The 72,089-nt window shown below is 42.6% G+C and overlaps 1 protein-coding gene and 1 pseudogene across 3 annotated transcripts; one reads left to right on the forward strand and one right to left on the reverse strand.

Annotated features, from left to right (window-relative positions):
- Positions 1-12,181: 12,181 nt before the first annotated feature.
- LOC121156612 (cytochrome P450 3A6) lies at positions 12,182-56,904 on the forward strand. Of its 3 annotated transcripts, none has more exons than XM_040980402.1 (13): positions 12,182-12,252; positions 15,367-15,466; positions 18,457-18,509; positions 28,539-28,638; positions 32,696-32,809; positions 33,524-33,612; positions 35,537-35,685; positions 38,084-38,211; positions 39,206-39,272; positions 42,336-42,496; positions 48,040-48,266; positions 52,241-52,403; positions 56,513-56,904. In XM_040980402.1, the coding sequence occupies exons 1-13, from the start codon at positions 12,182-12,184 to the stop codon at positions 56,606-56,608; spliced, it is 1,518 nt and encodes a 505-aa protein (XP_040836336.1). In that variant the 3' UTR covers positions 56,609-56,904. The 3 variants fall into 3 exon arrangements, with proteins under 3 accessions (XP_040836336.1, XP_040836335.1, XP_040836337.1); XM_040980401.1 differs by having other exon boundaries at positions 15,367-15,460; XM_040980403.1 differs by lacking the exon at positions 12,182-12,252 and having other exon boundaries at positions 15,299-15,460.
- On the reverse strand, positions 36,749-36,798 carry LOC121156625 (annotated as a pseudogene).
- Positions 56,905-72,089: the final 15,185 nt, after the last annotated feature.

Here is a 72,089-nt window from a genome sequence, read left to right on the forward strand (position 1 = left end):
CCCTCATCCACTCTGATTTATGCTTGCACCAGTAGGAAGTCAGCCCAGCCTTGCTTTTCCCTGATCTAGTTCACATGAGGCCCACAGTTGTAGCTCTGCCTGGTCTGGTCTGCCCTATTCCAACTCAGGCTCTCCAGTGGGAGTGGCTGTCCAACAGGAGAGCTCTCCACATTCCCCCTACCAGCTTTCCCCCCTTCGTTCCTGGTTCTCATGTGTGCTGGTTGGGTGTTGTGGCCCAGTCTGGCAAGGTCCATCTCATCAGCATTTGCCAGTGGGTGCTGTCTCAGTCCATACCAATTCTAGCTGACGTTGATGTGGGTTACAGACTAGCCCAGCAGGCACCCAGCCATACTGTGTTGCCATATGTGTTGTGACTGAACTTTGCCTGACCTATACTCTATTCTGTTATTTGGATTCGCCAGTGAGTGTTGTGAACTAGTTCAGTCTGATGTGCCCCTGACTTACGCCAAATGTATGCTGCTGGTTACCTTTCCATGGCTTGGTCTGGGTTGCTCCCTATCGTGGTTCTTGTGCTCAACTGCATGGACTGTGTTCTGACAGAGGAATTTCCCAAGATCCTCCATCAGAACCTGTCTCTCTGCCAGATCTTGCACATACTGGTGGGTCCATGGGCTATCCCTATTTTGTTCACCTCCTGTCCTAGCAGGCTTTCCTGCCTGACCTTCAACCCATTCTGGTTCTTACTGTTACATGTTTCAGCCCAGTCAAGGCTTGTCCTTACCCAGACACAGCTCACATATGATTCAGTAGAGGTAGAGACCTAGCCTAGTCCATTCCATACCTACCCAGGTCCTCTAGAGCACCAGATGGTGCTGGAGTCTAGCCCAGTTTGGTGTGCCCAGCCCTGTCCACACTTGTGCCAAGGGACACTGCAGTCATATCCATGGAAGAATAAAGCCCCCAACTCTGGCTCCTGCACTCACCAGTGGGAACCCCAATCCAACTAGTGTGTCCTCATTATTATTATTTTGTGATGCAATTTTCCTCCCAAATCCCCTCTTTCCACACACTGATTTTCTCTATATTATTACAATAGTATAGTTTTCATAAACAGTCATAAGTCCATCATTGCGGCTTGAACAATGATTTATTTATTGTTGTTAGAAAGTAAGAATTACAGGGAGTAGAAGAGACAGAGAGACAGATCTTCATTCTGCTGGTTCACTCCCCAGGTGGCTGCAATGTCGGGACTTTAACCAATCTGAAGCCAGGAGTCAGGAGCTTCTTCTGGGTCTCCCATGTGGTTTCAGATTCCCAAGGCTTTAGGCCATTTTCTATTGCTTTTCCCAGGTCATAGGCAGGTAGCTAGAAGAGAACTGGAGTAGCTGAGACATGAGCTGGTGTCCTTATAAATCCTGGCTCATGCCTGGTGAGAATTTAGTTACTAGGATATGATGCTGGGCCTAAAGTTTATTTTTGTATAAGGTGTTTGGAAGGGATTTTGTTTCTGGGTTTTGTATCCATATATACAAATTCCCCAATGTCCTGGGTTCGTTTCAGTTCACTTGTCAAATAAGTTGGTTATAGATGTGTGGGTTGTTTTCCTGGATCTCTATTGTTTCATTTATTTCAATTCTGTTTTTACTGGGTTGTGTATTTTTATTTTATTTTATTTTTTTTAAGATTTATTTTTATTATTTCTTTATTGGAAAGGCGGATATACAGAGAGGAGAGACAGAGAGGAAGATCTTCCGTCCGATGATTCACTCCCCAAGTGACTGCAACGGGCCGATACTATGCCGATCCGAAGCCAGGAGCCTCTTCCGGGTCTCCCACGCGGGTGCAGGTTCCCAAAGCTTTGGGCCGCCCTCGACTGCCTTCCCAGGCCACAGGCAGGGAGCTGGAAGGGAAGCGGGGCTGCCAGGATTAGAACCGGCGCCCATATGGGATCCCGGGCGTGCAAGGCGAGGACCTTTAACCACTTGCGCCACAGCGCCGGGCCCTGGGTTGCGTATTTTTAAAAATATGTCTTTTATTTTTATTGGAAAGTCAGATATGCAGAGAGGAGGTAGGATAGAGAGGAAAATCTTCTGTCTGATGACTCACTCCCCATATGGCTGTAACAGCCAGAGCTGTGCCAACTTGAAGCTTGGTGCCAGGAGCCTCCTCTGGTTCTCCCATGTGGGTTCAGGGTCCCAAGACTTTGGGCCATCCTTGACTGTCTTCACAGGCCACAAGCATGGAGCTGGATGGGAAGCAGGGTTGTAAGTCTGCCTTTGTAGTAAATATAAAAAATCTTAAAAGACAAAACAAACAAACAAACAAACCAACAACGTACTCACTGCAGACTGGAGAAGAACCTACATGCATATGAGGAAACTTGGATATATTGTCTATGAGGAGCTTGGAAGGAGGTAAAATGTACCGTTGGCATAAAACATTGTGTGCATATGGGGAAGTTGACAGACAACGTGTGGTCTTGCATGGCTGGAGGGAGAATGAATGCTGTGGGTGATGGGCGCTGTTGCAGCATATTTAGGCAAAGGAGGAATACTACATGATGCATGCCTTATGAGGCTGTGTCTGGTGAGCGAGTAGGGGATGACCTGTATCAGGCCAGATTGGGGTAAGATAAAGCAAGTTAGCAAACCACTATAGTAGTGGGTAGGAGAGATGTCACAGCTTTGTCCTGCTTTTCAACAGCCTTGTCATGCGTAGTTTTCTGTTATGTTATTTTCTTTCCACGCAGTCTTTGGAATTCTGTTCTACATTCTCTGACTTCTCTTTTACTCATTGGCTTTGCCACTTTTTAGTTTCCACCTTAGTGAAAGCCTAATAGTTCTGATGGCACAACATCAGAACTGTTTGCAACATTGAACTTTCTACTTATCCTAGAATTTCAGTGGATCTGTAATTTAGTAGTGAATTAAAGGTGTGTGAATCGTGTTTTGTGGTCACAGCCAGTTCTGGAGCATTTGTTTTTCATTTTATTCTTCATGATGTTTACATGATTGACTAGGGTGGGAAGGGTGGAGGGCTAGGGGAAAGTGGTTGAGATCATTGTTTACACATTTTCTTTTTCTTCTTCCCCTGTCTGGGGGAAGCGGAAAGATAATGAGAGAGGCCACACCCAGCCTCTCAACTGCCTCAGTGCCCGGGGATGGGGAATAGCTACCCAGTGTCATTCCAGGGTCCCCGACATGGAGCATGCTCTGAGTGTTCTGCTCAAGTGGTTTCGATAGTTCTGAAATGCTGTTGATCTCACCGACCCAAGGGTGAGGAAATCCTTCCAAGGTCCATTGTCTGATTTAAGCTACCTCAGAGTCTCCATTCACCCAGAAATTTGCTATCAAGCTTCACTGGGTGTTGGTTGATCAATTTGTTCTACCCCCCTACATCCTCTGCTATGGTACCAGGTGTCCTCTGCAGGCTCCAATGATACATCCATCTGCTTCATCTAAGTCACTGAGAAGGCCCAGTTCTGACACATGCATTCCACAGCGAGACCGCAAATCCTGCCACTCTTCCCATGGTTGGAGTTCTGAGTCCAATGGTTTATTTGGGGGGGGGGATCCTCAAAGAAAACTCATGTGAAGTGATTCCAGACCTGGTTCTGTGCTTGGTATTATGGGGTCCAGCACATTTTGTCATCCACATCAACTTACAAACTGGTAGTTTCAATTGCTATGTCAGATCTATTTCCAGCCCTGTCTCTTATGCAAACCAGTGGATGCTGAAGCCACCCCAACCCTGATACCACACACTTAGCCCTCATGTACATCAGTGGGAGATGCAGCCCAGTCAGAGTGACCCCTAAAAATCCCCACTGGCCCTGCCACCAGCCCTGGTTCCTTTGCCTGCCAGCATGTGCAGTGAACTGGTCTTGTCTGTCCCATATCCCAGTTCAGCTCCTGGAGCATTTTTATAATCACACTCAAAGTATTCAGGGAGGTGTGGGATAAACATTGTACTCTGAATACTGTTTTTCTTTTCTTCATTAATTTATTTTAATAATCTTAGTTGATTAGGGTACAAAGGGTCAAGGGCTACAGGGTGAAAGTGGGTAATATCATTGTTTCCACACTAATACAATCATTTTCCCCTGTATCTGGGGTTAGGGGCATAGCAAAGGGCAAAAGGGAAAAGCCCCACCCAACTTTCCACCCCCAACATGAGGCGCGCTCCAAGGGTCCTGCTCAGTTTTGATAGTTCATCAGTGCTGGATTGCTGCCATTCTCACCGTCCCAACCGCAATGAAACCTATTCAGAGTCCACTGGCTGACAGTCTCTTGATGGTTGGGGTTCCAAGATCAACAGTTCAGTTGGAGAGATATCCAAAGAAACTTTATCTGAGTTGATCCCAGATCTGATTCTTGTGTGAGTTTGCTAGTGCAGAGTCCAGCACTGTCCGTCACACCAGTCAGCTTATGCACATGCTAGTCATTGCTATTGCTGGGTCAGTTCTGTTTCCAACACTGTCTTCCTCATGAATCAATGGGTATTGTAGTTCAACTCGATCCTACCCACTTCATACTTGGTCCTCACGCAAACCAGTTGGAGCTGCAGCCTAGTTTGGGTGACTCCCCGTAACCCCTACCAGTTCTGCTCCCTACCCTGGTTCCCATGCTTGCCAGTATGTACTGCAGGCTTGTCCAGTCTGTCCCACATTCCATTTAGCTCTCGCACATGTCAATGGGCATTGAAGCCTAGTTCAATCCAACCAACCTTACTATCCAGCCCACACATACTGGCAGGTGCCTTTCTGTCTAGCCACCCCTGCCCCTGTCCTGATTTTCGTGCTTTCTAGTAGGAGTAGTAATCCAAGAGGGAGGTGCCTACTATTTCCCTTCTAGGCCACACCTACTCTCCAGGTGGTTCTGGCATTTAACTTGACAGATTAAGCTCCCAGTTCCAGCCTCTGCCAGCTAATGCTGTGGCTAAGCACAAACACCCCTTAAACCACTCTAATTTTACTTGCACAAGTCAGAACAGTCAGCTCATTGTGAGGCCCACAGGTGCTATAGCCTTGCCTAGTCTGAACTTCCCCCATCCCAATTCACGCTTTGCAATGGAAGTAGTTATCCAGCAGGGGTGCCCACATTCCCCTGTCGGCTTTGCCTCCTCCCTGATTGTCACATGTGCTGTTTGGGTGCTGCAACCACATCTGGTGTGGCTCATCTCACCTTGGCATTACTTGTTGTGTACTGGTATGTGTTGCAACCGAACCTGGCTCGACCCGCACTCTGTTCTGGTGCTCGGATTCACCAGAAGGTAATGTGAACAGGTTCAGCCTGGTCTGCCCCCAACCCATGCCATGTGTATGCCAGTGGGATAATTTCCATTTCCTGTTCTGGGTCATTCCCTATTGTGCTTCTTGCGCTTGCCTGCAAGCAGGGGACTGTTTCCTGCCAGAGAAGTTGCCCAGGCTCCTCCACCAGAACCTCTCCCACTGCCAGTTTTTGCGCATACCAGTGGGTCCATGAGCCAGCACTACTCAGTTCACCTCCTGTCCTAAGAGGAACAGTGGCTTTTCCTGACTGGCCTTTGACCCAAGCTGGTTCTTGTTGTTGGATATTTCAACCCAGCCATGGCTCTTCCATACCCCCACACAGCTCACACATGGTTCAGTAAGGGCTGAGACCTAGCCTAGTCTGTCACATATCTCTCCCCGGTCCTCCAGAACACCAGATGGTGTCGGAATCTGGCCTGGCTTGGTGCTTCCCATCCCAGTCCCCACTTGTGCCAAGTGAGATTACAATCGGATCCTGATCAGAATGCAGCCTCAGTTCCAGCCCATGAGCTCCTTGGTGGGAAACTCAACCCAGCTAGGGTGTCCCGCTATTTCCCCAACCAGGCCTCTTCCCTGCCTTAGATCAGGTGCAGGCCAGTGGTTGTTCTGTCTCCGCTTGGCAGAGCCCCTCACTTGTCCTGGCCCCTTGGATGCTGTGGCTTAGTGCCTCTGCCTCACGCAGATCAGTATGCGCAAGGACCTACTGGCATGAGCTGTGCTCCAACCTGATTTCTGTTGTTTCTTGTGAGTTAAGGTTTGTTCAGCCCTGCCCATTCTGCCCCCTTCCAGTGGCAGCCTGGCCCACCCCACATCCTGTTTAAAGATGCACATTTGGGTGCTGCTGCCTTGACCTACCCTGACTGTTGTGGGTTCCTTTACCCATTAGACCATTGCAACCCCAGCTTGGGAACTAACCCAGGGGACTTGTATTCCAAAGGGTTGGGCCCACATAACCCCACAGAGTCTACCCCCAGCCCAAGTTCTCTTGCATGCTGGATAGTGTCTTGATCCTACCAAATGTGACCACTCCACAACTCCAACACTCAGTTGGGTAATGGTACCCAACACTGCCAAAGAGGCCCCCATCCATAGCTTTGGTGTGGGCTAGTGTGTGGCGATCAGTGATGTTCTATACTAATATCCCATCTCTGTATTCATAATTGAGCTGTTGCATCTGTCTTTCTAATATTATCTTCTGGATACTGCACTCCAATCCACCAGGTCTTGGTCTCCTCGCATGCTTAAATCTTTCATGACCCTGTCACTGAGAATACCTGAAAATTCACTTCGCACCTACACTCAAACTAGTCGTAGTCATGAGTGACCACAGGCAGCAACTACATATCTTGAAAACCCCAGAGTTCGCCCTGCTGGGCGGCCAGCAAGCACAGTCTGGCACCACTTGGTGCACTGGCCGCCCTGGGGGAGGCCGAGGACTCGTTCACTGCCTTGTGGCATTGTCTTTGGCATGAGTCCCCAGCATTGAGTCCGACCAGGCAGGGGCACCCCCCACAGTCGCCACACTGCAGGGAGCGTCAGAGGCCCCCAAGCCCAAGGCCTGAACTCCTCCCAAACTCACCCAGCCGCCAGATCTTAGCGGCAGGGCGGAGCTAGGAATTTTAACCCAGTTCCCAAGTAGCCTCATGGTGGACTTACCCTGAGGGAAGAGCTCTCTTGGGTCCTGGGGGAGGCCGAGGACTCGTTCACTGCCTTGCGGCAGTGTCTTTGGTGTGAGTCCCCAGCACTGAGTCCGACCTGGCAGGGGCACCCCCCACAGTCACCACACTGCAGGGAGCGTCAGAGGCCCCCAAGCCCAAGGCCTGAACTCTGTTTTGTTTTGAGGTCACTGGATCTGACATCATGCTCTAGTTTCTTGTTTTAACTGCTTTGGCAAGTTTCTCTCTCTCTCTCTCTGTATGTGTGTATGTATACATTTAAGGTTTTATTTTTTATTGGAAAGTCATATATACAGAGAGGAGAGACAGGAAGATCTTCCATCCATCGATTCACTCCCCAAGTGGCCGCAACGGCTGGAGCTGAGCCTATCTGAAGCCATGAGCCTCTTCTGAGTCTCTCACACAGGTGCAGGTTACCAAGGCTTTGGACCGTCCTTGACTGCTTTTTCAGGCTTTAGGCAGGGAGCTGGATGGGAAACGGGGCCACTGGGATTAGAACTCATGCCCATATGGGATCTCAGAGCATGCAAGGCAAGGATTTTAGCTACTAGGCTACTGAACTGGGCCCTCTTCCATGCTTTTCTCTACATCTGTAGAGTGGAACCAGTGCAATCTGAGCATCACTTGTCTCCCAGGGTTTCCATGAGGATCAACTAAGAAAGACGTGGAAGAACTTGGTGAACTGTGAAGTGCTGTGGAGAGGTTTAGGAGTTAGTCAGGAGAGATACTGCAGGAGGCGATAGGACATGAGTCAGCACAATGAAGTCCTGTAGCAGGGCTCATGAGCAGTGCAAGGAGGGTAGGAAGGACTTCCCCTGCCATACCCTAGTCTTGAAGCCAGGCTGGCTAGAGAGGCTCACCTGGTCCTGTGAAAGGTCAGGAGCTCTGCTCACTGCCCACTAAAATGCTCAGCTGCAGTCCCACCCCTTCCTGTGCCTGTGCAGTGTGAACAAGGCTTATCCTGTAGACTGAGGCATTCCACAATGCCATGGAATAGTGTGAGTTCTACTTTGTGCTTCTTGGACTCTTTATGTGGCGGGCAGATTAAAACTGTGATTACAATTAGATTATACATTGTCACAAAAATTAGAGGGAAAAAAGAGGAAGGAGGAAGGAAGAAGAGAGCAAACTGTCATATTCTTGGAATCTTATCTATGAACTATATGAAATCTGTTCTTTAATTAGAAAGGCTAAGACATTAATTTTTAAAGGCATTAACCTGTAATGCTAGGCAATCTAAATTATGCTGGCTCTGCTAGTGATGAAAGTAAAACCATCTCTAGGCAAATTAGCTGTTAGGAGGCTGTTTTTGCTTTTGTAAAGTGCAGACTAGGAATTGGTCAAAGTAGGAAAAGATGGGGTTTTCAGGATGAACACGTTCCTTGCATTACTCTGTCCCTAGGTAACAAACTTCCTTTGAAATCAGAGCCTAGTGCTTTCCTGAATGTTATTTAACATTTAACTTTGACCCATTGCTGAGGACTCTGAGATAAAGCTGAGCCATTTACTGTTGATTATTTACTTGTCTGATTATTTGTCCTGAAGTTTATTTCTTGTTTATTTCACTGCTACCTGTGATAAGTATGTTTGGATATTGTTTATCATTCTATGTTATGGAGAACAGATAAGGGGTTAAACCGTGAGTGACTAAATGGAAGACCTGGTGGATTGGGTGTTTTCCCCACACAGTGTTTTCTCACATTTGGTATATTTCTCAGTTTGCAAATCTTCATGTTAGGAGGTGTTATTGTCTATGGAATTAAGTGGCACCAAGAATTTGTTCTCTACCATTTTCCTATGCTAAGAAGATCATTTGCTTTGTTTAGGTGTTAGATTCACTTTAGTTCCTGGTCTAGATTCCAGCTAGTCTGATCCTGAGGTTAAAGGGGGAAAGTGGATGACCATATAAGGCCTGGTTATGAAATCATCTTAGCCAGCTATTATTTTTTGGAGGAAAATAAAAGCATATCCATTTCACAGGGGCTTTTGCAACCAAATAGCTTAAACTGGCTTTGGATTATGTGAGATAATTCATAGCTATCAGATGCCGCTAGAATCCTTTCTTGTTAGAATATGTTCTTCTTTGGGAACAGAGGGAAAGGATACCCAACAGTACCTTACATTTTTTTTTAATTTCTAATATTGTTTACATAGTTGAGATTGGATGTATGTGCATGTGGACCTGCGATTAGGGCGGAGAGTGTCAGGTTCTGAGAAAGGTGGGTGAGAAAAATGCTTTTTTTTTTTTCCTCCTGTGTCTTCATCAAGGAGATGGGGCCACTCCTTGCTGTCAGCGTCTACATCAGTACCTGGGTGTGGGGATCAGTCATTTGACGATGCCTTAGAGACCCTGGGGTGGGAGTATCCTGAAGGTGTTGATTGAACAGTTTTGATAATTCTGAGAAGCTGTTGATTTTGCTGTTCCAGGGTTGAGAAAATCTTTCCAAAATCTGTTGGTTGGCAAAGCTTACCTTACTGCATCCACAGACTCAGGGACATGCTGCAAAGTTTGGTCAGAATTGTGCAACCTGTTCTGCTTTCCATCCTCTGATGGGGCAGTTGATGTCCCCTACTGGCCTAGATGAGATGGCCATCATGTCTGTCATGTGCCTCTAAGCCTGCTGTCTACCTCAAAGGCAGTAACTCAGGGGGCCCGGCCCCAGTGCATGCACTCCAAAGTCAGATCACATATCCTGTGATCTTCCCTGTAGACGGGGTCTGAGTCCTGCAGTTTAGGGGGAGACCCTCAAGAAACCTCAGTTAGGTTAACCTCAGATTTGACTCCTGTGTGTGCCAGCCAATGCAAAGTCAGGTGTGGTCTGTCACCTGCACCAGCCAATGCATATACCAATGGATGCAACTGCCTTGTCAGTTCCTCCCTAGTTCCATATCTCACTCCAAGAGATGGGTGTTGTCACCCAGCTAGGCCATCTTGCCACAGACCTATGGTGTATCAGTGGGTTCTATAGCTTAGTAGGAGTGATCTCCAATAACCTAAACTAGGCCAGCCTTGGTTTTTGTGCCTGCAAACCTCTACTGTGACCTAGCCCAGCCCAACCCACATCCCATCCGGCTCTTGTGCACACCCACGGGTGCTGTGCTTAGCTCAGTCTGACTTGCCACCAGACCTAACCTTGAAGTATACCAACAGGTGCCACTGCCTTGTATAGCCTGGCCCGCCCCAAGCCCCAGTTCTTTTGCCCGTCAGTGATAGGTACAGCTTACTAGGGAAATGCCCATAGTTTCCCTGCCAGGCATGTTCCCAGCCCCAAATCTTGCACCTACCAGGGGTACTGCAGCCAACCTGACATAACTCGCACCCAGTTCTGGAACATGCCAGCTGGGGCTGTGGCCAGCCTGGCTGGCCCACACTCATTTTGCCTCCCATGTGTTCCAGTGGGTACAGCAGCATAATCTAGCCAGGTCTGCTTCCCAGACCAGCCCACTCCCTGTCCCAGCTCTCCTGCTGAGAACACTCTTTAAAATGTTATGATTTGTATCTTTCTTTGTTTCCTGAGCTGAAGTGACTTTGTTTTCGAAGGCCTATGAGGGAGCTGCTTAAAAGAAATGAACTGTGGTTTCATCTGAGGGATGCTGAGTGGGTCAGACTCCAGTGGGACTTGAACTAAAGGTTCCAGAGCAAAAGCTCAGATGACAAGTTCGCACCCACTGACCTGGTGGTGTTCATCCTGGTGCATGCAAGATGAGGCCTTTAGTGGCTAGGCTATTGTGCTGGGCCCTCACCTGGCCTTTTGAGCTGCTCTGCTCTTGTGTTTTTTCCTTTTATTCTTGTGTTTTTCTATAATGTCCATCCATTCTTCTTTTTTTTATTTAAAGATTTATTTTTTATTATTTCTTTATTGGAAAGGCGGATATACAGAGAGGAGAGACAGAGAGGAAGAACTTCTGTCCGATGATTCACTCCCCAAGTGAGCGCAACGGGCCGATGCTATGCTGATCCGAAACCAGGAGCCTCTTCCGGGTCTCCCACGCGGGTGCAGGTTCCCAAAGCTTTGGGCCGTCCTCGACTGCTTTCCTGGGCCACAGGCAGGGAGCTGGAAGGGAAGCGGGGCTGCCGGGATAGAACTGGCGCCCATATGGGATCCTGGGCTTGCAAGGCGAGGACCTTAACCACTTGTGCCACCGCGCCGGGCCCCATCCATTATTCTTACACAAGTAATCTTTCTATAGAGCAGGGGTGATAGTGAGTGCAATCTGATTTGTCTACTGCAGGGCCATCTGTGTACACAGGATGCAGCTTGAATTGACATAGCTCAGGGCAGATCATCCACTCCTTAGGAGTTCTTACTGCAGCAGGACCAGCCTCAAGGTACAGTGATGGGAACTGAGACCCTGACAGCTCCTCTTGGCTGGTGCAATAATCCAGGAAGATGTAGTATTCCCTACTGGGTCACAGCTAAAGGGCATACAGGGCATACCTGACTCAATCAGCCTGTTGAGACTCACTGTGCTAGAAACTGGGAGCACAACAGAGACTAAGACCCAGCCATGCCCTTGAGATGCTTGGGATGTGGAAGCCAAATATGAAGCTGGAGAGCAGGGAGGACAGTGACCCAAGTGCGTGTGTGTGACTAACGATACACCTGGAGGAGAGAGTGCTTTTCTGTGTTAAAGGAATTTGGTGAAGAAAGACTCTACCAGGATGGTTCTATGTATTTTGGGATTTGAAGGAGTTGGAGCCTTCTAGAGTCACATGGGCATTCTAGTCAGACAAAACTTTCTGAGTAAGATTTCTAGGTGTAGGTTGTTTTGATTTCAAATCATTTGGGTGGAGGACAGCTGTGGAGAGAAAGGTCGACTAGGGGAGATTGGCTGTCAGAGTTTCACCTGTTTCTGATGTGACTAATAAATCAATAATGTTGAGGGTTATTTTTGAGTTTTTTTTTTTTTAGAATTGATTTACCACGGAACATGAACTTGACCAGGATCACTGAGGGATGTCTATGATTTTCATTCTGAAATTCACTCTATTTGTAATTTTTCATATATTTGTATATTTGCAAATTGTTCTTGGCCCACTGCCAAGTTGGAGAGAGCCCCAGACTGCAGGCGGGGCACAAGTAACCCTTCTATTGGCTGTAGGTCCAGTCACACCCCCTTCTCCATACATAAATATTCCAGTCACCTTGACTGGATAACAGCTTATAGGGCAGGGCAGCTCATAGCCCAGCAAAGAGCAGCACACACAGCTGCAGGGAACACTTAGAGGAGAGAGCTGCAGCAGAGAGTGACAATGGACCTGATGCCAGACTTTTCCTTAGAAACCTGGGTTCTTGTGGCTACCAGCCTGGTGCTCCTGTATCTGTGAGTAGCTGTCCATCTGATTTCTCCTGTAGTTTTGCGACTGGAATGGTAATGAGGCTTGTTTTTTTGTTCATCTGCTTCCCAGACCAGCCCACTCCCTGTCCCAGCTCTCCTGCTGAGAACACTCTTTAAAATGTTATGATTTGTATCTTTCTTTGTTTCCTGAGCTGAAGTGACTTTGTTTTCGAAGGCCTATGAGGGAGCTGCTTAAAAGAAATGAACTGTGGTTTCATCTGAGGGATGCTGAGTGGGTCAGACTCCAGTGGGACTTGAACTAAAGGTTCCAGAGCAAAAGCTCAGATGACAAGTTCGCACCCACTGACCTGGTGGTGTTCATCCTGGTGCATGCAAGATGAGGCCTTTAGTGGCTAGGCTATTGTGCTGTTCCTTCAGGGGACTATGTTGTGACACAGTAACTGCTCAGTTAATTTGAGAGGTCACATGACAGGCTGCAAGTTCAGAATGAGAAAAAACCCATTTTTATTTATATGAAGAATTACAAATAGAGTGAATTTCAGAATGAGAGATATTTCATATGCTAGTTGACTCCCCATATGGCCTGAACAGCTGTTTTGAACCCAGTGAGGAGTCAAGAGCTTTTCCAGGTGTGCAGGGGCCCAAGCACTTTGACCACTTTGCTCTTTCCCAAATTATCAGAGAGCTGGATTGAAAGAAGAAAAGTCGGAACTTGAACTAATGCCTTAATAGGATGTTGGCACGGCTATGCTGCAGTGCCATACCTACAGGGAAAAATTTAATTCCCTGGCTATGGTGGTAGTAGCAAAGGAAGGAACGGGGGTGGGGGGGTGGATAATGAAAGCCAGCCCCTCCCAAATTTGGCAGCTGTTGTCAGACTTTCCATGCCCTCATGTAATAGGCATGAAAAATCTGTAGTAGGTGCCTCTGGTGATCAAACACAAGTGACTTCATACAGTCTTTCAGTTTTATTTGATCAAATACATGATGACTACTGGATTGATAGATAGTATTGGTAACCTATCCTACCTTAGAGGCTAATATCTAAAGAGGATATTGGGCCATAGTACAATTCATATTGAACATGCTATGACTCTTTATTAGCTGTTGCATAATGTATGTACTGGTTACTGCAGCAAGTGTGGACTTTGGAAGGCTCTCTCTTGTTGCTGGCAGCAGTTGCAGAGCATACTGAACTATTTATAGAGAGCATCCTCATTAGCCATACTTGCTCAATTTCCCACCTTGGGACCATCCTGGTGAATTTTATACCTTCAACCCCCTATTTCTCTTTTTAAATAAATTTGTTTTATTTTTGATAATGGTTACACAGTAGGGATGGATGTAAGCCCGTGTGGATCACTAGTTAGGGTGGGAAGGGCCAAGAAATGGGGGATAATGAATGAGACAATTGCTTCCAATTTAAAAAAGACGTATTTTTTATTTATTTTCATTGGAAAGTTAGATATACAGAGAGGAAGAGAGACAGAGAGGAAGATCTTCTGTCTGATGATTCACTCCCTAAGTGACAGCAATGGCCGGAGCTGAGCTGATCTGAAGCCAGGAGCCAGGAGTTTCATCTGGATTTCCCATGTGGGTGCAGGGTCCCAAGGCTTTGGGCCATCTTCCACTGCTTTCCTAGGCCACAAGCAGGGAGCTGGATGGGAAGTGGGGCTCTTGGTACACGAACTGCAGACACCTATGTGGGATTTCGGTACATGCAAGGCAAGGACTTCAACTACTGGCTACCATGCCGGGCCCTCTCTGTTTTTTTCCCTGTATCTGGAGGAAGAGAGGAGAGATGGGGAAAGGGCTGTTTACAGCAGCCTAACTGCATGAGCACCCAGGGATGAGGAAAGGCAACTTGATGTCATCCTAGGTTCCCTGATGTGGAGCATGTTCCAAGGGTATTGCTTAAGTGGTTTTGATGGTTCTGAGATGCTCTTAATTTCATTGCTCCAATATTGAGATATTACTCAAGGTCCATTGACTGACATAGTCCACCCTAGAGGCTCCACTTGCTAAGATACTTGCTGTCAAAGTTTGGCTGGTAGAGTTGTCTAATTTATTCTGACCTTCATGTTCTGCCATAGTACCAGACATCCTCTACTGGCCTCAATGATCTGTCACGTCCCCCATGAGCATCAGGGCATGCTGTCCACTGAACAAGCTTCAAGGAGGCCCAGTTCTTTTTTCTTTTTATTACATGTTTTTAAAAAGCTTACTAATATAAAGAAAACATATTTTATGTATTTCCTAAATATAAATCAAAGAAGATAACTATGCTGATTTCATTCCCTTTGGGCAAATTCCCAGGAATGAGATGAAATGGTTCAATCATATGGTAGATCATCTTTCATATTTTTGAGGACTCTCCATACTGTTTTCTATAGATTGTACTGGTTTACATTTCTGCCATTAGCATATCAAAGCTCCCTTATCTCTACATCATTACCAGTATCATTTTTTTATTGATAGCCATTGTGACTGGGATGGGTAGAAACTTCATTGTAATTTTTATTTGCATTTTTCTGATGGCTAGTAACTCTTGGTATCTTTTCCTTTGTCCATTGGCCATTTCCATTCCATCATTTAAAAAAATGCCTGTTCATGCCCTTTGCCCCTTTATTAACTGTATTGTTTGTTTTGTTGTTGAGTTTCTTGAGCTCTTTATGAATCTTAGATTAAATCCTTTATCAGATATAGAATTTGCAAATATTTTCTCCCATGTTGTCAGTTGCTTCTTTATCTTGTCAAGTGTTTCCTTTGCTGTGAACATGATGCAATCCCATTTGTCTAGCTTTGGTTTTATTTTTTGTACTTTTGGAGTCTTATCCAAGAAGATAATACTTTTTACCTAGGCTAAAGTCTTGCAAAATTTCCCCAAATTTTCTGAGCCTCTCAGACCCACTGTCATTTGGGCGAGTTTTTCAGGGACTCAGTCTAGGGTTTGGACGTTGAAGGCCTTTATTGAGTCATTGTGACTTCTTGGTGTACTTGTGATGAGGAAGGAGATAATGAGTTCTGCTGTTAGTCACTGGCTACTTGTTACCTCCCTGATTTGTTCTGATTCCTGAGCAGGTGTCACCTCTATGTAAACTATCACCCCTGTGACCTGATTTCTCCTTGACTTTACAGTTATGGCACCTCTACACATGGACTTTTTAAGAAGCTGGGCATTCCTGGGCCAACACCTCTGCCTTTCCTGGGTAATATCATGAGCTACCGTAAGGTGAGTGTCATTTGAACTACTTCTGCTTCATGTGTTCGTACAGAGCCAGTCAATTCTATGAGATGAAGTTCTCTTCCGCAGGGGAGTTGTGAATTTTCCCACTTCTTGACTGATGTGTGGGTCCCAGGAGATGGAGAAGTTTGCTCTGGGGCTAGAAGTCTCATGTTTGCCTCAGGTGAAAAGAAACTTACTCTGTGGTTCATCAGCTGAGGTCTCACGGTTCAGCTGAGAGTTGATGTTCATGCTCTGTGAACATTATAGAGAGCTTTGAGTTTTCCCTGGCACATTCTCAAGAACGTGTATCACTGTTGGTTGTATTTGGAGCCACGTGGGAAGGGGACTCCTTGGCGATTCATGAAGCTGTGCGTTCTAGATTCTAACTCTCCTGCTTGTAGCAAGAGACCATGATTGCTTTTGGTCCTTTCCTCCTGCATAGTTTTGAAATTCGGTTTTTTAAGCACTTAGGTACTTACCACGAGAGAATTGGATGATTTTATTCACCCAAGAATTGCTGAATTCCCTCTTTTTGTGTTTCTACCAAAGTTTTGCTACCTGTGACATCTGTTGGGGATTTAAGAGCCAGAAAAAGAGGTTTCTGCCTTACTTATTTTCTTTCACAGGTGTACCCTCATGGGTGAGTCTGAGCCAGCGTGGATGTAATGGAGACAGAATTGTGTTTATCTGTGAACTTCAGATATCCAAACCCAAAACAGGTTTTTAAAAGCGTAATTGTAGAAGAGGGGATAGCTTGAGAAACATTAAAATTCTCATAAAGCTGAATGGAATATAAAATACATCACAGGGTTTGGGCATTTTGAAGACACCTTTGCAGTTAAACTTATAATTTTAAAATTATTTTTTCCCTTAATACCATTTTATAGTCACAGAGATTTTTCTCCACCTCCCCCTTCCACTATTTCCCTGATAGTATTTTTAAAATATTTATTCATTTTTATTGGAAAGCCAGATTTACAGAGAGAAGGAGAGACAGAAAGATCTGTCTGCTGACTCACTCCCTAAGTGGCTGCAATGGTTAGAGCTGATTAGATCCAAAGCCGGAAGCCAAGAGCTTCTTCTGCTTTTTCCCTGCAGGTGCAGGGTCCCAAGGCTTTGGTCAATCCTTTACTGCTTTCCCAGGCCATAAGCAAGGAGCTGAAAGGGAAATGGAGCGGCCTGAACATGAACTGGCACTCATATGGGATCCCACTGTATCAAGGCAAGGATTTAGCCACTAGGTTACTGTGGTGCCGGGCCCTCCCCTGATACCTTTATTGTACCACAGTCCTGCAGCAACAGTTGCCAAGTTCAACATTCTGTTACCCACATGTACCATGGCATTGTAGGTTTAGACAAAGGCAGAAAATCTGCCATCATATTATTACGGTGTATTTAACTGTTCCACCTGGGAGTGGAAATGCAGGCTGCAAGGTATCTTCACTTCCTGGTGTTTAGCCTCTATGATGCTTTGTAAGGACCTGGCTCTTGGGTTGAGAGTCACTAGGTCAGGTCTAGAATTCCAGCAGCAAAATCTGTGTGTGTGTGAGTGTGTGTGCGTGTGTGTATGAGTGAGTGTACGTGTGAGTGTGCATGTGTGTGGCACGTGTGAGTGAGTGTGCGTGTGTGTGGTACATGTGAGTGTACGTGTGTGGTGTGTGAGTGTGTGTGAGTGTGCATGTGTGTGTGGCACATGTGAGTGAGTGTGCGTGTGTGTGGTACGTGTGAGTGTACGTGTGTGTGGTGTGTGCGGGTGAGTGTGCGTGTGGTGTGTGTGTATACCTTTTTTGCTGCTGGAACAGCAGCAGAGACTGTGCATTCATGCACTGCTGTGTGGGTGCAGTTTCCTCTTCCACAGTCCCTAGCACTGTTTCTGACACTAATTCTCCTTAATGGAGCTTTCTTGTGTAATAGAAACCTGTGAAATAAGGTTTTTTTTTTTTTTTTTCTCCTGAGATGGCAATGATTTCTTCTTTATTTTTCCTAGATGAGTTTTATAGTAGCTATACCTCCAAGTTCCATCATCTAGGACCTTCTTTTCATATTAAAATTATCACAAGTGAAAGCAAAGGAAGATTTTTTGCTTTACGTTTCAGAAATGAGAGTTAATAGCAAGTGTTATTTATGTACCTGGTGGGGCATGAGAGAGTGAGACAGCAGGCATCCACATGCTTATTTACTTCCGCAAGGGACTTCAATATCTGAGACTACACTTGGCTGAAGCTGGGAACTTCGTCTCCGTCTCCCATATGGGTTAGGGGTACCCCGTAGTTGAACCATCACTGCTGCACCTGGGATGCGTTTTAGTGGGGATTTAAAGTGAACAGGCAGGCCCAGGTGTGGAACACAGACATTGAAACATGGGAGAGAAGTGTGTGAGCCACTCTGCTGGAATGCTTGTGTTGTAGTGTGCTGGGACCTGTGTGTAGAGCTGATATCTGTTCATCTTTCCCATATTGTGCTCCAAAACTGGAAGGTGAGTCCACATGTGTTCTCACTCATACAGTTTCTCATTCAACAACATGTGCAAAAGTGGCATAAATCTTCAAGAACAAAAGAGATTGACTGCTATCACTTCCTAAATATGCCAGAAGTCTCGAGAGAGTTCATGAGCAGATGCATGTCTGGGAACCTCACAGCTTTGCCTAAGCCTCAGTTTCCCCATGTGTCCATCAGGACTACCTCAGAGGGATTTATGGTATTTTGGAGACCACAGAGACCCAGAAAAGCACTTCACAGTTGACAAGGATTATGTATATCTGTATCAAGGGAAAGCCACTAGTTTTCCATGATACTCAAGGAAAACTCAAGAGTGCCTTTGAATTCTTCACTTCAAATGTCTTTTTTCCTTTAGACTCAGATGAATATGAGTTTCCACATAAATACTGGAGAAAACATTAAATTTGTTGTAATTATTTGGAACACTTTTTTTTGGTCTGAATTGGGATAGAGTTTACTATAGGTAGAATAATCAAAATTTCATTTTTTGTTTCTGTCCCCAGAGTATGTGGGATTTTGACATAAAATGCCATAAGAAGTATGGAAATATGTGGGGGTGAGTATTCTACAAGCTTCCGTGCATACGCAGTGCATACGCAGCAACCTCAACTCAGAGCCTTTTAACATGAAGTATACGGAGTAAAGGTGTGGAGGCTTCTCCTGACAAGGATCATACACATCCCAGGCACTGATGTCCAAGTTGGTCGTTACTTTGTCCAGGCTTTGCTGACCAGGGATCCTAGTTTCACTTTCTGCCATGGTCTGGCTGTTCTCTATTTTAACCCCCTTTTTGTCTCTTTAATTGAGTGAAACTCGTTATTCTGGACCATTCTAATGTTTCCTCAAGTGCATGATAGATGAACTTCCTGTGTTGATTTCTCTTTGAGGGAAAAATCTTTACTCTGTTAGGTAACGTGTATATCTGATATATGTTTTTGAAAGCAGGATTTGGAGATACAGGCAGGTGGCTTGGGAAACTGCATATCGTCTCTACAAACGTATGATTTGTTTTTGTTTAAATTTTTAAGATTTTAAACCGACTTCTTTTGTAAAAGTGAACACAAGTTTTTTTCTTTTTAAAGGTTTTTTTTAAAAATTAAATTGTAATTATTATTTACCACAGTACAATTTTGTATGTTTGGGGATTATTTCCTCCCCTGCGACCCTTCCTATTCTTGTTCCCACCATTTCCCCTGTATTATTACAGTAGTACAGTTCTTTAGTAACAGTTACAGGTGTTAACATTCATTTTTTCTTTTTATTATTATCATTTTATGATACAATTCCATTGATTGTGGGATTTCCCTTATCCCCTACCCAAGTTGCTCCCACCTCACTGAGTTCCTCTATATTATTACTGTAGTATGGTTCTTCATATGCAATGTGTATGGATGTCCATCATTGTGGGCATGGATAATGGCAGAGAGTCCAGCATCCTATTGTCAAGATATAGTAAACAGTTTCACTGGGAGTCCATCTTTGTCTGGAAGTAGAGATGCATACTGCATTGTATCCTCACATCTGGTTATGACTGTCTCCATTACACAGTTACTATACATCCCCTTAAATGAAAAGCCACAATACTAAATCAACAACAGGAAGAAAAATAGAAATTGGCAATGCCATGAAGTAACATACTGCTAGATAGTCTCCATTATACAGTTACTGTACATCCCCTTAAATGAAAAGCCACAAAACATAATCAATAACAGGAAGGAAGGAAGAAATTAAAGATGTCATGAAGTTAAATAACATGCTACTGAATGACTAATGTGTCACTGAAGAAATGAAGAGAATCATGAACCTTCTTGAAGAAGATAACGCTACTGTATGATCTATGAGTTGTTGAAGAATTTAATCAGAAGAAAGTGTTTTAAAGAGATGAAACAAACAAACAAAAATCAAAATCTGTGAGATACAGTTTCTGCTGATCTTTGTTGGTGAGATATATCCTACCCGTGCCCCCGTAGGGAACAAATAGATCGGTTTTGTTATTTTAATCCAGTCTACTGATCTGTGATGTTTGATTGATGAGTTTAAGCCATTTACATTGAGGGTTAATGTGAATGGGTGGTAATTTGGTCCTGTTTTTTTTAGCAATGGGTTGTTCATTGATTTAGTCTTCTGTTGTTGTGTTACTGGGATGTTCTTCACATTTGCCTTTGGCTTAGGTGGGTGCTGTTCCTTTTCTCTGTCAAGAGAACATCTTTAAGTAAGTATCACTTGTAGGGCAGGTTTGGAAGAGGCATACATACTCTTTTAACTTTTCTTTACTGTGGAAGAATTTTATTTCATTTTCCAAGAGAAAGGAAAGCTTTGCTGGGTATGTTATCCTGGGCTGACAATTTTATTGCTTTGAGAATCTGGACTATGTCACTCTATTCTCTTCTGGCCTATAGCATTTCCTGTGAGCGGTCTCCTGTGATTTTTTTTTTTGTTATATTATTTTTATTGATTACATTGCATTATATGACACTGTCTCATAGGTTCTGGGATTCCCCCAATTCCTCCCCATACCCTCCCCTCATGGTGGATTCCTCCACCTTGTTACAGTATTACAGTTCAAATTCAGTCAAGATTCTTTCATTGTAAGCATCTGCCAAGCATAAAGTCCAGCATCTTATTGTCCAGATAAGTTCAACGATTTCTTGGGGAGACCATCTCTGGTCTGAAAGCAGAGCTGGCAGAATATCATCCCGATCAATTAAAAGCCACAACATAACATCAACATCAATTTACAACATTATGGAATTAATTGACATGGTATTGAGTAACAAATATGTTAGAAAATGCAAGTTCTTAACCACATCCTCTGATTACTTCATTGACATTTCAATTTTGGTTTATACACAGAACTGGCTGCTATACACCTTAAAATGGCTATAGGGTACTATTCAGCTGTATTGTGACTATTTTCATTTTAGCATTCAGCCGTTTATAGTGTTGAAGCTTAATTTTGCTGAACTTGGCAGATTTTAGGATAGTCTAAACTGGCTTATAACTCTAACAAGGCATATGTCAACAGTCGAAGTGCAGAACAGTTTTAGGAGGGTGTGCAGAGACATCTTCAATACCTTAGTGAGGAGTAAGTAATCTTTGTGTCCTACCTAATAAGGCATGTGTGAGTCCATTCTGACAGTTTCCCGTCTGGTTCCAAGCTTTCCTTGTTGTTCTCTGTCTATCTATTCCAATGTGTGTGTGTGTGTGTTTGTGCATGTGTGTGTGTATGTGTGTTTTGGGGTACGGGGCTCTGGAGTGACCCTAATGGTCATTGCAAGATAGGGTGGGGTTCCAAAGTTGGAACCAAGTGAGAACCAGAGAAAGCTCCTCTTCCTAGTCCTGAAGGAAGCTTACTGTTCCGATGACCTTGAATCCTGCAAGAAAGGGTTTGGGCTTCTTTCACCCCATGTGGTGGATCCAAACGGGGGTGTATGACCTCAGAGTTCTTGGCCACTGAAGGCATTCCAGTTTCCCATGGTCTGCTTGGCCGTTGGGATGTAGTCCTTGTTGCTCGTATTGATAGTCCTTTGTGAGGATCCGGGAGTCACCAGGGTTGGGATACAAGTCCCCTCCTGCCCACCTGCTCCACCCTGGGGTCCCCCACTGCTCTGTGCATATGACCTCCTGTTAACAGGTTGTCAGAATCGCTCATGATTCCGCTTATATATCTTTGTAGTACCACAGTTTCTTTAACCATTGTTCCTTGGACGCACATCTGGATTGTTTCCATGTCGTTGCTATTGTAGGTTGTGCTGCTACAAATGTCGGATTACAGATCCTCTTCTATACAGTTTTCATTTCCATTGGGTATTTTCCTAGAAAAGGAATAGCTTGGTCATATGGCAGGTTTATTTGCAATTCTCCCAGCACACTCCATACTGATTTCCACAGTGGTTGTGCTAGCCTACACTCCCACCAGCAGTAAAGAAGGAAAGTGCCTTTCTTCCCACATCCACACCAGCAGGTGTTGTTATTCGAGTTCTGAATATAGGGCAGTCTCATTGGAGTTAGGGGCTACCTCAAGGTGGTTTTTATTTGTATCTCTCTGATGGCTAGGGAGCCTCAGCATCTTTTCATATGTCATTTGAATCTGTTCTTTTGAGAAATGTCTGTTCATTTCTTTTGCCCATTTTGTTACAGGGTTGTTTTTTGTGCTGTCCCTGGGTTTCTGAAGCTCTTTGTAATCTTAGATATTAGTCCCCTATTGCTTGTGTAGTATGCAAAAATTTTCTCTCATTCTGTTGGTTGCTTCTTCACTTTGTTAATTGTTTCCTCTGCTGTGCAGAAGCTTTTTAGTTTGATGTAGTCCCATTTGTTCAGTTTGGATTTGATTGCCTTTGCTTTGGGCGTCTTTTCTAAGAAGTCTTTCCCTGTTCCAATATCTTGGAGTGTGTTTCCTATGTTTTCCTTTAATAGTTTGATGGTTTCTGGGTGTAGATTTAGGTCCTTGAGCCAGTTAGAGCTGATTTTGTGTAATGCGACAGGTGCAGGTCTTGCTTTTGAATTCTGCAAGCTGCTATCCAGTTGTCCCAACAGTGTTTATTGAATAGGCCAGATTTTTCCCCTGGATTGCTTTCTGTTTATTGTCAAAGCTTAGTTGACAAAACATATGTGGATTCCCTTCTGGTGTTTCTACTCTCTTCCACTGATATTCTGTGTTTCTGTACAAGCACCAGACTGTTTTGATAACCACTGCTCTGTAGTATGTCTTGAGGTCTGGAATTGTGATTCCTCCAGTTTGACTTCTATTTTTCAGGATAGCTTTAGCTATTCATGGTCATTTGTGATTCCAGATGAACTTTTGTATCATCTTTTCCATTTCTGAGAAGAATGTTGTTGGGATTTTTATTGGGATTGTGTTGAATCTGTATATTGCTTTTGGTAATATGATCATTTTGATAATGTTGATCCTGCTAATCCAAGAACATGGCAAGGTTCTCCATTTCTCAAGGTCTTCTTCTATTTCCTTTTAAAATGAATTTTAGGGCCTGGCGCGGTGGCACAAGTGGTTAAGGTCCTCGCCTTGCATGCCCGGGATCCCATATGGGCGCCAGTTCTATCCCGGCAGCCCCGCTTCCCTTCCAGCTCCCTGCCTGTGGCCCCAGGAAAGCAGTCGAGGACGGCCCAAAGCTTTGGGACCCTGCACCCTCGTGGGAGACCCGGAAGAGGCTCCTGGTTTCGGATCGGCATAGCATTGGCTGTTGCGCTCACTTGGGTAGTGAATCATTGGACGGAAGATCTTCCTCTCTGTCTCTCCTCTCTGTATATCCGCCTTTCCAATAAAAACATAATAAAAAAAATAAATTAAAATGATTTTTAGTTTTCCTCATAGAGGTCTTTCACCCATTTAGTTAGCATAATTCCTAGGTATTTAAGATTCCTCTCCTAAATTTTAAAGGAAACCGTACTTACAATTTCTTTCTCATCCATGGAATTATTTGCGTACACTAGCGCCATTGATTTGTGTTCATTAATTTTGTATTCTGCTACCCTGCCAAAGTCTCCTATGAGTTCCAATAGTCTCTTGACTGAGTCTTTTATGTTCTCCTATGTAGAGAATCATGTCATCTGTGAATAGTGATAATTTCAACTCATTTCCAGTTTGTCATTCTTTAACTCTTTTTTTTTGCCTAATACCTCTGGCAAGGACTTCCAATACTATATTGAAGAGTAGCAGTGACAGTGGACATCCCTGTCTAGTTCCAGATTTTAGTGGAAAGGCTTCCAGTCTTTCCTCATTTAGTATGATGCTGGCATTGGGTTTTTTGTAAATTGCTTTGTGTTGTAGAATGTTCCTTCTATGCCTATCTTGTTTAGGGATTTTAACATGAAGTGGTGTTGGATTTTATCAAATGCCTTCTCTGTGTCTATTGAGGGGATCATGTGGTTTTGATTTTCCAGTCAGTAGATGTGATGTATCACATTTATTGATTTACAAATGTTGAACCATTCCTGCCTGCCTGGGATGAATCCCACCTGGTCCGGGTGAATGATCTGCCTGTTCTGCTGTTGGATTCAGTTGGCTAGTATTTTACTGAGGATCTTTGCATCTGTGTTCATAAAGAATATTGGTCTGTAGTTCTCTTTTTCTGTTGTTTCTCTATCTGGCTTTGGTATTAGGGTGACATTAGCTGCATAGAAAGAGTTTTGAAGGATTGCCTCTCTTTCTATTGTTTGGAAAAGCTTGTGTAGGATTGGGGTCAGTTCCTCTTGAAATGCTTGATAGAATTCAGCAGTGAAGCCATCTGGCCCAGGACTTTTCTCGGTTGGGAGGGCTTTAATTGCTGATTCAATCTCAGTGCATGTTATTGGGTTGTTTAGATTGTTAATTGCTTCTTGATTCAATTTTGGTGGCTTGTATGTGTTAAAAATTCTATCCATCTCCTCTAGGTCTTCTCATTTGTTCGCATATAGTTGCTTGTAATAGTTCCTGATGATTCTTTGTATTTCTGAGGTATCTGTTGTTATATCTCCTTTTTTATCTCTGATACTATTGATGTGTATTTTCTCCCTCCTTTTTTTGATTAGTTGGGCTAGTAGGGAGTCTATTTTGTTGATTTTCTCAAAGAACCAGCTCTTTGATTGATTGATAGGTCTCTTGGTCTCTATTTGGTTTATTTCCTCCCTTATTTTGATTATTTATTTTTTTCTACTAATCTTGGGATTGCTTTTTTGTTGCCTTTCTAGTTCCTTCAGCTGTAAGGTTAGCTGATTCACTTGATGCTTTTCTAGTTTCTTGACATAAGCATTGATTGAAGTGAACTTTCCTCTTAACATTGCCTTGATTGTACCCCATAAGTTTGATATGTTGATGCCTTCATTTGTTTCAAGCAATTTAAAATTTCCCCTTTGATTTCCTCTCTAACCCATTGCTCATTTCATAACATATTATTCAGTCTCCACATGTTTGTAAGTGTTCCTTGGTGTTTTGGCATCTTGGTCTCAAGCTTTACTCCTTGGTGGTCTGAAAAGATGCATGATATGATTTCCACTTTTTTTTTTAAAGATTTATTTTTATTATTTTTTATTGGAAAGGCGGATATACAGAGAGGAGAGACAGAGAGGAAGATCTTCCATCCGATGATTCACTCCCCAAGTGAGCCGCAACGGGCCGATACTATGCCGATCCGAAGCCAGGAGCCTCTTCCGGGTCTCCCACGCGGGTGCAGGGTCCCAAAGCTTTGGGCCGTCCTCAACTGCTTTCCCAGGCCACAGGCAGGGAGCTGGAAGGGAAGCGGGGCTGCCGGGATTAGAACCGGCGCCCATATGGGATCCCGGGCGTGCAAGGCGAGGACTTAACCACTTGTGCCACCGCGCCGGGCCCTGATTTCCACTTTTTAAAATTTGCTGAAGCTTGTTTTATGGAGTATAACATGATGAATTCTGGAGAAGATTCCATGTACTGATGAAAAAAGTGTGTTCTCTGTGGTATGAAAGGTTCGATAGATGTCAACTAAATCCATTTGCTCTAGTGTTTGGGTGAGTTCTATTGTTTCTTTGCTGAGTTTCTGGCTTTTTGATCTGTCCATTTGTGTTAATGGGATATTAAGGTCTCCCAGTATGATCGAATTGGAGTGTATTTCTCCCTTTAAGCCCCTTAATATTTGTTTCAAAGCAGCTAGTTGCTTTGGCGTTTGGAGCATAAACATTTATTATGCTGATCTCTTCTTGTTGAAGACATCCTTTGATCATTATGTGGTATCCTTCTTCATCTCTTTTAATGCTCTTTACATCAAATTCTATGTCATCTGATATAAGAATGGCTACCCCTGCTCGTCTTTCCTTACCATTTGCGTGGAATATCTTTTTTCATCCTTTCACTTTCAATTTCCTCTGATGTTTGTTGGTGAGATGTGTCTCCTGTAAGCAGCAGATAGCTGGGTTTTGTTTTTTGATCCAGTCCTCCAATCTATGGCATTTGACTGATGAGTTTAAGCTGTTTACATTCAGCAGTCAAACGCCATAGATCTTGTACATGCCAGTGGTTGTTCTGACCCAGCTCAGAATAGCCCTTCCCCCATCTTGACCTTTGCATCCAATGCTGCAGCATGACCTGTCCCTGTCTCCCCCTAGTTCCAACTCTCACTGGTGGGTGCTGCAGTTTAGCCCTGCCTAGATGGTTCTCATCCCTTACTCATTAAAACTGATAGGTGTTTGCCTAGCCTGGCATGACCTGCATTCCCGCCTGGCTCTTGCACATGCCAATGTGCTAAGGTTTGGCCAAACCCTGTCTGGTCTGCCCTACTCTAGAACCAACCCACAACTGGCCACCACTGGAACCACCTTGCCCGACCTGACCAACACTGAGGTCTGCACCAAATGCTCATTAGCAGGCTGCTTCCCTGTCCCCTCTGGGGCTCAGGCTCCCAGTTTCCACTGTGCATGCAGGCCAAGCAACCCAGGCTGCAGAGCCCAGTCATTCTCCATCCACTCTGGGGCTCAGGAGTCCAGCTTCCGCTATGGCATGCAGGTCCCAGCCATTCCCTGTCCCCTTTGGGGCTCAAAGACCTGGCTTCCACTGCACACATGGGCCAAATGATCCAGGCTGTCAGACCCTGGTCTTTCCATGCCCCCTCAGATGTGGTGTCTTAACTGCCACTCTCACCATGAGGGAGTTAGTCACGCTCCCCCCCCCCTTTTTTGATAAGGAAATGCCAGGAGAGCTCAAAAAATATGTGGAAAATTCATATGATGAAAAACCTATATATGAATTTCCAACTTTGTTTAAAAAATAAGTGTATTTTAATTAATGAACTTAAAAAAGATTTATTTATTTATTTTTTAAATTGGGAAGTTAGATTTGCAGAGGGAAGGAGAGACAGAGGGAAAGATCTTCCATCTGCTGATTTACTTTGAAGTAGCCACAACAGCCAGAGCTGAGCTGATCAGAAGCTAGGAGCCAGGAACTTCTGGGTCTCTCACGAGGATGCAGGGTCCCAAGGCTTGTAGGCTGTTCTCTACTGCTTTCCCAGGCTACAAGCAGGGAGCTGGATGGGAAGTAGAGCAGCTAGGATATGAATAAGCACCCGTTTAGGATCCCAGCACATGCAAGGCCAGGACTTTAATTACTAGGGTACTGCATCAGGCACAATTGATGAACTTTCAAAAAAATTAAAAGTTTTTTGGACCTAGACTGAGCAAATGTTTTAGTGTTCTTTCTTGTTTTAGGGATCTTTCCAACTAACAGTGGATTAGTGGACCTTTTCTGTCACATCCTTACCAGCATTTGTTGTTGATTTCTGTATGTAGGTCATTCTCAATAGGGAAGGAGGAAGAAAGGAAGGGATGAAACTCTATGCTTAGGAAGTTCTATCATGGAAAATAATACAGCAGAAAATTAATAAGCAGGAGTTCTAAATTTTATTTTCAAAGTTAGAATTACAGAGGAGAGAAGATATATATAATACACATATTATATATCTGTTGTATATATAAATCATATATAATATATAACACACATATGTTATATATATTATATATTACATGCTATTTAGCATCATCATTTATCATTTATATATATATGAGAAAGAGGCAGAAAGAGAAAGATTTTCCATTTGGTGTTTCACTTCTGGAATGGTCACAGCTGTTGGGTGTGACCAGATAAAGTCAGGAGCTTCATTCATTCTCCCATGTGGTTGGCAAGGACCATAACACTTGGGCCTTCTTTTGCTGCTCTCCTAGGCCATTATTAGGGAGCTGATTTGAAAGCAGAGCAGCTGGGATGTGAGCCAATGCCCACAAGTGATACCAGCCTTGCAGGTGGTGGTTTTACTTGCTGTGTCACAGTACTAGACCCCTAGCATGATTTCTATATGTGATTTTAAAAAAAGATTTATTTGTTTTTATTACAAAGTCAGATATACAGAGAGGAGGAGAGACAGAGAGGAAGATCTTACATCTGATGAGAAGTGGAGCTGCCAGGGTTAGAACCTGCGCCCATATGGGATCCCAGCGCGTTCAAGGTGAGGACTTTAGCCGCTAGGCCACACCACTGGGCCCTATATGTGACTTTTTTTAAAAAAAATTTATTTGTTTTTTATTGGAAAGGTGGGTTTACAGAGAGTAGGAGATATATAGAGATAGATCTTCCATCTGCTGGTTCACTCCCCAACTGGCTGTGACAGCTGGAGCTGAGCTGATCCAAATCCAGGAGCTTCCTCTGGATCTCCCACATGGTGCAGCATCCCAAGGCTTTGGACCATCCTCTACTGCTTTTCCAGGCAGGGAGCTTGATGGGAAGTGAAGCAGCTAGGACATGAACCAGTGCCCGTATGGGATCCTGGTATATGCAAGGCAAGGATTTAGCCACTGAGCCATCATACTGGGCCTTATATATGGGATCTTTATGACAAGCTAGTCTGTAATGTGAGCTACTTTAGTTTATGAAGACCCGAGTGACTTTTGGCGTTGGCATCTTGCTGTATAATCTACTCAAACTTGAACCAGGAAGGGATGCTAAATGTGTGTTGTACAAAAAAGCAAAACGAGAAATGTAACCTCAGGATCAAAGTGTGGGTCCTGGGCTTGGCTTTGTCTATTGAAATCTGGCTTCTTGGACCTAATCAGTTCTGTTCTCCTACTACAGACTCTTTGAAGGTCGCAGGCATGTTTTGGCCATCACTGATCCAGAAATGATGAAAACAGTGCTGGTGAAAGAATGTTACTCTGTCTTCACAAACCGACGGGTAAGTATTGAATTTTTTAAAAAAACAAGTACTTAACCTTTCGCAAATTTGCTTATCACAGTGATAATATCTTGCATATCTATAAAAATGGGATATTCCTGTAATGACAGGAAAAGAACAAAAAGCTTATTCAGATTTCATAAAGTTTTATGTGCTTTATTTCTCTCCCTCTCCCTTTCTCTCTGTCTGTGTTTGCGTGTACGTATGTATGTAGCCAAGGACATGGATCACATGTGTAGATTTCAACTACCAGAACAAACAACCTATGGAAATCTTCTCTCACCAAAAGACTCCCTTTTATTACTCAGTTTGAATTGCAATGTACATCTTGTCTTACCTTATAGCAGATTTCTTATTAGAATTAGTACTTTTTATTTGAAGATGCCATTGTTGGTTTTATAATTTATAGATTGTGCTTTTGTTGCCAAGATTGAACTTTCTTTGTGTAACCCTCATTTGTTGTATGATTTTGTGATTACCTTAAACCTGTAATTTATTTTGATTTAATTCCTGTGTAATGTATGGCGGTTATGTCACTGTTCATATTTTGCCCTATGGACTGCTCATTTGTTTCAACATCTCCTTCCCTCTCTCTGTCCCTTTATTGTATTGCTTTTTCACCAATGTTAGAAATTCGTTGGAACTCATGGTGTGGGTCTAGGTTTCATTACCTGTTCTGTTCTATTGATCACTGTGCCTAACACCCAATAATACCACTCTATCTTGTTTATGGTAGGTTTACAATAAGCATAATATCATGTGAAGTGAATTTTCCCACTTCATTTTTCTTTTCATGACTGGAATAGCTGTTCTTCGTTTTAATTTCTCCACACAAATTTGGAATAATTCATTTATATTTACATATCAATCTTGCTTAGATTTGGATGGGAATTGAATTAAAGCTATAGAAGAACTTTGTCAGAATTTGTATCCTTGTTGTCTTGAGTCTTCCAGTTGATGAACACAGCATGGCTCTTCATTGTGTTTTCTTGGCAAATTTTTGTGATTTTCAGCATATACATTCTATCTGTATATTGTTTTAAAACATTATTATTATTATCATTATTATTGCCTTATGATACAGTTCCATACACCATGGGATTTTTTTTACCACCTCCACAAGTCCCTTCATCCATACTGAAGCTCCCTAATTTATTAATATAGTACAGTCCTTCATAAACAGTCATATGTCCATCATTGCAGGCATGGATAATGGCAGAGAGCCCAGCATTATATTGTCAAGTAAACAGTTTCATTGGGAGTCAACCCATGATCTAGAAGTAGAAATTCATACTGCATTGTAGCCTCACATCTGCATATGACTGTCTCCATTACACAGTTACTATACATCCCCTTAAATGAAAAGCCACAATACTAAATCAACAACAGGAAAAAAATAGAAATTAACAATGCCATGAAATTAAATAACATGCTGCTAGACATGATAATCTCCATTACACAGTTACTGTACATCCCTTTAAGTGAAAAGCCACAAAACATCAACAACAGGAAGGAAGGAAGAAATTAAAGATGCCATGAAGTTAAATAACTAATGTGTCACTGAAGAAATGAAGAGAATCATGAACCTTCTTGAAGAAGATAACGCTACTGTATGATCTATGAGTTGTTGAAGAATTTAATCAGAAGAAAGTGTTTTAAAGAGATGAAACAAACAAACAAAAATCAAAATCTGTGAGATACAGTTTCTGCTGATCTTTGTTGGTGAGATATATCCTACCCGTGCCCCCGTAGGGAACAAATAGATCGGTTTTGTTATTTTAATCCAGTCTACTGATCTGTGATGTTTGATTGATGAGTTTAAGCCATTTACATTGAGGGTTAATGTGAATGGGTGGTAATTCGGTCCTGTCATTTTAGCAATGGGTTGTTCATTGATTTAGTCTTCTGTTGTTGTGTTACTGGGATGTTCTTCACATTTGCCTTTGGCTTTTCTCTGTCAAGAGAACATCTTTAAGTAAGTATCACTTGTAGGGCAGGTTTGGAAGAGGCATACATACTCTTTTAACTTTTCTTTACTGTGGAAGAATTTTATTTCATTTTCCAAGAGAAAGGAAAGCTTTGCTGGGTATGTTATCCTGGGCTGACAATTTTATTGCTTTGAGAATCTGGACTATGTCACGCCATTGTCTTCTGGCCTGTAGCATTTCCTGTGAGAGATCTCCTGTGAATTTAATTGGCATTCCTTTATATGTCAATTGATTTTTCTTTTCAAGTGCACATCTAAGGATCTTTTTCTTACGTTCAATTGAAGAGTGCTTGATTGTCATGTGTCATGGAGAAGATCGCTTTTGATCAAGCCTGTTGGAAGTTTTGTGCCCCTCCTGGATGTTGTTTCCCAATTCTTTCTCTGCATTAGGGAAAATTTGCCTTATTAGTTGATCGAATACACTTTTAACCCCACCTTCTTTTTCTGTACCTTCTGGGAATCCAGAACTCTTTTTTGGGGCCTTTTAGTGTCTTTCATTTGTTGAATACTTTTTTTTAAAGCTTTATCCAGTTCTATTTCCAGCTTTTTGTTTGTTTCCCACTGGTGACAGAAATATCTTTCAGTTCTGAGATTCTTTCTTCTGCTTGTTCTTTGTATTTTGGAGATTCTCCACTGTACTTTTAATTTGCTTCATGGTATTCTTCGTTTGTGATATATCAGCTTTCATTTGATTCATTGGTATTTCCTGTGTGACATGATCCTTAAATTGCTTGAATTCCTGATCATGTGCTTCTCATTATTGATTAGAAGCTTTATAACGAGTGATTTGGATGCTGTATCTACCATTTTCTCGAAGTATTTCTCAGTTATCTCTGAGGTTGGGCAAGGCCTTTGCTTTTTTGCAGGGGAGTATTCAGTAATGTTCATTGTGCCTCTGTGTCTTCTTTTGCTCTTGGTCCTGTGTTGGTCAGTTTCCAGATGCCCCTCTGCTTTCGTTTTTTCCTCTCCCATTTCCTGGTGTCCTCGCTGCTTCACACTGGCTTAATGTTTCTCTGTCTGTTTAAATATGTCCTTGCTCTACTTCGCTGTCTGTTGTGTTAACATTTTCTAACAAGTGTGTTCTGTTTTTTTTTTCTTCATGTTTAGAACCTGAGTTCTTTTTCAGTTTTTCATACAACATAAAATACATTTTTAAACTACAGATATTCCACTCTGCTATGTAGCCCTGAATTAATTATTTCTCAGTGTTTTTGTGCCTGTCATCCAGCTTTCCTCTATATTTTTCTCCAGTCCTTCAGAGCCTGCAGTAATCCCTGCTTTATGTTCAGACTGACTTTCTAAAACTTGCACGCATGAGAGAGAATTTGTTGTTGCCTTAATATAATGGTGCTTAACATAATGACCTTCTGTACCATTAGTTTTGTTGCAAATAACCAGACTTGATTTTGATTTATGGCTGTATTCATTGTAACTTATGGCTGCATTCCATTGTGAGTATATAGCACATCGTTGTATGTGTTTGTGGGTGAGTGTATGTAAAGAGAGATTGAGTGTATATAAAGAGGATTAGCTAGACTAAAGAGACAGTTTTCCCAGGATTTCTGGCTATCTGTCACCAACCCTTTTCTGTTTTGTACTTTCCTGAGGATGTTCTATGTTTTTGTTTCTGTTCTTCTCCTGGAAGAATGATTTTCTTATGTGAACCATTGATTTTTAAAAAGTTATAATTTTATTTTCATAATCTTGGCATGGTTGATACGACACAAAGAGTCAAGGGCTACAGGAAAGTGGGTAAGACCATTGTTTCCACATTCTCTCTCTTTTTTTCTATATCTGTGTTAAGGAGGGAGATAAAAGAGAAACCCTACCCAACCTTCTGCCCACCCCAGGTCCCTGATGTGGGGCATGCTCTGAGGGCACTACTCAAATTTCATTCACTCAAGTGAGGCTAGGCATATGAGATATTTATTGAAAGCATAACATTGGGTGTGCCAGCTTGTATACCTCACTAACATTTCAAAAATGACTAATGCCTATTTAATAATTGTTTACAATGCTGATGATTTTCTAATCATATGTAGGACAAAATGTCTTATGTTTGGATTTTAGCCTTTTGGACCAGTGGGATTTATGAAAAAGGCCGTCTCCATATCTGAGGATGAAGAATGGAAGAGAATTCGAACATTGCTCTCTCCTACTTTCACTAGTGGAAAACTCAAGGAGGTAATGAAATAGTGGATATTTATTAGAAACTTGAATGAATCTGGGGACAGGTAGAAAGTTACACCCTAGTTCATTTTGAAAGAGAAAATTCATTGGGTTTTAGTGTCCTCCAAATTGTCTTTTGATTTTATGACCTAGAAGAGATATTACATTCATTAAAATGACTTCAGCGTTGGTAGTTATGTTCTGATTTTTTTTAAAAAAATTTACTTATTATTATTTTAAGAGAGAAGGTTAAGAAGAGAGAGAGAGAGAGAGAGAGAGAGAGAGAGAGAGAGAGAGAGAGAGACAAAGAGAAAAAGGAAGAGGAGAGAGAAAAGGAGAGGAGAGGAGAGAGACTGGGAAACATATCCAAAGCCAGGAGCCAGGTGCTTCTTCTGGGTCTCCCAGGGAAGGTGAAGGGTCCCAATAACTTGGGCCATCCTATGCTACTTTCCAAGGCTATAAGCGGGGAGCTCAATGGGAAATGGAGCATCCAGAACATGAACTGGTGCCCACATGTGATACCAGTGCCTGAAGTTAGAGGGCTAGGCTGTTGGGTCATTGCACGATCCCTAATCCGTGTTCTTCTTACTTGAGTCTCTAGCTTAAACTGTGCGGTAGTGGTCTGTATACAGAAACATTATGTCACTTCTCCATGAATTCAAAAGCATATTTTTATGTTACTTGAATCTCTGTATTTCTCTATGACTGGTATTATGTATTTGTGCTTAGATGATACCCATAATTGCCCAGTATGGAGATGTGTTGATGAAAAACCTGAGACAGGAAGCAGAGAAAGGCAAGCCTGTAGACTTGAAAAAGTAAGTATGAATGTAGTTGCAGAGGTTCTGAACTCTTTCAGTGTGTGCCATGGAGTTGAAATTTTTCTTCTGGAGTCACTAACAGCACACAAAAGCAGGTATGTGCTGTTAGATCTCCAGTAAGTCATCCAAAAAAGGAGACAGCTGAAACTTGAAGACATGGAAGTTGGGAACAGAAAGGACTTGATTTGAATAGAGCGCATAATAGTTACCTGCTTGATTTCACCTTAACTGTTTGGGATACAAAATCCATAGGTAGAAAGAAGAAACTTGATTGTACCAAAGTTTTGTTTGTAGATGGTATGGGTTGGGTCTGGGGAGGTAGGGGAAGCATTTTGTACGTATTGGGAGACAGGGTGTAGGGCAGAAGAGTCCAGTGTGTGTGTAGGAACAATTGAAATGGCTTCATGGTTTTGCTGAGGATAGTAGAAAAATGCTAGATGTTGAAATATATCTGTTGCTTCTGATTTCTTGAGTCTCCGAAGAAAAACAAAAGCCCTGTAAAGACCATGGGCAGGTCAACAAAATAATTTATCATCTAACTAGGCTATTTATTTCTTTATTCATACTAATTTGAAGGGAAGAGAGGAAGAGAGAAATATTCCATCTCCTGATCCTAAATGCCTGTAACAGTGTAGGCTGGGGTAAGCTGAAGCGAAGAGCTGGGACTCAATTCACATATCTTCTGTGAGTGGAAGGGCTTAAGTATTTGACCATTATTAGTAGGATGTGCATTCATAAGAAGCTGGAACTGTTAGTGAAGCTGATATTTGGCCTGAATACTCAGACATGGAATGGTGCTTCCGAAACAACATCCTAACTGCTGTGCTACTCTCTCTCCAGCCTCCCATCTGGGATAATTTTGAATTATTTGGGAACAATCTGTGTAAAGTGAGACTGTCCTGGGCAAGCAGGGGACACTTGTTCACATAGTTATGAATTATTCTAAATAAATATTGGAGGAGATGTGTACTATATTTAGCAAGTGTTATCCTTGGGCTTATATTTTACAGATATAAAGGGCAACCTTAAATCCTGGAGATGAGAAGGAAGGGATCTTTTAGGAGCTTTGACAATGGAGAGAAGGAGGAATGATGTTCCTGCCATTTAGAGCAGGGTGTTGCTATTCTGTAATGTACTGAAGATAACTCATCTCTGTACATAGTCCCTAGGATGTGGTAAGACCTAGGTGAATGGCACTCTCTTCAGTCCCCTGGAAGAGTGAATTTGCTACCTTGTCCTGTTGAAGCCCAGGGCTTCCACACCAGGAACATCCACATACGTCATACAGTTGTAATTTGTTCAGTTATGGGTGTGTGACTCTTCATGTCCTGATCTGCTTGAGCTGAGATGTGTATCTTAAGTTTCCCAGAGTCCTACCACGCCTAGAAGAAAGACAACTGCATTGTATACCCATAGTAAATGTGTGAATGTGAGTGATGGAAACATCGGCCACCCTGAAAAACGTGCTATCAGTTTATTTATTTGAAAGGCAGAGAGAAGTGAGAACCAAGAGGGAGAGGTATGGAGGAGAGAGAGTGGAGAGGAGCTATCTTCCATTTGCTGGTTCAGTAGAGTATGCCATGCTGAAGCCAAGGATCTAGAAGTCTAACTCCAGGTCCCACACGGGTGGCAGGGGCTAAGTTGTTAAACTGCCATCTTCTACGTCCCAGGATGCATTAGCAGGAAACTAGATGAGAAGTTGTGTAGGTTGGACTTGAACCAGCACTCCGAGTGGTGATGTGGGCTTACCAAACTTAACCCACTGAACCACACTGCCTGCTTCAGGAGGTGGTCCAGGCAGTGTGTGGCTGTCTACCTTTTGTGTGTGACATGTGCTTTCCCAGCACTTCCTCCTGCATGTGTAGCTGAATAATGGCAAGAAGGTGCTGGTTTAATTGTCCTGGTGTCTCTCTCTCCTCAGAATCTTTGGAGCCTACAGCATGGATGTGATCACTGGCACATCATTTGGAGTGAACATTGATTCTCTTAGAAACCCACAGGATCCCTTTGTGAAAAACGTCAGCAGGCTATTAAAATTTAATTTCTTTGATCCTTTTCTTCTCTTAATAAGTAAGTAGTGTACTATTTCATCTATTTTTAAAAAGTGCCTTTTAGATCTGATTCATAAAGCATGTACTGCACCCATTTAAATAGTACATTTATGCTATCATATTTGCCAGTTTTAGAACTTTTTTTGTCAATTTAATAATCCCATTATTTCTTTCACCATCCCTACTCCTCCCCCCTCCCCATTTTCACTAATCTTCCTTTCTGTCTCCATGGATTGACTATTATTTACACTTTATATAAATGGAATAATAGGTGTTCACTTGTGACTGGCATCTTTCACTTGTTAGACTGTCAATGTTGATTCATGTGTCATGATGTATTTTGTAATTATGGTAAAGAATCTTGTCATATAGCATTCAATGTTTATTAATCCTTTTGTAAGCTGTTGGACATTTGAATTGATTCCATGTTTTGTCTACTGAAAGCCATATTCATTCTATGAGTGGTCATGCACATGTGACCACTGTAAATATGCGTTTTAATCTTTTTAGGTGTATGCTTGATAGTAGAATGGTTGGTAGTAATTTTGTGTTTAATTCACTCATCAACTTTCAAATAGCTGATCACAATTACTATAATTTTATTTTCCAATCTGAAGTGTGTAAGGTTCCAACTTTTTCACTTCCTTGTCAGTGCTTGATTTTTCCATCTTTTTGATCACAGTTTCTCTAGTGAATAGAAGTAGTAACCCATGGCAGTTTTGATCATCCTCAACTTGATAATTAAATTGTATGCACCATTTACCATTTTCATGCCTCTGTATTTATACACTGCAGATAAAAATTCATTTAAAAGATACATGCTTTGTAAAAACTTTATCGTATTTTTGTATTTTAAAAAACTGTCCTGATAGTTTCCTTTTAGGTACAAATGTTTAATTTATGGGAAAATGTACAGTTTGTAATATTTTCTTTTTCTGTTTCTGATTTGGGTATTAAGTGTATGAATCCCTTGTTAAATCTGAGGTCTTGAAATTAACCCTCTTGACTTTCCTGTTTGAGTTGCATAGTTTTAGGTCTGCAGTGTAATACTTTGATAGTTTTTGAGATAGGTTTGTTTTTCCTCTCCACGAAAATCTTTAGTAAAAGGCGAAAGATTTATACGATCTAGAGATAGGTTTGTTTTTAAAGATTTATTTTTATTTATTTGAAAGACACAGAGAAAGAAAGAGAGAGAAAAAGATCTTCCATCTGCTAGTTCACTCTCCCTGCGGCCTCAGCAGTCAAGGGTGAGCCAGGCTGAAGCCAAGGAGCTTCTTCCAGGTCTCCCACATGGGTTATAGGATCCCAAACACTTGGATTGTATCTTTGTCATGATGTATTTGTCTAATGTTGTTTTTCGTGTAATATCTGTCCCATAGAATGAATTTAGAAGCATCTATTTTTTTGGTGTTTTGCCAATATTTGTGAAGAAGTAGTATCAGCTATCTTTCATACTAGATGGAAATCACCATTGAAATAATCTAGAATTGTGATTTTCATTGTAGACAGGTTTTAATAACTTTGTGTTCTATACATATTGTCTACTCCCTTCAGTTTCCATTCTGTAATTTGTCTATAGGATTTATTCATTTTATTTAATTTATGAAAATTTTCTAATAACTTTATTGTTAGTAGATTTCCTTTATAATTCTTTTTATTTCTGAAGTTGATGTAATTACCTGTAATTCATTTCTGATGATAGTCATTTGTCAGGTGTCTTTATTTATTCATCTGAGTAGCTAAAAGCTTGCCATTTTGTTGATATTTAGAAAAAAAAGCATTTTATTTTATCAATTTTTCTCTGTCATATATTGTATGTTTCATTAATTTCCACTTTGGTCTTTGCTCTTTTCTCATTTTAGTTTGCTCCTAATTATTTGTGTGTTAGCATGTAAAGTTGGATTATTGATTGGAAACTTTTAAAAAATTGAGAGATTTGTAACAATATATTTCCTTCTAAGCAATGCTTTCACTATGTCCTACAAAAATATGCTTTGAGGTTTGCCATAAGTGACTTCAGTTTTATTGATTGCGAAGTATTTGCAATTGTCCTTTTAATTTCTGCTTTGACCCATTGGTAATTCAGGAGAATTGACTGTATTCCACATATTTGTGATCTTGCTGTTTTCTTTCTGTTACTGATTATAGTTTCATTCTATGGCAGCTGATGAATGCATTTTGAAGTAGACAGTTATTAATACAGCAACAAAGTGTGGTTCCATCCCTATTGTCATTTCAAAGATAAAGAAAAGGGCATTGGTTGTTCTGTTCAAGCCATTGGCTTGGAAGTCTAAGGAAAAAGTGCTGAAGCAATCCGTCTTGGTTGAGAACCACTCTTCTGACTGAGAAATGATAATTGTGTCACACAATTTTGTTTTTTTAAAAATTGTGATTTCTTTATTTTCTTTCTCCTGTAGCTCTCTTTCCATTCCTTATCCCAGTTTTTGAGGCATTACATGTCAGTATGTTCCCAAAAGAGGTTACTGATTTTTTGAAAATGTCTGTAGAAAGGATGAAGGAAGATCGTCTGAAAGACAAGCAGAAGGTAAATGTGATGTTGCTTGCATTTCGATGTTTTGTTTTTGCTGGGATTTTGGGCTGTAAACAGGATTTTAATATTTCTCTGTGCATTTGTTGATGGCAGAGAGTTTAGGTTTATAAAGGAGAGTTTTTAACACTTGGGGATACGAATAAGGTGGGGTTTGGGGTAGGTAATATGAAAATAAGTCAGGACATTTACAGTGTAATAATAGGTAAACACTTAGTATTTTGAAGAATACTATTGAGGTAGGAACATTATCATTTCCATCCCACTGAACAAGTTGTCAAGGTTTAAAAACAAATGTTTAGAAACCGTTTACTGAAACTGGTCTCCCCAGATCTTAGATTTTTAAAGAATCATCTTCATCTCATGTGCCTTATTTTACATAAGCTACTGTGAAAGGTCCCATTAGTCTACCTGATGGGAGAGTGTCTATGTTGTATTTGCAAAGCTCCTGGCTTGGTTGGGTCAGTGGTCTTTTGTGGGCATTGAGGCTGTAAACTGGCTAACTGGACATTGCTTTTGTGTAGTCTGGAGTCCTGTACAGGGAGGTTTGCAGGTTGGCAAACAGGACCAGATACCTGAGTGTCACTGAATTTAGTATGTCTGTTTTTGGGATGTGAAATATTTGAAGATTTGCACCTGAACATTGGTAAGGATCTGTGGGAGTTTAATCTGTGCAGATATTGAGTAAGAGCCCAGGGAGAACAGAAAGGACTTGCTGAGCAAGCGTGACAGTAGAAGGAGCAGAAGCTTCTTTTGCTGGGAAGCTGTGTTCAAAAGCCAGAAAAACTCAGGATCAGAAGGCAAGTGACAGTGTGGCTGGATTTTTCTTGGGGAAATGAAATGCCCTCTTAGACTTCCAGACTACTGCTTTGTTCACTGTGCCTCAGGCAACTCCAGTGAGACTTGGACTTAAGAGGGGTCTTCTCAGAAGGCAGGCACAGTGGTGTACTGCTAACATAGGGTTACCTTGTCTTTGACATTTCTGTTTTAGCACCGAGTAGATTTTCTGCAACTGATGATTAACTCCCAGAATTCCGAAGAAATCAATTCCTACAAAGGTAATTATGAATGGATGGGAAGCTCTGAGGAAGGGTTTATTCTTAAATGTACATGACATTTTCGAGGAGATGAGCATTTCTGCCAGCCTGCAGAGATGCATGTTCAGATGTTATCAGTGGAGGTCAGAGTGAATTCTCCCAGCCTGTGGCATGAGGAGAACCATGCATTTCTTTTTTTATTTCTATTCTTTCTTTCTAGTTTTAAAGCAAGATTTATTAGACAAGTTGAGGAAGGGGACTCCTGTCCTAGTGACAGGAGAGAGTTCTGAGATAAAAAGGACCCTAGTCCTCTGCCATAGTGGCAGGAGGAAAAGAAAGAAGACCCCGAACCATGCATTTCATGCTGGGAAACCAGTGAATGGTTGGTGAATCACAGTTGTTGGTAGAACAGAGGTGGACCCCTGGTCACGTACAGATCCCTGAATCAGAGTGTCTGCCTGGAAATGTTCATCTAGGTGTGGAACTTGTCCGGAGCTCTGATATTAACTGGGACTGCTTGGTGGAAGTGTGCTCAGTGGCCTAATAGCCTGTAAAATTCAATTTTTTCTGTTTGTAATACACATGCACCCTGTGGGAGAAACCTTGCAGAGTTTTTTGCAGTTTCTCCTCAACCTCTACCTGGTAGTTTCATCATGCACTGATGGCTTTCAAGTGAAACCATGATCACTCACTGGATGTGAAATGACTTCCTACTCATCATTTTTGGGAGCTGAAAGTGATTATTGCTACTGAGGTGTCTGCTTTCTAGATTATTCAAAACAAGGAAAATTAAATTTATCTATACAGAACTAGAAATAAAATACTTCCAAATGTATGATACTCAATGGTGTCAACAGGTCTTTGTTTTCTCCATCTCCTCATGTTTCATTTTTCTCAAACACCTCCTCCCCAGTTCATATCCTTTTTCTTTGATGTAGATTTTTTGATGATGGTCATTTTCAGCCTACTAGTATTTTGCCAACCCTCTGGCAAAATTATGAAGCACTTAACAACTGGCTTAGATAGTAAGATGGACTGATTCCAGTACATCTGTGTAAATCTATCGATGTCTACATTCCTTCTCACTCATATTTTGTTAAGATGGCCTGTAATTTAAATTTTTCTTATTATATTTTGAGGGAGGGATGGAGAGAGAGAAAGAGAAGAGAGACAGAGTGAGTATGCACTTTTCAAATACCAATTCAGTCCCCAGATATTCACAATGTCCACAGATGAATCAGGATGCCAGGATCCAGGAATTGAATCCGTTTCTCCTACATGGTGGCAGAAACCCAATTATTTGATTCATGGCCACTGTAGTCCAGGGTCTGAATTAGCAGAGCACTTGAATTGAGGCTAGAAATGTGACTTGAAAACAAGCATTCTGCAATTGGATTTGAATCCCGTAGGCATCTTAACCAGTATGTTAACCAGTATATTCACTTCTTTGTCATTTACCTTATCAGCTTCCTTTGATAAGGAAAATTCTCTGTAGTTTCAGTGTTCAGTATAATAATCACCAGACATATGTAGCATGAATATTTGGCATACAGGTAGTGCAAGTAAACAAAGTTTTAGATTGCATTCTTTTTTTATTTATTAATTACATTGCATTATGTGACACAGTTTCATAGGTTCTGGGACCCCCTCACCCTCCTCCCACCCCTCTCCAACCCCTCCCCCCATGGTGGATTCCTTCACCTTGTTGCAGTATTATAGTTCAAATCCTAAATGAAAATTTGAAAGTGGACATGATAGTTAAAGGTGACTGTGACAAACTAGAGATGTGTGGTTTGAATTTCTAGTCCATTTTCATTACAGTATCAACAGGTTTATGTTAACATGGAGAAAGCATTTTGAAGTTGCTCACAATTATATCATAGAAATTGTCAGTGGTAAACCAGGACTCTGTAGACATTTTTCACGTTAATCTCATATGTTTTAGAATATAATTTGTTTAGTTAGGGTAGGTATATGTTAATTTCAGTGTTGTAGATACCTAAATGTCACAATCAGACTTGACCAAACAGATAACTCTTTCAGATTTTAGATTCTTTCAGAATTAAAATTTAGAGAGATGCCAGCTCATAACCGCAAGGGCTGGATTGGGAACTTGAGGAAAGGAAATATAGGGAGCATGCACTTGAGAAGAGGGCATTCAGGCCATGATTTTGCAGGCGTTGTTGTATCCCATCTTTCAGTATCTCATGCTGACCCATGTTTTTCTATTGATACATTCCATTACCAGCTATTTTACTGCTCCTCAACTGACTAGGATGAATCACAGCACTTCTAGATCCTTTTCTTTCTCTGAATCTCTTTACAGTCTGAGATTATGATGTTTCAGGTCTGCCTCAGATCTTGTCACGCTTGATGCCTTTCAAAAGTATAACCCATGTTTTTCAAGTCAGGTTGTGCATACTAGGTTCTCATGTTGCATGAAAAGTGAGAATTTGATTTTGTGCTTCTAGGGTATAGTTTGGACATGTGCAGTTCTTTGCTTAATGAAATACTTATTGATTGTTTGTTTATTTGTTTGAGAGCTACAGAAATATGTAAAGACAGATCTTCCTTTTTTCTGTCTGTATAGTTGACATTAGTGTGAATACCATACATTGTTTGGTTCTGAATTCTCAATTTTTTTCTTCTGGATATTTTGAAGGTTTATGTGAACTTTTTGTTTTTTTCTCTCACTTATTTATTGAAATACAGAGTTAGACAGTGAGAGAACAAGAGTGAAAGTGTGTGCTTTGTCATCTGCTGGTTCACAGACTAAATGACTGCAACAGCTGGGGCTGGTTTAGGCGGAAGCCAGGAGACTGGAGCTCTATCCAAGGCTTCCACTTGGGTGTATGGGCCTAAATCTTTGGGTCTCTTTTGTTGCTTTTCCAGGTGCTTTAGCTTAGCTTTGAATTGAAAGTGGAGCACCTGGACTTGAATCCATTGTTTGTATGGAATGCTGGTATCTTAGGTCATAGCTTAACCCATAAAGTATAAGCATTTATCTCTAGGTGGAATTTATTCATCTACTGGTTTGATTCATACTCATCAATTTTACTTAAAATGTGTTTCTTCTCTTTTTAGCTCTGAGTGATATAGAGCTTGTAGCCCAGTCAATTATCATTCTTTTTGCTGGCTATGAGACCACTAGCAGTACGCTCTCCTTTATTATGTATCTTTTGGCCACTCACCCTGAGATCCAGCAGAAGCTACAGGAGGAGATTGATGCAGCTTTGCCCAATAAGGTGAGTGAGTAATACAAAGGGCAGGGACACTGGCAGAGACAGTGTCTTGATAGAAAACCTCCACAGTACTGTTCATGGGAATGGTTGCCAATGTGTGGCTTGGATACTTTCACTGGCAAATTTAGGAAAAAAAAAACTGAAGAAGAAAACACATGAAGAAACAAAATGATGATCGCTACTCACTGAATTGTAAGATCTTTGTAAATTGGTGTTGGTCCTGGGTGTCTGTGCCAAGTCAAAAATATCTGCAGAACCATGGTGGCACCTACAGGGAGTCCCTGTTGCTCAGGTTTGTGGTCATTAGCTCTGCTTCAAGTGGCTGGACTTGGTTTGTTCTAGCTGTTGGCTGAGTGGGCCTGGCCTGGGGAGGCAGGCTGTGCTCTGCTTCCTGCATATCTCATCCTCCAGTCACACCACCCGTGGTAAAGGAGAAAAGAGACGACTCAGGGTCTCTGGCTCTTGAGTCAAACTCAGTCTCTCCAAGATAACACCAAGTGATAGGCTCATATTATGTAACCTCACGTCGGGGTGTGTGGCTGTTTGATGGCAAGGTAAATAGCAGTGTCTTCTTCCGAGTTTGCAGCTGACGCTGCAGCTATACCCGAGAGACATTCTATCAACAGTGAATGGGGCTGGAGTGGGTTCTTATCTTGTTCTCGAACTTGTTCTTTTCATCAAAACTGAAATTGTTGCCATGTTAACATCATTTTAAGCTCTTTCATGGTAAGTGTAGGATAGAAATAGTCCAAGTTCTCATTTGTGCAATTAAAAAAAAAGATTTACTTAGTTGCTTATTCACTCATTTGCTTAGTTGCTTATTCACTCATTTTGAGTGTAAGAGCTAGAGAGAATGAGGCAGACAGATCTGGTTTGCTTCCCGAGTGGTCATAATGGCTAGTGCAGCGCCAAGCCAAGCCAAAGCAAGCCAGATATCAGGAGCTGCTTCTGGACTCTCAGTAGCTTATAAGAACTAAAACTCTTGGAACATGTTCATTCTTTTTTTTTTTCATTTATGTTCTTTGTGATACAGTTCTTTAGTCTCAGGGATTTCCCTTTCCATCCTCCTGTGCCCCATTGTTTCTCCCGTAACAATGGTATAGTCCTCCAGCAACAGCCCATCATTTTTCAGTGTATCATAAAATTGTAGGTATAGACGATGGTACAAAGTCAAGCATCCTATTGTCAAGAAATATTTAACAGTTTCATTGGGAGTCCATTGTTTATTCAGAGGTACAGATGCATACTGCTATGTATCTTCATTTCACAGTGTACTTGCTTTCATTGTGCAGTTCCTTTAGATAAATATATGTATATACATATTTACCTATATATATATTGATCTTGTATTTTGCATGAAGGCTGCCTTATATTAGAGAGCAGGTGATATTTGTCTTTGTGGAATTGATTTATTTCACTGAGCACAATGGTCTCTAGTTTGGTTGCAACGGGTAGAATTTCATTCTTTTTAATGGCTGAATAATATTCTATGGAGCAGATGTACCAGTTTCTTTAACCACTTTTGTTTTGACGGGCATCTGGGTTATTTCCATGTCTTTGCTGTAAATATAGGATTACAGATCCCTTTCTCATATATGTATTTCATTTCCTTTGGATATTCTCCCAGAAGTGGGATAACTGGGTCATATGACAGATCCATTTTCTGCTCTCTTAGCACTCTTCATATTACCATAGTGGTTGTGCTAGTCTACATTCGTACCAGCAGTGAAGAGTGGCATATTTCTCCCTCACAATCACACCAGCAGGTGTTGTTAGTGGAGTTCTCACTCTACAGTCCTCCGCTCTACCAGCTGAGCTATCGAAGGGTGCACTGTTAGTGGAGTTCTGAATGTTGGCCAGTCTCACTGGAGTTAAGTGGAATTTCAATGTGTTTTTTTTATTAATTAATTACATTGCATTATGTGACACAGTCTTATAGGCACTTGAATTCTCCCCACCCCTCCCCAAACCCTCCCCCCATGGTGGATTCCTCCACCTTGTTGTGTGACCACAGTTCAAGTTCACTTGAGATTCTTTCATTGTAAGCATTTACCAAGCATTTAGTCCAGCATCTTATCGTCCAGACCAATTCAACGTCTTCTTGGGGAGACCAACTCTGGTCTGAAGATAGAGCTGGCAAAGTATCATCCTGATCAATTAAAAGCCCCAACATACCGTAAGCAGCAATTTATAATGTTATGAAATCAATTGACATAGTATTGAGTAACCAATATGTTAAAAAAAAAATGCAAGTTCTCAATCATACCCTGTGACTTCTTCATTGACATTTCATTTTAGTTTATATACAACTGGGTTCTATACACCTTGAAATGGCTCTGGATTACTATTCAGCTGTCTTGTGTCTATTTTCATCACAGTATTTAGCATTTTATAGTGTTGAAGCTTAATTTTGCTGGACTTGGCTGTTTTTCGGGTACTCTAAACTGGCTTATAACTCTAACAAGACACATGTCAACAGTTTAGGTGCAGAACAGTTTTAGGAGGGGTGTGCAGAGAAATTTTCAATAGCTTAGTGAGGAGTAACTAATCATCGTGTCCCACTTAGTGAGGTATAAGTGAATCCATGCTGACCGTTTCCTGTCTGAGTGTAAGCTTTCCTTGTTGTTCTCTATCTATTCTAGATTTTTTGTTTGTTTGTTGTTTGTTTGTTTATTTTAAGGGGTTTCCGGAGCGATCCTGATGGTCATTGCCAGAGAGGGTGGGGACTCAAAGTTGGAACCAAGCGAGGACCAGAGAGAGCTCCCATTCCTATTCCCAAAGGAAGTTAACTGCTCTGTTTCTGCAGACTGCTCAGGGCTCTTGGCTGTTGTTCTGATGCCCTTGGATCCTGCGAGGAAGGATTTAGACTTCTTCCATCCCATGTGTCAATGTGATTTTCATTTATATTTCCCTGACAGCTAGGGAGCTATTTGAACTTGTTCTTTTGAAAAATATCTATTTCCTTGGCCCATTTCTTCTCAGGTTTGTTTGTTTTTATGTTAACTGAGTTTCTGAAGCTCATCGTAAATCCTGGATATTAGTAGCCTCTCTGTTGTGTAATGTGCAAAGATTTTCTCCCGTTCTGCTTGCTGCTTCTTAATGTTGCTCATTTGTTTGTTGCTCGTTTCCTTTGTTGAATGGAAACTTCTTAGTTTGGTGTGATCCCAGTTATTTATTTTGGCTTTGACTGCCTGTACTTTTGGTGAATTTCCTTCTCACAATTTCTGTACCTTGCAGTATGCTTCCCATGTTTTCCTCTGGGTGAAGATATAGATCCTGGATCCATTTAGAGCTGATTTTTGTATAATGTGTCAGGTGGGGATCTTGCTTCTTATCTCTGCAGGCTGCTATCCAATAATTATTTGTAATATTCCCTGATCATTCTATGTATGCCTGAGGTATCCATTGTTATCTTTCCTCTGTTGTATCTGAATCTTTTTAAAAGATTTATTTATTTTTATTGGGAAAATAGATTTACAGACCGAATGACATACAGAGAAAGATCTTCTGTCTGTTGGTTCACTTCCCAAGTTGCTGCAATGGTCAGAGTGTAGCCAATATGTAGCCAGAAACTAGAAGTCCCCTCTGGTTTCCCTCATTGGTACAGGGTCCCAAAGAATTGGGCCATCCTCTACTGCTTTCCCAGGCCACAAACAGGGAGCTGGATGAGAAGTGGAGTAGTCAGTACATGAGCTGGCACCCCCATGGGATCTCGGTGCATAGAAGACAAGGAATTAGCCTTGTCTGTGATTTTACTGATTTGTATCTTCTACTTCCTTTTTATTTGTGGATAATTGGGTAATGGAGAATCTATTTTGTTAATTTTCTCAAAGAACCAACTCTTTGATTTATTGATCTTATGTATGTTATTTTGGTCTGTGTTTGGTTTATTTTCTCCCTTATTTTGGTTATTTCTTTTTACCTGCTAATCTTGGCATTGTTTTACTGTTATTTTTCCAGTTTTTTTCCATATGTATGGTTAGCCCATTTATTTGGTACTTTTCTATTTTCTTGACATAGTGTTGATCGAAATGAACTTTCCTCTTAACACTGCCTTGATTGTGTCCCTTTACTTTCGTATGTTGTTGATGCCTTCTTTAATTTCAAGCATTTAAAAAATTTCCCCTTTGGTTTCTTCCACAGCTTATTGTTTATTTAGCATTATATTTTTCAGTTTTCAAGTATTTGCATATTTTGTAGAGTCTTTTGACTTGTTGTTCGCCTGTCATTCCATGGTGGTCTGAGAAGATGCTTGGTATCATTTTGATTTTTAAATTTTTGAGACTATTTTTGGTGTATAACATGGTCATTCCTGGAGAAAGTTCCATGTATTGATGAAGAAAAAAAATGTATTCTGTGTGTATAGGATGAAAAGTTCTGTAGAGATCAATTACATCCGTTCGTTCTATTGTCTGAGTGAGCTGTTTTCTTTGCTGAGTTTTTGTGTCATCAGTCTGTCCATTGAGGTTAGTGGGGTTTTCAAGTCCCCACTGTTATCGTACTTCAGTCTGTTTCTTCCTTCAGATCCATTAATATTTGTTCCACATAGCTGGGTACCCTGGCATTTGATGCATATGCATTTATAATGGTGATTTTTTTTCTTGTTAAGTAGATCCTTTGCTCATTATCTGACTTAATGATCAAATAATGTTTTTTCACATTGATGTTTTTATTATCTGATATAAGAATGGCTACATCAGATTTTTTTCCTTTCTATTAGCCTAGAATTTCCTTTTTCCGTCCTTTGACTTTAAGTTTCCACATATCTCTGTTGCATAGATGTGTCTCCTGTAGGCAACAGACAGATTTTGGTTTTTGATCCATTCCACTAGTCTATCACATTTGCTTGATGAGTTTAAGCCATTTGTATTCAGAGTTTATCTGGACAGGTAGTGATTTGGAGGACCATGTTGTGCTGCTTTCCCCAGTCACTAGCTGTCAAATGGAATGAAGTGGAGCAGCCAGGACACCAGTCTTGTTGATGAAAGAGGCTGGCATTACAGCTTGTGGCTTTACCTGTTACATGGTAGTTACGGCCTTTTGTCTGTTCAGATTTTATATATGTGATCAAAGCAGTTTAAAATCAGGAGCTTTAAAATAAATGTCTTTCGCAGAGTATGGATTTTTTTTTTTCTGTCTTATTTCTCTGACAACACATGTGATCTCTCTGAATGGTGGCAAGGACGGACATTTTTTCTTTGGGAGCAGTGGTGTGCTCTATAATCTCACTCATATGCATGAGAGAGAGAAAGAGAGAGACACAGAGACATTGGTTGATTGGTTGGATGATTGGTGGATTGGTTGGTCAGTTTGAGGGTTTCTGGGCCTCTTTAGGGAATTGACTTCCAAGTCTCCTGAATTGGAATGTATCATTCATTGAGCAGGGCAAATGATGTAACTATCATTAAGTACTTCTTTTAAGCCAGTGTCTTTCATCACTGTGAGTTATCCTCTGAAGCTCATAATGCTTCAACAGCATTGCATAGACTGAGTTTAAGATCAATTCCAAATCTCAATTTATCAAAACCCGTTTCTTTATTTCCCAGGCACTTGTCACATATGATGTCATCATGCAGATGGAATATCTGGACATGGTGGTGAATGAGGCTCTCAGATTATACCCGATTGCAGGAAGAATTGAGAGAGTCTGTAAGAAAGATGTTGAAATCAATGGGGTATTCATTCCCAAAGGTACTGTTGTGATGATGCCGAGCTATGCCCTCCACCGAGATCCAAAGTATTGGACACAACCTGATGATTTCTGCCCTGAAAGGTACAGGATTTCTGGGAAGGGGAGACCACCGTGACCCAGGCTGGTTCAAAATATTCTGGTATCTGTTAGTACATTTAACAAACTTGTGATGGTGGAATCTTTTGCACGTATTTGCTTTTGTTTTTAGTAGTTTTTGTTTTGACGAAAGTGGTGTTTATTATCAAAACTGTAGAAACAAGAAACTGTCGTCATCCACAGTTCCAAACGTATTTATGTAGCATCTATTTTACATTGCTTAGACAGTGATTAAGTTATACAGGAGACTGTAAAAATGCTGTTGCATTTTATGTAAGAGATTTGAGCTTCTGGATATTTGTGTGAGGGGAATCCTGCATGTTGTCCTCCGCTGATACACATACAGTTCTATATACATGTGAAAACTCACATAATTGTGGTGATGTTTGCATTTAACTAATCTATTAACCGCTGCCTTATTTTAGGTGTACAGGCTTTTTTTTTTTGGTTCCAGTTTTCCACTTTGGTTGCTTTACAGTCATTGCACCTATAGGAAACATTTCCACCTTGTATCTGATGGCCTCTTCCTCTAGAGCAATTATAAAACCTCAGGCTGTGCTGAGAAGTCCTCATTGCTGATGGACAGAGGAGTTAGTGAGGACAGAAGAGAGGCCAGACACCCTGGTCCTGGTTCTGGGTGCCGTTCTCTGGCAGCCACATGCCCTCTTGGTAATGAAGTAACTGGCTGTTGAAGCTGTTTGCTCTTCTGGGAACTAGCAGTGTATGTCAGGTTTGGGGCACATTGTACATTCTGGAAATGGTTGACCTGCTGCCATTATTGCATTGGCAAATAAAAGTGACCAAAGTTTTGTAGGGCACTAGCTGGTAAGTCAGGAATCTTAAAATCCAGATGTTTTTGTCAAATGGACTTTCTGATGATAAAAACGTCTGTGGTCTATGTCACCTCTAGTGCTAGCACAGAGTCTCCATATGATATTTATGGAAAAGCAAATCAGTGTTGACCTATGCTATGTGTTAAGGGCCAGCAATTCTGTGTGTCCTATAGGTTCAGGATTTATACCTTGTATAGCTTCATTCATGTTCCATGGCAAATGTGTGTCATTATTTTGATTAAATGATATTTAACTTTAAGTGTCATGGAATGGTCCAGCACAGTCCATTGCCCCAATCAGTTTATGCATGTGCTGGTGATTACAATTGCTGGGTCAGTTCTGATTCCAGCCCTGTCTTCTACATGAATAAATGGGTGTTGGAGTCCAGCCTGATTCTCCCCACCATGCTCTTGGCCCTCACACAAACCAGTGGGAGCTGCAGCTTAGTTGGGATGACTCACAATAACCCCCACCAGGACCACCCCCTGCCCTGATTCCTGTGCTTTCCAGTATGTATGGCAGACTGGTCCAGTCTGTCCCATATCCCATTCAGCTCTCATACATGTCAGTGGTCATTAAAGCCTAGTTCAACCCAAGCAGCCCCACTATGCAGCCCATACACATGTTGATGGGTGCCGTTGTGTCCAGCCAGGTGTGCCCTAGTCCTGGTTTTAATGTTCTCCAGAGGGAGTGATAACCCAAGAGGGAGGTGCCCAGTATTTCCCTATTGGACCCATTCCCACTCCCAGATCATGTACTTTCCAGGTGGTTCTGTAGGTTCACTTGACAGAATTAACCCCCCAGTGCCAGCATGTGCCAGATGATGCTGCAGCAAAGCCCAACCAGCCCTCATCCACTCTGATTTATGCTTGTACCAGTAGGAAGTCAGCCCAGCCTTGCTTTTCCCTGATCTAGTTCACATGAGGCCCACAGTTGTAGCTCTGCCTGGTCTGGTCTGCCCTATTCCAACTCAGGCTCTCCAATGGGAGTGGCTGTCCAACAGGAGAGCTCTCCACATTCCCCCTACCAGCTTTCCCCCCTTCGTTCCTGGTTCTCATGTGTGCTGGTTGGGTGCTGTGACCCAGTCTGGCAAGGCCCACCTTGCCTCAGCATTTGCCAGTGGGTGCTGTAGCTTGGCCTGGTCTGTCCCAATTCCAGCTGACGTTGATGTGGGTTACAGACTAGCCCAGCCCAGCAGGCACCCAGTCTCAGTCACACTATATACTGGTATGTGTTGTGACCAGGCCTGGCCATACCCACACTCTATTCTGGTGATTGGATTTGTCAGTGGGTGATGTGAACTCGTTCAGTCTGATCTGCCCCCGACTGTGCCAAATATATGCTGCTGGTTACCTTTCCATGGCTTGGTCTGGGCTGCTTCCCATTGTGGTTCTGGTGCTCAACTGCACGGACTGTGTCCTGGCAGAGGAATTTCCCAAGCGTCTCCATCAGTACCTCTCCTAGTGCCAGATCTCATGCATATCAGTGTGTCCATAGGCCAGTCCTACTCACTTTACCTCCTGTTCTAGTAGGAACAGTGGTCTTTCCTGACTGTCCCTCAACCCATTCTGGTTCTAACTGTTATATGTTTCAGCCCAGCCAAGGATTGTCCACACCCAGACACAGCTCATGCATGGCACAATAGGGACAGAGACCTAAACTAGCCTGTGCTACACCTACCCAGGTCCTCCAGAGCACCAGATGGTGCTGAAGTCTAGTCCAGCTTTGTGCACCCAGCCCCAGTCCACACTTATTCCAAGGGGCACTGCAGCCATATCCAGTCCAGAATGCGGCTCTTACTCCAGCCCCTGCACTCACCAGTGGGAACCCCAACCCGGCCAGGGTGTCCCCTTAGTTCCCCACCTAGGCCTGTTTCCAGCATAGATCACGTGCATGCCAGTGGTCACTTTGATCCAGGTTGGCATAGCCCCTCACCTGTCTTGGCCTTTGCCTTAGATGCTGTAACCTGACATGATCTTCCCTGCCCCCCATTCTGATAATCACTAGTGGGTGATGGAACCTGGCCCTGCTCAGTCTACTCCCATCCCTGGCTCATGCAAACCAGTATGTGTAAAAGCCTAGCTTGGCGGGCCCGGCGCTGTGGCGCAAGTGGTTAAGGTTCTCACCTTGCACGCCTGGGATCCCATATGGGCGCCGGTTCTATCCTGGCAGCCCCGCTTCCCTTCCAGCTTCCTGCTTGTGGCCCAGGAAAGCAGTCGAGGACGGCCCAAAGCTTTGGGACCCTGCACCCGTGTGGGAGACCCGGAAGAGGCTCCTGGCTTCGGATCGGCATAGCATTGGCTGTTGCGCTCACTTGGGGAGTGAATCATTGGACGGAAGATCTTCCTCTCTATCTCTCCTCTCTGTATATCCGCCTTTCCAATAAAGAAATAATAAAAATAAATCTTTAAATAAAAAAAGCCTAGCTTGGCATAACCTGTGTTCCAGTCTGATTTATGTTCTTGCTGGTGAGCTAAGGTTTCACCACTATTTTAAAAGCAAATGTCTATATCCCATGAACCTTTCCTCAATATAAACATCGTTTCTTTAAAATCATCAACCATCCAGGAATTAATGTAGCTCAATTTTGACTTAATCTTCAAGATAACTATAGCCTAGTCTAAAAAATTACCAACGAAGTCACTGATGTTACTGGAGTCATCAGATGCCATGTCAATTATCTGACAAACTATTGTAGGCAAGAGAGATGGAGAGTGGTTGTATGGGGGACCGCAAAGAGTATTTGATGAATTGTTTAGAGAGGAAGGAGAAAGAAAGGGTGGTATAGGAGGAAGTGAAGGAAAGGCGAGAGAAGGAGGAAAACAGGTGCTAGGGGGACACCTTTCCTTCCTCAGTGACTGTATGATCAAAATAGTTGGCAGGTGAAGTGTTGATCCACTTTCCCTTCCATCATTCTTATTTCTCATATGCCTTTCTCTAGTGTGAGGGGAATCAGAAAGGCTTTATAGCTTACAACTCCTAAAGCTCAAAAGAAGCAAAATTTGGTCAACCCACAAGTCTGTTCTATATATAACTGATTGAGCTATGTAATTGACAACTCCAAATAGGTGGTTTCTGCATTTTTATGCATCACTAATTTGTTTTCATTTTCTGTTGTGGAACCAGGTTCAGTAAGAAAAACAAGGACAACATCAATCCTTACATATACCTTCCCTTTGGAGCTGGTCCCCGGAATTGCATTGGTATGAGGTTTGCTCTCATGAACATAAAACTTGCTATTATCAGATTAATGCAGAACTTCTCCTTCAAGCCTTGTAAGGAAACCCAGGTTAGTGTATTTAATGGCTCCTATGCCTTATTGGGAATATTCTTATTCTTATTTTTTTTTTTTTTTTACTGAGTGTGTTTTATATGACTAAAGGGTGTACCCATATCTCTTTTGAGTTCATTCTAGCAGCCAAGGAATGTATATGGATCTGTGAGCATTAAGTGTCTTGCAGTTCTTGAGTTCTAAATGGGTAATTTTCTAAAGACCCAAGTATAAGGATTATCTAGAGTCAGTGCATTCTAACATGATGTGATTATGTGATGAGGAAAGTTTTAATTGTAATTTCAAGCCAAAAGGTGATAGAGAAGAGCTGTATTCACACATGAAGTTGAGTGATTACTTTGTCATGGTTTTTGGGTGTTATTCTCTTCCATAGTTTAAGAGGCATCTTAAAAAGTTAATGGAAAAATGCATATTATTAGAAAAGGTTTATGGATCTAAAAAGTCTCCATCAAAAGCAAGGCATACTTTGATTCCCTTTTTCCTTTTCCTGACTGAAATCAACTTGCACAAATATTGTATCCTGGTAATACTGAACCACTGGGTGTACAAAGGGCTTTAAGGAGGGAGTCTTGACAAACTTATGATGCCTGGATCATCTCCAAATTATGAAATAATTCATACGGAGTGTGAATTTTGAAGTTCTCCCCATTCTTTGCTGTGGGCTCAAGGTTAGCAATTGCTGATTTGTGGAACTCTTAATAATTGAAAAATGTCCACCATCCATAGTGTCCTGGCTACATTACGCCATCTTCCATGAGCTGTGTCCCAGACAAACTTGACTCCCTTTGCATTCCAATGTTAGCTCTGTGAGTTCTCTTCATTCTCTCCTCCTCACACTGTTCTTGTCTTTCAAGTTCTGCTTCATTTTTGGCTTTTTCACCAAATTCACCCTCTGTGGGAATTTTCCTCTTTCTAGTCTGGGGAACATTCACTTCTCCGTTCATGATTTCAGAGCAGATTAATTGTCTCTTAATAGAACACTTTGTTGGTACATTATATATCTTGGTTCTCAGTGTGTTTTTCCTGCATCAATGAATATCTCCCCAAAATGTAACAGTGGAGGAGCACTTTAATCCTTGGGTAAACTCCCAATGAGATCTTTTAGTGGTCTCAGCCCACTAACAATATTCACAAAATGTTTTTTAAAAAATTATTTTTTAATAATCTTACTTAGTTGATTAGGGTACAAAGGGTCAGGGCTACAGGGTGAAAGTGGGTAATATCATTGTTTCCACACTAATATTATCATTTTCCTCTGTATCTGGGGTCAGGGGAGAAATAAAGGGAAAAGCCCCACCAACCTCTCACTCATCCCAGGTCCCCAATGAGAGGCACAATCTGAGGATCCTGCTCAGTTTTGCTAGTTCAACAGGTCTGAATTGCTGCCAGTCTCACCATTCCAATTGCAATGAAACCTATTCAGAGTCCACTGGCTGACATAGTGTCTTCGTGGTTGGGGTTCTAAGATCAGCAGTTCAGTTGGAGGGATATCCAAAGAAACTTCATCTGAGATGATCTCAGACCTGATTCTTGTGTGAGTTTGCTAGTACAGAGTCCAGCACCGTCCGTCACACCAATCAGCTTATGCACATGCTGGTCGTTGCTATTACTGGGTCAGTTCTGTTTCCAACATTGTCTTCCTCATGAACCAACGGGTGTTGTAGTCCAACTCGATCCTACCCACTTCATACTTGGTCCTCACGCAAACCAGTTGGAGCTGCAGCCTAGTTTGGGTGACTCCCCGTAACCCCTACCAGTTCTGCTCCCTACCCTGGTTCCCATGCTTGCCAGTATGTACCACAGATTTGTCCAGTCTGTCCCACATCCCATTTAGCTCTCGCACATGTCAATGGGCATTGAAGCCTAGTTCAATCCAACCAACCTTACTATCCAGCCCACATACATACTGGCAGGTGCCTTTCTGTCTAGCCACCCTTGCCCCTGTCCTGATTTTCGTGCTTTCTAGTAGGAGTAGTAACCCAAGAGGGAGGTGCCTACTATTTCCCTTCTAGGCCACACCTACTCTCCAGGTGGTTCTGGCATTTAACTTGACAGATTAAACTCCCAGTTCCAGCCTCTGCCAGCTAATGCTGTGGCTAAGCCCAACCAACCCTCATTATTGCTTGCACCAGTCGGAACAGTCAGCCCACCAAGGCCCTTCCCTTATCTAGCTCATATGAGGCCCACAGGTGTTGTAGCCCTGCCTGGTCTGGTCTGCCCCCATCCCAACTCACGCTTTGCAATGGAAGTAGTTGTCCAGGAGGGGAGCCCACATTCCCCTGCTGGCTTTGCTTCCTCCCCCTGTTTATCACATGTGCTGTTTGGGTGCTGCAACCACCTCTGGTGTGGCTCATCTCACTTTGGCATTCCTTAATGTGCACTGGTTTGTGTCGCAACCGAACTTGGTTCGACCCACACTCTGTTCTGGTGCTCGGATTCGCCAGCGGGTGATGTGAACAGGTTCAGCCTGGTCTGCCCCCAAATATTCACAAAATGTTTAAGCAATGCTTAGACATTGATTTGGAATTACTAAATGTTTATTTTAAGTTTACTAAATTAAGAATTTTATCAAAATGTATTTGTGTATATTTGTACACTTTTATGTACGTCTTCATGGAAAGTGTATTAATACCATTTCAAATTTGAATATGATTAAGTAATATGTTTACAGGAAAGTATTTTCTGCTGTTTTCATGTCCATTAAGGTGAGAATCTATAGAACCGAATCAGCGATAATCTATAGTTAATTATTTTTTATCATTATCGTCCCTGGTTGAATGGGGCCCATTTCAGAAGTCCAATTTGATTGTCAAAATTGATAATAACTAATCTACGTTGCCTTTTCCTGCATCTTAGAGAGCGACTTCATTGTTATATTTTGCCCATTTTGAAGTATGTATTATTATAACAATCAATTGCAGCACTTATAATTTTATGACTAGCATGTCGTGTTTTCATTTCTTCTCCCAGGATTTTTGTGGAAGGCAAGGAATGCATTTTCTTATACCCCTCTTGATCCCATCTTTGAATCATGATAATACCATCTTAATACAATGAAAAATGAGAATAAAATGGTTGGTCAGTTGTCAACTAACATTTGCCAGATTCAGTGGCTGTCAGAACCTGTCCAGTGTTTATCCTTTTCTACCCTTTTCTGGAATTTTTCTTGTGAGAATCTTACATTAATATTTTCATTGAGTCCTTTCAGGGAAGGCCCTATGAAGCTTATTTCTAGGGTTTAATATGCATTTAATATGCATCTCCTTCACCTCCGTATGGTTTCTGCAAAGGAGCATAGGAGGGTGGAGCTGATTACCACTATATTTGTGGAATTCAGGGATCTTTGTGGAAGTTTGTAAGTGTGTGAAGAAATGGAATCTTCCCTGGGAGGAAGCAGGTCTCTGCTGCACGTGGTGTGGGGCACCTCCTCCTTGGCAGTCAGTTCTCCAGTCATCTTTAAGTTGGCTCTTCCTCATGTCTTGAGGAGTTGCTGGAGCTTCTCTATTGAGATGAGAACCTTTGGATGCTTCCCCAACACTGAATGGTTCCCTTAGGTGATGTTGAAAGAATTAGTGACACTTCAGTATTTCCCTATTTGCATTACAGCTGGAATGCAGGAAGAGATGTTAGATACAAAAAGCATGATGTTTCCTTTCTCATCACTAAAAGTAGTTGAGAACTGCCCGTACAGTTCAAATGTGTTTCACCCATTCAAGAATAATCTCAAGTTTCTACATACAAAAGTCAACTTTATGTGACTTTTCTAAAAGCATTAGCTGTAAATCTAAACGTAATGTTTAAATTTTTTATGTTTACCATTTAAACTTCTAATTTAAATAAAAAAAGAATACAAGCTGATGTGATCTTCCTGTGGTCCAGCATAGAATATGTTCTCCATAAACATTTTGTTTAGTGGATAGACAGATGAATGGTTTCACTATTCAGTGTTGAAATAGGTTATACAATAACTATAAAAATTTGTTATATGAAGCTTACATAATATTCTGTATTTATAAACAATTATTATCTTGAGTGTGGATTTTCTACTATGCTTTTGTTATTGGTGGTATTTCCTGCTTCTCAGCATGCTTACTTAACTGTTGCAGATCCCCATTAAATTAGCCACACAAGGATTCCTTCAACCAGAAAAACCCATTCTTCTAAAGGTTGTGGCAAGAGATGAAACAGTATGTGGAGCGTGATTTTTCTATGAACCTCGGCTTTACTCTTCAAGGAAGCTATATCCAAAACACCAAAGATTTCATTTTATTTTCTTAATAAGAGTTGATTTATTGTGAATTATCTCTCTTCACACTCATGTAATTTCATCAACCTTTGCTTAGCTGGATCACACAACAAACATTATGAATTGTTTTTGAATAATTTTTACTGAAATTTGAGTTAATGAGGTGACTGTTTAAGTGACATTTGTATCCTATGTTATATGGATTATTCATTAGTAAGTATCCCATTGAGATGATCAATAAACATTGCTTTACAAAAAATGTTGTCAACATCATTCCTACCCATTGAGAATTTATGGAACTCAGTGAGAATGATCAAATCACACTTTGGATACTCACAAACACTGTAGAGATAATTGTTCAGAATTCTAGTTTGACATTAAGGTAGACTTGAGCAAACCCACTGTGGATTTTGCCATTTTTTGTCTTTTGTCAAGAAGTCATGCACTAACCGCCCATCAAGGTGGCGCTTGTCGGGGGCGCCTCTGCCGGACGGAACCCCGCCGGGGTCTCGGCCACAGTCCCCGCCACAAGGCGGGGACAGAGACCCAGCCTTGGGCGGCCAGTGCACCAAGTGGTGCCAGGCTCTGCCTGCTGGCCACCCAGCGGCGAGCCTGGGGTTTTGATGATATGAAATAGCTGCTTTGGGACACCCATAAGTAAGACCAGTGTTAGCATAGGTGAGACACTAATTTCTGGTGATTCCCAGGAACCGGGACATGAAACCTTAATGCAAGTGTGGGACTGAGAGCTGAATGTTCGGACTAAGCAAACCTTAGTCCACAAACATGATTGGAACACAGGGTGCAGCTCAGGACATGCCCAGCTTGGTTTTGGCTCCAACTGGTTCACATTAAGCACAGAGTTGAGCCACGGTGTCTAAGGCAGGGGTTGTGACAGGTGGATGGGGCTGCGGTAGGGTCTGGATACAGTTGTTGTCTCCCTTGACACAAGTGTGGACTGGAAAAAGACGTACCGGGCCAGGCCATACCGTAACACCTTTTGGTGCTTTGGAGTACCAGGGTAGATATGGGACGGACTAGGCTAGGTCCCAACCTCAACTGAGCCATATACGAGCTATATGGGGGTGTGGACAACCGTGGCTGGGCTGAAACACCCTACAGCAAGAACCAGAAAGGGATGATGGCCAGTTAGGAAAGGCCACTGTTCCTGCTAGGACAGGAGGCGAACTGGCACATGGACCCACTGGTATGCACGAAACCTGGCACATGGAGGGGTTCTGATGGAGGAGCCTGGGCAACTCCTCTGGCAGGACACAGACCCTGCAGGTCAGCGCAAGAAACATGGACAGCCAAGAGGTCATAGAAAGTGTCCCACTGGCATGCATTTGGCATAGGTTGGGGGCAGACCAGGCTGAATCTGTTCATGTCATCCACTGGTAAATCCGAACGCCAGAACAGAGTATGGGTCAAACCAGGTCCAGTCATGACAAAAGCAACACACAAGTTGGAATGCCAAGGCGAGGTAGCCTGAGCCGAATGCAGCCGCAGCACCCAGCCAGCACACGTGAGAACCAGGAAAGGAGGAGGCAGAGCTGACAGGGGAATAAGGGGTGGTTCCCTAGCTGAACAGCAACTTACACTGAGGAGCGTGAGCTGGGTAGGGGATAGACCAGACCAGGCAGGGACACAGCAACTGCGCACCTCATGTGGACCAGATTGGGTGAAAACCAGGCTGGGCTGACTATTCCCACTGGTGCAAGCTACAATCAGAGTTGGTGAGGGTTGTTGGGGCTTAGTTGTAGCAACAGCTGGCGGAAGCTGGTACAAAGGGTTAGACATGTTGAGTTGAACCACAGGGCCAACTGGAGAGGGCACAACTGGAATGGGAGCGACCTGTGAGGGAAATAGTGGGCTCCTCCCTCGTGGGTCATCACCTTCCACGGGAGGGCATGAGAACTAGAACAGGGGCTGGGGTGGCTAGACAGACACCCAACAACATCCGTTAGGGACGGTTGGATGAGATGGTTGGATGGAAGTAGGTTGCAACACCTGTTGGCAAGTATATGAACAGAAGGGTATTTGGGACAGACTGGAATAGTATGCCATACATACTGGCAAGCCAGGGTAGAGGGTGGGCCTGGTTGGGGTTACTGTGGGCCGCCCTGACTGGGCTGCAACTCCTACTGGTACGTGCAAGGGCCAAGTGTGTCCAGGGTGGAACCAGGCCGGACTGCAAGAGGACACGGGTAGAGACAGAACTGACCCAGCAACTGCAACCACCAGCTGATCGGGACAATGGACTGTGCCGGGCCCGATGCTTACTAGAACACGCAGGAATCTGGACTGGGAATACCTCAAAATTTCTTTGAGGATCTCCCAAGTTGAGACACCGGACTCAGAGTCCTAACCAAGAAAAGACAGAACAAGTCAAGCAACAACCTCAGCTATCTGTTGGCTGCAAAATACTGGGCAAATGGAGACTCTATGATGGACTGTGTCAATCAATGGACTCTTCAACGACCACATCGTGCTTGGAGTGGCGAGACTGGCAGCGACCCATGAATGGTGAACTATTGGAACCACTTGATCGAGTATCCCAGAGCATGCCCCACACCCGGGACTTAGGGTGGGTGGGAAACTGGGTGGGGCTTCTTCCTCTATATCCCCCTTTAGGCCTCGAACCTTTTTTACCCCAATTAAATATGTAAGGATTGTCAAAATTAAAAAATAAATAAATAAATTAAAAAAAAGAAGTCATGCACTATAATCAAGTAGAAGTTATCCCTATGATGTAAGGCATCAACATTCAGAAGTCAGTATTTGTAGTAAAACACAACAGAATGATGAATGAAAACTCTCTCAATAGATGCAGAAAGAGCATTTAAAAAAATATTTATTTTATTTTTATTGGAAAGGCAGATATACAGAGAGGAGAGACAGAGAGGAAGATCTTCCGTCCAAAGATTCACTCCCCAAGTGAGCGCAACAGCCAATGCTATGCTGATCCAAAGCCAGGAGCCTCTTCCGGGTCTCCCACGAGGGTGCAGGGTCCCAAAGCTTTGGGCCGTCCTCGACTGCTTTCTTGGGCCACAGGCAGGGAGCTGGAAGGGAAGTGGGGCCACTGGCACTAGAACCGGCACCCATAAGGGATCCCGGGCGTGCAAGGTGAGGACCTTAACCACTGTGCCATCGTGCCGGACCCAGAAAGTGCATTTGTTAAGAGATTCACTTTCCTTCATGATAAAAGAGGTCAACTATTAGCTACAGAAAACTTTCAAGTAAACAATGACTAGGTATATGAAACCTGTAATAGACATCATGCTGAATTAAAAATCAAACTGTTTCTTCTAACTAGGAACAAGAAGTGGATGCTTAGTGACCCCCCCTCCCCCCGCCTTTCCACTTTAATATCAGGTGGTTTAGACTCACAATTAGGAAAGACAAAGGAACAAAGGGCATCCATGTTGGAAAAGAGGAATTCAATATACCCATGCTTGTAGATGACATTGGTATGGAGATAGAGGGAAACAGCCTCAATTACACTTCCAAAACAAAATAATTAAAGCAGAACAGTAGGGTCAGCTTTTTAATGCAGTGGTGAAGCTTCCCTCTGTGATTGTGGCACATCATTGAGCACCAAATTGAGTCTTGGCTACTCCACTTCTGATTCACTTCCCTGCTCATGTGCCTGGAAAGAAGAAAAAGATGGCTGAGGTGTCACCCACGAGGGATCAGTGGAGTTCTTGGCTTTTGGCTTTGGCCTGGCCCAGCCCTGATTTTTCTGGTCATTTGATGAGTGAACAGCAGCTAGAAGATCTGTTCTTATCTCTGTAACTCTGCTTTACAAATAAATACAAAAATCTTCACAGAGGGCATATAAAATCATAACATCTGACAACAATTAGAAAACAAATTTGAGTCCATATGTATATATCCAACTGATATTTAACAAAGATGCCAAGAATATACATTGGGGAAAGACAGTTTCCTGGTGGAAATACTATACTCATGGAAGAATGGAAATAGGTCCCTGCCACTTTTCCATATCCAAAAATCTACTTCAAATGTGTCAAAGATCTGAATATAAGATCCTGAAACTATGTAATTGCTAGAAAACATAGATGAAACACTTCAATTCCTTGTAATAGTCAGCTTTGAATAAGATAGTGAAAGTATAAATAATGAAAATAAAATGTAGAAATGAAAGCATCTCACAATAAGAACTTCTGGATTACAAAGGAAGCATTCAGATGAGAGAAGAAACAAATGTGTTGGGAGAGAATTTTCACACACTGCTCATCCATATTATTTTTCCAAACATATCGAGAAGCCAATATCACAACAAATAACTTGATTAGAAATAGAAAATTTATGACATTTCTTCTAAGAAGACATCCAACTGACAAGAAGGGTATAAAAAAATACTTGATATTACTAGTCATCTGGAGATGAGGTTTAAAAGCACAGTGGGAAGTCTCCTCATGCCATCTGGAATGGCTTTTTCCAAGAAAACAAAAGAACAACAACAACAACAAAATGATGGCAAGAAGGTGGGGAATATGGACTTTAGCATTTATAGGACATAGTACTGAGATTCCTCAAAACCCCCAAACACCTCCAACATGCTTTTGCAATACCAGTGCTAGGCATATACCCAAAAGAGATGAAATTATAAGAAAGTGATATATGCACTCCCATGTTTATTGCAGCTGGCATACGAAATCAACCAATGTGTCCATGGTGAGAAAAACAGAGAAAAAAATCTGCACTCTCTCTTATATAGGAAGATAAACTCAATCTGGACACAGAGTAGGGTTATTAGACACTAAGCCTGATGGAGAGAGGGGTGATATGTAGAAATTGGATGACAGTTTTCCAATATCTAAGTGGAAGGAATAACTGTAGTGCTTCACAGCACAGTGTCATGATTATTGTTCATAATAATAAATTTTATTCTATAAAGATCTGTAAGAAGGCCCAGCGGCATGGCCTAGTGGCTAAAGTCCTTGCCTTGAATACACAGGGATCCCATATGGGCGCTGGTTCTAATCCCAGCAGCTCCATTTCCCATCCAGCTCCCTTGTGGCCTGGTACAGGTACTATTTTTCATCTTGACATCATTTAATCTTAGATTCTTAAATTAAGGCAAACGTGATATCTAACCTTTTGGGATTGGCTCATTTCTCTTAGCATTATGGTTTCCAGCTGGGCCCATTTGGTCACAAAGAGCTGCATTTTGTTTTTTTAAATGAGCCAATCCCAAAAGGTTACATACCACATGTTTTCCTTAATTTAAGATGAAATGATGTCACTCCAATAAATAGTACCTGTAAACTGTAATATTATTTCAACCTCAAACAGCCTGTATCACATGAAATAAGATATTGTGATGTAATCAATAAACCAAATATCAGTTGCAGTCAGACTGTTTGTGATCTACATCTAAGAACTGCAAGACTAATATACTTTTTAAAATTTATTTATTTTTAATAACATTGTATTATGTGACACAGTTTTATAGGCACTGGGATTCCCACCACCCCTCCAATAACCCTTCCCCCATGGTGGATTCCTCCACCTGCATGACCACAGTTCAAGTTCAGTTGAGATTCATTCATTGCAAGCATATACCAAGCATAGAGTCCAGCATCTTATTGTCCAGGTAAGTTCAATGGCTTCTTGTGGAGACCATCTCTGGACTAAAGGTAGAGTTGGCAAAGTATCATCCCGATAAATTAAAAGTTCCGACATAACATCAGTAGCAATTTATAATGTTATGGAATTAATTGACATGGTGTTGAGTAACCGGTATGTTAAAAGAAAAAAAAAAGAATGCAAGTTCTGACCCACATCCTGTGACTTCTTCATTAACATTTCAATTATTAGTTTATACACAACCGGGTTCTATACACCTTAGAATGGCTATAGATTACTATTCAGCTGTCTCATATCTATTTTAATTTTAGTATTTAGCAGTTAATCTTTAGCAGTTTATAGCATTGAAGCATGATTTTGCTGAGCCTGGATGTTTTTCGGGTAGTCTAATTCTATAACTCTAACAAGACCTATGTCAACAGTTTAGGTGAACAGTTTTAGGAGGGGTGTGCAGAGAAATCTTCAATACCCTAGTGAGGAGTAACTAATCTTTGTGTCCCACCCAGTGAGGTATAAGTGCATCCATGCTGACTGTTTCCTGTCTGATTCTAAGCTTTCCTTGTTGTTTTCTATCTGTTCTAGATTTTTTGTTTGTATCAAACATAGAAAATTTCTACCCATCTTTCCCAACGTCTACAATAATTGTCCAATTTTGAAATAGTATGGTAATTAAGACTCCCTGTGGGAGGCCGATTTTCACCATTAGCAAGGGAGTATTTGGGCCAGGCCTTCATCTAGAAAAAGATGAAGTCCTTTTTGCTCACAGTCCATGAGCCAAATATGTCCCAATTTTTAAGGATACAGTCAAGAGGAGTCCACATATGAATTTTGAAATCCCATTTGAGCAACAAAGAGACAATGAATAGGTTAAAGAGAGACTTGCCCCTTCTCCCTTGTCTAGTATGTAAGAGCTGGGGGCAAATCCAGTCTGACCCTGTGCACGGTCATTACAGGAGTGGGCCTGCTGTCTGCCTGGACAGGCTCCACGAGCTTGGGGACTACCACTATCACTCCTGCCTCGCCCCACCTGTCCGTGCCCATTGTCTCATCCTCTTTTGGTAACCATTTCTCCACCGTGATCCTTTTCCTGAAGATTTAAAGTAGGCCCTGTGGGCCCGGCGCCGTGGCGCAGTGGTTAAAGGTCCTCGCCTTGCACGCCCGGGATCCCACATGGGCGCCGGTTCTAATCCCGGAAGCCCCGCTTCCCTTCCAGCTCCGTGCCTGTGGCCCGGGAAAGCAGTCGAGGACAGCCCAAAGCTTTGGGACCCTGCACCTGCACCTGGAAGAGGCTCCTGGCTTCGGATCGGCATAGTATCGGCCCGTTGCGCTCACTTGGGGAGTGAATCATCGGACGGAAGATCTTCCTCTCTGTCTCTCCTCTCTGTATATCTGCCTTTCCAAAGAAAAAATAATAAAAATAAATCTTTAAAAAAATAAACAAAAAATAAAGTAGGCCCTGGAGCTAAGGAACGTGTCTGCTAATGCTTACTGCTTGAATTTTCTTCTGTTAGGGTCCAAAATCATCCCGCCGTTGGATAGCAAAGAACCAGACATGGATGCAATCAGCAAGCAGAGTTTATTGAGCTGGCTAGCCAGGGTCAACTTCCTCACACGGACACACAGGACCGATGGATGAAGCAAGACCCCGACCTAGGGACAAGCCAGATTCTTATAGGCCAGTTGGGCCATTACAGCAAAGCCTGTGCCCATGAAAAGCACTCCAATCATTTTAAAGCAAGTATGAAGCACTCCAATCAATTACAGGCAAGGCTAAAGGCCTACAAAATGCCTCAAATCCCTATTCATCATGACAAGACAAAAACTATTCTAAGCTAAGGGGTTACAGATGCAAAGCAATAGGTAACATATCTGTGAAATACAGACCATGGGGCTATTTTATTTTTATTCTTCAGGGCCACTGACCCCTTACATCCTGAGCCTGGGTGTGGGGGGGACAATGGGCTCTTGTTCTTGCTCTTATCAGTGCCTGCAAAAGACCCACTGACCCTCACAGGCTAAGCCTGGGAGCGTGGCCCAAGTTATTTGTAGAAACTTCTCCTTTTTACTTTAAATTCAAGTTGCTTTTTACTTACTCAAACCACTTCTAATATGTAAACCTTTTAACATTTTGGTTGCCTCTAGCACTTCTCGGCCTGATCAAAATAAAAGCCCATAGATATGTGCATGATCTCAATATGACCGAAAGTTGGCAAGGCATGGGGCCTGCCTTAAAATAGGTTTGCCTCCCAAAAAACTGGGAAGAGGCAAGTTTCTCAAATTACCTTGGACTAGCTGATTTGGGAATTTCTCCCATCCCAAATAGAGGCAGATAAGAATCACAATGGGAATATAAACTGTGGCTATCATAGCTTCTAAAGGAAGAATCTCCTAACAGCACAGCTCCAAATGTGCTCTCCCATTCTAAGGCTGTTTGGGTTTCAGAGGTGGGAAGCTGCTTGGGTCATAGAATGGAGATGGGAAACAGAACAAAGGGACTGACCTTTTCTCAACTCATCTGGGGAGTGTAGAGGAGGTCGTCCAAAGCTCAGCATGAGTCACTTTAGGAGATCAACCCAAGTCACACCAAATGGGGGTGGCCAGGAGTCTCACCCCTCCTCTGCCTAGGAGAAACCAGCCTGAAACATGGCTGGGAGCTCGGCTCTAGGGCCCATTCAGGCGGTTGGCATTCAGAATCCACCTGGGGAGTTTCTACTCACATAGAAGTGTCACCTCTGCCAGAGACTGTCAGTCCTCCTCCAGGTTTCCTCCAAAGAAGCACACCCATGGCCTTGCACTCAAAAGCAAAATGAAGGTGATAGGAAAGGGCAAAGAGGTGGTTGGGCATTAGGGCCTCTGAAGGCCTAAACAGCTACCAATCCCAACATCACCCCCTAATAACACAATCCCTCTGGAGGTTCAACCGTAGCTAGGCTGAGGCCGGGGGTCCTCCATGTTCGTGCAAAGCCATGGGGTGCCAAGGGTCACTTCCATGGGTGCAGTCCCATTTGAGGGAAGGCATACAGACCTCTTGAAGTCTTCTCTCAGTTGAGTCAGGCCACGTGGCTTCTGTCTAAATCTCTTTTTTTTAACCACCCCACGTTGAGTGCCAGGGAAAACATGTTACCAGAAATGCCCAGTGGGTCCTTTCCTCAGCTTAGTATAGAAATAAAAAGCCGGGAATCTGTTTCAGACAGATAAGTTTATTTGCGAAGGGACCAGGTGAGCAGGGAAGGGAGAGGGAAGTGGAAGCACCTCTGGAGAAAAAACCAGGAGGTGGGGGTGCTTCTAGAAGGTGAAGGAGAGAGAAACACCCACTTTATCCAATTCTGAGAAGAAAGTTGTGTCCATTTTGATTGGAATTGTATTGAATATGTAAATTTTGTTTTGGTTTACCTGGACATTTTGATGATATTATTTTTAAAAGTCCACAAATGGGATTTTCCCATGTTTGTGTCTTCTCCTTAATGTTTTGTCATTTTTGTTTTTCAAAGGTATTTATTATTTAATTGTTATTCAAAAGGCATTTTCATTTGTTATAAGTATTATATAATTTTTATCATAGCGATCTCTCAGATCCCTGTTAATTGTATTTGAAGATAATAAAATTTTTGAATCTATTGTGCATAGGGCTTACAAATTCTTTTTCAGCCATGGAATATTTTAGAAAATCAAAAGCTATTGATTTGTAGGTATTAATTTTCTCTCCTGCAACTTTGCCAATAGGTTTCTGCACTGGAAAGAATCATGTCATCTTCTAAGAAGGATAGACTGACTCCCTCTTTCTAGTACGTTTCATTTTTATGAGGCGTAGTGGGGCAGCGGGAGGATTAACTGCCCAGGAGGGAACAGATAGGATATGATGGTCCCTGGGAGCTTGTGCTCACACTGCTGAGCAAAGCATCAATGTGATAAACAGAACTGCTTAAGTCAGGTGATCGGGAACAAGGTCAATTTAAGCTCAACAAACTTCCAGCATTTCATTTGGTTTTAAAATTAAAGCTTGAACTGCTGCGTCCTCTAATCAATAAGAGAGGACACATTATGCAATTTGAGGTTACTTTATAACTGTCATCCTTGTTTAAACATTAACGGAATATTTTTTTCTATTTAAAATTAACTGTTTGGCTGAGACAGGTGAGGATCAGGTACTGGGCAGATCCTCTGTTCTCACTGCCTGTAATTGAGTCCAGCATGAGCCAAATTGACTGATGAAGGTTCCAAGCCCACTGTAGGTCATAGGCCAGGGTGTGCCCTAATGTGCAGTGCTCTGGGAGGGAAAGATGAAATCCTGAAGGTCCCATTTCCAGATCAGGCAGCTGAGGCTCAAGAAGGGTAAATAATTGGTGTGGAGAGGCTGAACTGATCACATGCTGTGGACCTCTCTGTTAGGAATCTAGAGGATGGAGCAGATGGCCCTGAAGTCCCAGAAAGTCCAGGATCACCTGGTAAAGCTCTTGGCCGTACCCTGTCCTTTCACCATGTCCCTGTCAGGCTTTTACTGGCTCTTACAATTCTAAAAATTTAAGCCCCCAGCAATGTTACCACCACATAATGAATCAAAGGGTTCAATAAATTGAAGAAGGGAAAAGACAGATGTTAGGGAGAACATGCAAAAATGACAGTGCTCATGTTTTTTTTTTAACTTTTTTCATTTTATTATTATTACAATTATTATTATACGATATAGCTCCATAGGCCCTGGGATTTCCCTTAACCCAATCCAAGCCCCCCTTCCCAGCTGAGTTCCCTTATTTCATTGTAATTATATAATCCTACATAAACAGTTATAAATCCAACATTGTAGGCATGGACAATGACAGGCCAGCATCCTATTGTTAAGATGCTTAACATTTTCTTTGGGAGTCCATCTTTGATCTGGAAGTAGAGATGTAAATTGCATTGTATCCTCACAGCTGGATATGATAGTCTCCATTAGTTAGTATAAATGCCCTTAAATGAAAAGCCACAAAAACAAAATCAACAACAGAAGAAATAGAAGTTCACAATGCCATGAAGTTAAATAACATGAGACTGAATGACTAATGCATCACTGAGGAAATGACAAAGAAACTCAAGAACCATGATGAAGAAAATGATGTTACTGTATGACCTATAAGCCAGTGAAGATGATATGAGAAAAAAAAAAACTATTTTGAAGAAAGTTAAATAAAGACCCAAACATCAAAATCCATGTGTTGTAGTTTCTGCTGATCTTTGTTGGTAAGATATGTCTTGTCTTCTGGAGGCAACAAAAATGTTTTTTAAAAAAATGTATTTATTTTATTGCAAAGTCAGATATGCAGAGAGAAGGAGTGTTGCCAGCCATATCTGTATATACTGGTTACATGCCGTACCCAAAATGGCGCCGGCCAGAGAGGCTAGATCTTGGTGCCTGGTGGATAGTCACGTAGCTTTGGCAGTACCACGCATGCGCCTAACGCATGCGCAGTGAGCTGCGGCGCGGCAGGCACGTAAACACTGGGACTGACGAATCCAGTCGCCCAGAACCCTGCGTAATCATGACGCCGACCTATCATCAGCGGAGGCGGGGCCAGACAGCACATAAGAGTAGAAGCCTGCCGGGATTCACGCTTCCTTCCTCATGTTAGTGTGCACAATAAATTTTACCGCAGGAGACTTCACACGCGTCTGCGTCTTATTGCTGGGCGGTAAGACACGTGGGCGCGACAACTGGTGCCGAGAACCCGGGACCTGGAGGGAGCCTCCCGTTCAAAACGGGATGGAGTCAGAACTGCGGCCATAAAACAGGTAAGGAGCTCTGAGAGGGAGAACTTTCGGGTGACTAGGAGCATAAATCGGAGGTATATGAGCCGCCGCTTCTGGTTATAGACATGGGCGCACAGGTCTCTCTGGTGAAATTTTTGCAGATGGTTTATGCCCCGCATAAGGGAGCGGTCAGAGAGAGTGATGAAGCCCTTCAGTCTGCCCAGGATAGTCTCTCAGAAACAGAGCGGGAGAGGAGAACCGGTTTGAAGCAAAAAATAAAGGTGAAACTTAAAGCAGTATCTTCCTCATCAAGTTCGGAGACTTCCGACGCTGAGGAAGGGTATAAGTGGGATAGGCGCTTAGAACGTAAACCTGCAGGAAATAGACAAGGATTAGAAAAGGAGAAGAAAGATAATGACGGTGCTACTGCGCCGGCCACGCGCGGCCCATGGCCTCAGGACTCTGGAGCCATTTCATCAATGGCTCCTCCTCCTGTGACGCCATCTGCCCCGCCCATGAGTTATGGTGCCGGCTCTTCCTTCATCGATGCAGCCGCGCGCCGGGAACTTCAAGATATGTTCCCCGTCTTAGAAGAAGAAAGGGAAAGAGTTCACAGACAGGTAGATGCAGCATTAGTGCGAGAATTGGCCATGTCTGTAAAGCAATACGGTCTTCATGCCAATTACACTTTGTCCCTGTTAGAACGTATGGGGGGAATGAATATGACTCCCTCTGATTGGCAATTTGTGGTGAAGGCTGTTCTCCCTAACATCGGATCATATCTAAATTGGAAGAGCCTATGGCAAGAGCTTTTGGCTGAGACCGCCCGCGCAAATCAGCAGCGTGGCGGTGATGCTTTGACCTGGACTTATAATATGCTTTCCGGACAAGGCCAATACTCTGATGATCAAAATAGATATCCATGGCCAGTGTATACCCAGATCTCTACTGCAGCTATAAAGGCTTGGAAGGCCCTTTCACTTAAAGGGCAAGAGAAACTGGGCATTACACAGGTTAAGCAGGAGCCAGATGAGCCCTTTGCTGATTTTGTGGCACGCGTAATGCAGGCCGTGGAAAGGACCTTTGGAGAGGGAGATCAGAACACTAAAATGGAAGAGCAGATAATTTGGGAGCAGTGTAATGCAGAATGTAGAGCCCTACTCAAGGATCGTAAGTCCAAGGGAATTTCAGATTGGCTAAAGGTTTGTAGGGATACAGGAGGCCCCTTAACAGCTCATGGACTAGCAGCCGCCATTTTGAGGTCTAATCATAGGGAGAGAGCATCACCTGTGTGCTTTCAGTGTGGTAAACCAGGACATATGAAAAGGGAATGCCGTGCAGGGCCTAGCAATAAGCCTCCTGGGATGTGCCCACGGTGCCGCAAAGGTAGACATTGGGCCAATGAGTGCAAGTCAGTGAAGGACATAGGAGGACGCCCTCTCTCGAGCCAGGAGTCAAAAAACGGGAGATGGGGACCGAAGGCCCAGGTCCCCTCGACCGATCGGGCACTCTTCCGTCAGGCACGAGGGAACCCTGCCAGGAGCGACACCCTGCAAGCCTGGACCTCTGTGCCGCCACCGGAGTCCTCTTAAAACCAGAGGACGGCATTACGCCGGTACCGGTCATCTTAACAGACACGGTACCACCCGGTGCGGTCGGGCTTGTGATAGGCCGAGCAGCCTTGAGCTCTCAAGGTTTTATTGTAACACCTGGAATTTTACATCCGGAAGCTAGCTCTTTTTCAGTGCTGTGCTCAGTTGCACGAGGTGTTTTTGCTGTTGCGCCAGGTGATCCTATAGCCCAACTCATATTTTTACCAGCTTTAATTAGTGCAGACAAGACTGTCCAGACCCGAGTAGAGGTTCCTTATATAAATTTAATGATGGATATGGTCGATAGACCCATGCTTGAGTTGCAAATAGAGAATAGACCGTTTATGGGGCTTTTAGACACAGGAGCTGATAAGAGCATCATAACCTCCAAGTATTGGCCGCGTGATTGGCCTTTGATTCAAACTTCTCACAGCCTACGCGGTCTGGGGTTTGAACAAGCTCCATCCCAAAGTGCCAGAGCCCTACAGTGGAAGGATAAGGAAGGCAATTGCGGGACAGTCACACCCTATGTCCTGAACCTACCGGTTTGCCTTTGGGGAAGAGATATTCTTAAACAGATGGGGATACGACTAGTCTCTAATGCCTCCGGTTATTCTGAAGTCTCTCAAAAGTTGATGGATAAAATGGGCTATATTCAAGGAAAGGGTTTAGGTAAACAGAGTCAAGGTATTGTCCAGCCAATTGAGCCCCGGGGAAATCCAGGCCGTAAAGGTCTGGGTTTTTAGTAGCGGCCATTGGCACGCAGCTGCCCATACCTTGGAAAACAGCAGAGCCGGTTTGGGTTCCCCAATGGCCGCTTTCTCTTGAAAAATGCCAAGCTGCTCAACAATTAGTTCAGGAACAGCTACATTTGGGACATCTGGAGCCCTCTGTTTCTCCCTGGAATACTCCTATCTTTGTTATCAGAAAGAAATCAGGAAAGTGGCGTCTCCTACATGATTTAAGAGCTGTAAATGCACAGATGCAGTGCTTTGGTCCCGTTCAACGTGGCCTTCCAGTTTTGTCATCCCTCCCTAAGCAATGGCCGTTATTAGTGGTTGATTTGAAGGATTGCTTTTTTTCTATACCGTTAGCATCGAAGGATAGGGAGAGGTTTGCTTTTACTATTCCCTCCATTAATCATGAAGAGCCAGATAAGCGATATCAATGGAAAAGTTTGCCCCAGGGGATGGCTAACAGTCCTACTATGTGTCAACTCTATGTTGCCCAAGTGTTACAACCATTGCGAGATCGTTTTCCAGCGGCCCGCGTCGTCCATTATATGGACGATATTTTAATTTGTGCTCAAAAGCAAGATCAGTTGTTACAGATTTACGTTGATCTGAAGCGGGCTCTACAGGATTATGGCCTTATAATTTCATCCGAGAAGGTTCAAATGCAGCAGGTGAAAGCCTTCTTAGGGTCTTTAATTACAGAAACATATATTAAGCCTCAAAAGATAAGCCTCAAGATTTCTCATTTGCGAACTTTGAATGATTTTCAGAAATTAGTGGGGGATATTAATTGGTTGCGACCCTTCCTTAAGATCTCTTCTCAAGAGTTACGGCCTTTGTTTGCTCTGCTTGAAGGCGATTCTGATCTCGCTTCCAGGCGAACCCTCACCCATGAGGCACAACAGGTCATAATAAAAGTCCAGGAAGCTATTGAAAAGGCTCAATTAGTACGCCTAGATCAAAATCAGCCTTTTGAGCTATGTGTATTGCCTACAGAAGTTTTCCCCACTGCTGTATTATGGCAACAGGGCCCGTTACTTTGGATTCATTCTCAGGTTTCTCAGATTAAGTCTATTCAATGGTATCCATCTGCGATCGCGTCAATAGTGTTTAAAGGATTAAAATTAGCCTTAATTCATTTTGGGCGTCATCCGGACCGCATAATAGTCCCCTATACTGTTCAGCAATTACAAGTGCTGAGTGGGTGTAGCAATGAGTGGTCCATCCTAATGTTTATCTATCAGGGAATTTTTGATAATCATTTTCCAAGGCATCCATTACTACAATTTTTACAGCGACATCCTGTGGTCTTTCCGATAAGAACCAGTGCCTGTCCTCTCCCTGGTGCTCTTACAATTTTTACTGACGGTTCCTCGACAGGAGCCGGAGCCTTAGTTGCCGGAGATACTGTGATAAAAAAGACCTTTGCGACGGTTTCTCCTCAGAGGGTTGAATGCCATATGGTGCTTTTTGCCTTACAAACCTTTCTAGAACCTTTGAATATTGTTTCTGATTCTCAATATGTAGTTAATGCAGTGAATGTTTTGGAGGCCGCTGGCTCTATTTCAGGGTCCGGCCCGGTGGCGGATCTCTTTAAACAAATTCAACAGGCCATCTGGCATAGAAGCCACCCCTTTTATATAACCCATATCCGAGCTCATTCAGGTTTACCAGGGCCATTAGCTCGAGGGAATGCTCTTGCCGATGCCGCCACCAGAACCCAAATCATGATTATGATGGTGTCTCCACCATCCTCAGGGGAGAAAGC

This window comes from Ochotona curzoniae, unplaced genomic scaffold (assembly GCF_017591425.1).
Source record: "Ochotona curzoniae isolate NIBS_2020 unplaced genomic scaffold, NIBS_Ocur_1.0 contig_3437, whole genome shotgun sequence".
In the NCBI taxonomy this organism is placed as follows: Eukaryota; Metazoa; Chordata; class Mammalia; order Lagomorpha; family Ochotonidae; genus Ochotona; species Ochotona curzoniae.

Excerpts from the sequence above, each read along its gene's own strand:
- LOC121156612 (XM_040980402.1), top strand. The coding sequence starts at position 12,182 with ATGGACCTGATGCCAGACTTTTCCTTAGAAACCTGGGTTCTTGTGGCT. Across the intron at positions 12,253-15,366 it reads AGCCTGGTGCTCCTGTATCT|TTATGGCACCTCTACACATG; the intron begins GTGAGTAGCTGT and ends TTGACTTTACAG. Across the intron at positions 38,212-39,205 it reads GTCTGAAAGACAAGCAGAAG|CACCGAGTAGATTTTCTGCA; the intron begins GTAAATGTGATG and ends TTTCTGTTTTAG.